The sequence below is a fragment of the Triticum urartu genome, unplaced genomic scaffold (genome assembly GCF_003073215.2).
Source record: "Triticum urartu cultivar G1812 unplaced genomic scaffold, Tu2.1 TuUngrouped_contig_3633, whole genome shotgun sequence".
NCBI lineage: Eukaryota > Viridiplantae > Streptophyta > Magnoliopsida > Poales > Poaceae > Triticum > Triticum urartu.
Window position 1 is genome coordinate 1 of NW_024114175.1, and position 50,559 is coordinate 50,559.

Below are 50,559 nucleotides of genomic sequence, written 5' to 3' on the forward strand. Positions count from 1 at the left end.
ACTTGAGCAAGCCGTCGCGACTGGACATGGCGCGCTGCTCCCCGGCGAAGCCGCTTTGCACCACCGCCGCGGCCCCGCGCCCCTCTCGCCGCCGCGGTCTGCTCATCAGCGCCTCTGCTTCCCCGGCCACGACATCAACAAGAACGCACCGGCTGTTGGCCCTACCGAAGCCGCCTAAACCACCGCCGCCGCCGCCTCTCCTCCCGCGCCCAAGGCTCCCCATCTCCAACGACGCCCCCACCAACGGCAAGCCAGACGACCGCCGTGAACCATCGACGGGCGCGGCGTCCTCTGGCTCTGGGTCGTCCTCGGGCGCCGGAGACGTGCTCCGCCTCATGGGCTTGCTCCGCGTCGCGCCCGACGAGGACGTCTACGTCTCCCTCCTCAGGGACTCCGTCGATGCCGCCGAGGTAGCCGCCGTGCACGCCCACGTCGCCGCCACACGCGCCGCGTCTGGCCTCCCCCTGCCGCTGGCCAACCGGCTGCTACTCGCCTACGCGACCTGTGGCGACATGGCGGCCGCCCGCAAGGTGTTCGACGAAATTCCCGTCAAGGACGGCATCACGTGGGCGACCATGGTGTCGGCCTACTCCGATGGGTGTTTCCACGACGAAGCGATAAGGCTTTTCACCCGCATGTGCCAAGAAGAACAGGGGCTCGCTGGTGATCTGCTCGGCCATGCCATTGTGGCAGTGCTGCGGTCATGTGCTCGGCTGGGCAGACTAAGGGGCTTTGGTCAGCAGGTACACGCCCTCGTCATCAAGACAAAGAGAGTCTGCGGTGATACCGGTAGTTCGCTGCTGCAGCTGTACATCGCAAGTAATCAGCATGACAGTGCGCGGCAAGTGCTTCAGGCGATGAGGTGTTGTTCCCAGGAGCCAGTGCCCGAGGCAGCCTGGACTAGCTTCATGACAGCTTGCCACCGAGACGGACTGCTGGACGAGGCCATCTATGTCTTCAGGGACATGGTGTCCTCTGGAGTCCCTAGGAGCAGCTTCTCCCTGTCTACTATCCTTGCAGTATGTGCAGAATCAGAGAACTGCAGGTGCTATGGACAGCAAGTGCATGGCGATGCCATCAAGCACGGCGTGGAAACAGACCAGTTCGTCATGTCTGGGTTGGTCCACATGTATGCGAAGCAAGGACGGCTTGCAGATGCCACGAGGGCATTTGAGGCAGTGGGTGGCAAGCCTGACGCTGTGTGCTGGAATGCCATGGCCATGGGGTATGCACGCGGTGGGCGGTACAGAGAGGCCACCAGAATGATGTACCAGATGAAAGCTGCTGGACTGGATCTTCCTGGACTAAATGTGGTTGGAATGGCCTGCTCCAGGTGAGCTGCCGAATGAGATCGTTGATTGCTGCACTGCACATCTACAGTATGATCTGTGCCGAAGAAAGGGGAATACATTTTTATAGAGTAAAAAGGGTGTACCTTAGGGAGGAGAGGACATCTCAATCCTGCTGGAATGGATCCTCCTGGACTAAATGTTGTTAGAACGGCGTGCTCTGGGCGACCTACCGAATGAGATGCTTGACCTTACTATTTTCTTTTTATTGAGATCCTTATAGACTAGTATGACATGATCTCCAGAACGGCCAATAAGGATTTACTTGGCTTGCTGCATTATTTGTGTGTATGTATATAGTGTGACGTATATTGCTGGAAATTAGATTATGGCACGTCATTATCCAATCATTGAAACTAGCGGTTTTACATGCACGTTTGCTTAGGTTTAATAATGGTCATTTCACTCAGATTGAAAAAAATATATACTTTGATGTCATCTCTATCTTTCTTTAACTGCCTTATTTATATCGCTTGACCATTGATCTAAGCCAAACATTTATTGATACACATATTGTCTAAAGTTATCAAAACATTCTAGTGACACAGTTATCATCGGTTGGTTTTTTGTCAATGTGTTGCATTGACCTATATTTCTTTAGTTTACTTGACATGATTTGTTTCTTCTTTTTTTTGGTAAACCCTACATCTTAGTCACATTTTTTGCAGAATTTTTGTGTGAATCATCTCTAAACCACTCTTTCTTTTGCCAATCACCACTCCTGTCACTCTCAGCATAGCTTGTCCCCATGTTTTGTTTGTGTATGTCTTGTGCAGTTTATGCCATGCGTTATCTTGCTGTAGAAGGCAGAACTACGATCTAGGTTCATTTCTGTTATAATATTAGGGCCTCTCGCCCTCTCCTACATAGTCCACATCGACAATAATCAATAGTCAGTAACTGTTGCATGATATTGAATGCAAATCCATCTGTCAAATTCTTCAGGATTATTCCTTTTTTGGATAGCCAATTCAAGATTAGTTCATTCACTTTCTTGTCACTGCTGATGACATATCTTGCACTCTGATAGAAGTTTAAGGCAAAATGAGGGTGTTACATTGGAGCGTTTGAGAATAGACAGTAATATTTCTTTTCTTTCAATATCGCACAGTCGACATAGGCGCTTTTGAATAGATTGCGAGCACCTTTTGGTGTTTTATCTGTGTGTTTGTTCATTTAGCTGCATGCTACATTTATGCATTTGCAAACCAAAATGCCAGTGCGCTAATAATCTGTACTTCAATATAAATGCAGTTGAAGACTAACCTGCATGGAATGCAAGCATTAAGTGGAGGTCAGTATCTAGCAATTGGAAAACATCTATTCTGGCCTGCAACAGGTGATTAAGGTATTTGAAAATCATGTAATGTTTGATGTTTCATGTTCAGATATACTGATGCAGAAATGTGTGAGACTAGTTGCATGTATCTAAGAAACCTTTTATTTCATCCACAGGTATGACCATAATGTGATGTCTTCATGAACAGTACAATCATATACTCCCTCCATTCCACAATGTAGTGCTATAGATTTTTGTGAAAGTCAAACTTTGCCAACTTTAACCAAGTGTATAGAGAAAACTGTCTACATCTACAGTACCAAACATGTACATTCTGAAAATATAACTCATGATGTATTCAATGATGTGTATTTGGTATTCTAGATGTACCTACTTTTCTCTATAAATATGGTTTGTATTGTTTGACTTTCGCAAAAATCTCTAGGCACTACATTATGGAACAGAGGGAATAGAAGAGAAAGGCCATGAAAAATATCATCTCCGATGCCTTGCTTTAGCCACTTACTGCCACTATCTTTGGCAATGTCATTATGCAAGTAATTCTGCTTGCCGAGCCTTGCAACAACTTCTGTTTGGAATATATTCATGGCACTTACTGCTTACTTTCGTATGCAGTGGTGGAGCTTAACACATAGCTCTGCCTCTGTTAAAAAATTCTGTCATATACTCATGCTTGGAAATGATGTTAAAGATATTTGAATTGATTTGAAGAGAACGTTTTTTTTATTTTGTGATTGCAGAGGAAGAGTTCTATGCCATGACATGGTTTAGCAATTGGGCTGTAGATGGCGATCACAATTCACAGCTCACAGGACTCTTTGGAGGCGGAAGACTTATCTTCTGAAGTCAGGTAGGAATAATTAAGCAAGTTTCAGCCAAGCCTTAACTCTGCTGTACATTTTAGTAATGGTAGAAGACCTTTTATTAGAATCATAGTAGGATCTTTATTATCACCTTCGCATTATGTCTGGATAGTGGAAGTTAAACTACCCCATCCAGTCCCTCCTTCGCGCGTCTACATAGCGTTCGCCACGAGCCCCCCCCCCCCCCCCCCCCCCCCCCCCTCTCTAGATGGGGGAGGGATGGGAATACTCACTTTTTAGATCGGTTAAATAGATTAATTAAACAATAAAGGACACTACTACATAGCGTCGCCACACCTATGCATTGTTGTGCGACACTTCTTACGGCAACTCTAACACCGATCACCAAATTGCCCGCAAATGTTCGGTTTTTTCATCCACCTGGCGGTCATCAAATTTGTCTGGATTGGTCTGGATGTCTGAAATCCCACAAACCTGAATCAAATGTAGGGGAGTCCCCTGCATGTGCTCTGCATCCGCTTCCTCGGTGACCGACGCCACTATTTTACCAACCTGGCCGTTGCCCAGGCCTTGTCGGACCTATGTCGCTCCACCCAGGTGCCTTCTCGTGTTGGACATTGCTGCCATTCCACTCTGGATCCGGCCGCAACCCGGGTATCCTCTGCTACCTGCCGCCGCCGTCCATGGCAGAAACCACGCCCGACAGTGTTTGGTCAAATGCCATTGCCAACTTTTTTGAGGTTCTTGTTTACTTTGAAGCAAACACGATGGATTCAGACGAGTACTTCCACAACGAGTTCATGGAGTCGTCTTCGTTGGATGAGGAGGAGGAATATGAGGATGAAACAACTTAGGGCGGTTCTTGCAAACACGGTGGTGCGTGGGAGGAGCATGTTCTCAACTACAAGCCATATTTCTGCCATCGATTTCGGATGCAACGACAAGTGTTCAATCGCATCTACCATTGATGGTCCTCATCATGAAGGATGCCATTGGAACCACTGGGTTTCTGGTTACTAGAAGTGCACGGCTGCAATGAGGATACTTGCCTATGGCACGGCCGCAGATTTGTGGGACAAGTACCTCCAGATGTAAGATCATCTATACACGCGGCCTCCCACAGGGAGTAAGACGTTTCGACGATCTTCAACACAAGAGTGGGTGGCTGCTGCCACTGGAGTGGCAGGAGAGAGGGTTAGCTCCCCAACACTATGTGGTCTGCCACTTGTCGCAACTAGAGAGTTTGATGGGTTTGTCTCACCCCGGGCGTGAGGATGGAAGGTTCACTGTTTGTGCCTTTTTTTGTCGATTCATTTTTTCAAAACGTTTTATCTCTTTAATCTGTGCCCAAATCATGAACCGTTTTCGCCTTTGCGTTTCATATGCCGAGATCTTCGAAACTAGATTTCATGATGATAGGTTTCAGTAAAAAAAAGAATCATGCAAATCTGTGCTCCCAACTAGTAGTAACTTGTGCTTCCAGTGTAACTAAACTGTGCTCTCAACTAGCGCTAAATCGTAGAGGAGAAGCACAAATGTGCTCCCAAGTATACTAATTGTGCTCCCGTCCGGTGAAGCAAAACTGTGCTCCCAAGATAAACTAAACTGTACTCCCAATACAATCTAAATTGTGCTTCCCAAGGAAGCACAACTGTGCTCCTGCGCGAAGCACAGCTGTGCTCTCTGCCAGGCGGAAACACTAACCTGTGCTCCACGCGAAAGCACTACACACACATGCACCTGTCAGATAAAAACTGAAGAAAACAAGAGAAACAAAATAAACCCAGGGAAAACTGAAAATAAAAAATGAGAAACAAAAAAACTGGAAAAAACATGAAAACTGAGGGAAAAAACCCAAAGTAACGAAAAATACTGTCCCTGTAGGGGAAGCGTCCATCATGCGATACATGGCGGAGCTGGGGTGCACCACGTGGAGCCGCTGAAGCGCTTCCGCGGACATAGAGAGTAACCTCCGCAGAGGGTGCCCCCCAATTAGTTTCTCCCGTTCAAGCACGGTTCCCACAATGATAAGTCTCAATTTAAAAGCCCATAAGGCATACAGCTCAGCTTTATAAAGCTTCGCTCTTTTACACAACCCAGAAAAATGTTTACAACCAAAAGAAACACTTTTTATCCATCAAAAGAAAAGAAGAAAAGAGCACTCCTTTAGGATGACAGAAAGGGAAGCATAAGTAAAGAGCCAGGCCATCCCTAGCCGCCTGCTAATTAAACAGAGCAACTGAACAAAAGATCGCTGGCAACCTTCGCACCACCACCCTCTCCACTAGTACAAGCATGGGCTTGGCCCTGGAAAAGCTCTTTGTTCACATGTACCTGCGCTTTTGCCACCACCCTTTCCACTACCACTAGCTTGAAGCATGGGTTTGGCTCTGGAAAAGCTCTTTGTTTCTGTCCACAAGCACCTGCGCTTCTTCCACGAGGGAAGCAAGACTTCTAAAAGGCCTTGGTCCAAAAACCATGTAGCCATCAAGAATAGACATGTCATCTGAAGCACTGGACAGTGCAGCCATCAAGCTCGTCAGCCCATCATTGACATAACTGCCTTTGGGATTCATCATAGATATGACCATCTTACAGACAAGCTTCCTTATTCTCAGGCAGACGGGTCTGGGGAGCTCATGTTTTTCAACGATCTCTTTGAGCTTCATCACGAAGCTAATTCCACCGCCTCCAGGGGGGATTTCCGTAAATAGATCTGTCAAGTCCTGATCTGCACTTATCAACGCACCCCATATTGTGACGCAACGAGATAACATGCGAAACGAGCTGTACCCTTGCTGCTGAGCGGACAACGAGTTGTTGTTTGCCTGGCCATTATCTGGGGAATCATCACATTGGTTTTCTACGTCGGGTTCTGGTATCAGCCGATTAACTTCTGTTCCTTCTATATGTCTTTCTTCTGTTGGCCAGAAAAGTATTTCTTCAAGCAGCTGCAATGGAAACAATATTTTTGGGTTTCAGGAGGCAATAGTTAAAAGCAGAATCACACCATCTATGATAGTTTTCCGAAAGCATGCAAGCGCATTGCTTGTCATTCGTTAAGCAAGAATGTGTACAATTATTATTAATAACATCCTCTAACTTGCCGGACAGGCATGACACTGAAAGGAACATATTTACCTACACTATGCAATCCTAGAATACTTGTATATTTTTTTCGAAATAAGAGGGAATCCCTGGCGGCGTTAGAATATTGATACATATATCCGCCAATACAATGTCAGAAGGGAATTCCATATTTTTGGTAACCGGCAATTCAGTATTTTCTAGAATACAACTGGTAATTAAGCATTGTGGTCGATGGTTAATACAAGAATAAAACAAATGGCAGTAAGTTACCTTTGGAACCGCAATGGGCATAGCTTCCTTCAGCGTTTTGAGGCTTTGAACATCACCGTTGCAATGAATGCATACATTTTCCAGGATTTCAGCTGCCATTTGTGAGCATCTTTGTTTTTCAACAATCAGTCTAGTCAGACTGTGAATAACATTGTTATTTGACTTAATGATAATCCTGGCACTACTGGTTTCGGATGATAGAGCCACCAGCGCTTTAGCTGCTACCACCCTTCTAGCCTCCTTGTACTTTTTATCATGGGTCATGATGTCAACCAACATCGTAATGAATTCTTGTGTCCCTTCATGCCCTGGACTGGAATTTTCATCCTGGTGTACGTGCGTGAGAATCCAAATAGCTATTTTCTGCAGCATTTCATTGCATTCTTTACACTCGAGAATCATCCTCATGGCTGTGATCAATCCCATACTGCATGAGATTTCATCACGCAGCTTGGTGCCTATCTGCCCTGTAGCAGCCATGAGCTGGGCAATCACCTTCATTGAACCTTCTACTATGCTGTAACATGCAGCATTGTCAATGTGCTTCATGCGGCCATCCTCATTGCGGTGGTGGAGTAGGTCGGAGGTCACAGGCGCCATAATCTTTGGCAGCAGACATGGGGTGCCGAAAATGACTCTGCAGTTGTCATTGTTGGCTGCGAGCTTCCGAAGGATGCGAAAGCCTTGCTCCACCAGCCTTTTGTACGCCTGCACAAGGTCATGGTCACTTCTCTCAACCTCCAGCAGCTTCTTGCAGGTTTTCGCAAGGCCAACATCATAGTCCCCTTGCTCAACGATGTCATCTTGGTTCACCGGCAAGGATATTTGCTTGAAATCTTGTTCATATGTCTCGTATAGCCAGTCTCCCCTATATGGCTGGAGAGTACTGTATTCTTCGTATGTGTCAAGGAGGGAAGATATGTAGCCAATTGCCTTTGGATATTTCTCCAAATGGATGTCGTGAGCAATGCTCGCCACTACCCTTGCGGCATGCCCCCTCGTCTCTCTGTCATATATGCTTATGTGGCCCAACGTCTGCAGTAGCTTCTGGACTATATCAGGAGAGGGTGCAGACATTATCAGATGTTTCTTGAGTATATTCTCCCCTGTGTATTGGTGTGGGTCGTCTACCCCATTGACCTCTTTCACTGCTTCCTCCAGTTTTTTGGCGAAAGCGTCCAGGATCCTTACCCCGGAAATGTAGTCGTCAGGCGACTTAGACTCCATCAGGCCCACAGCATATGTGATGAGGTTCCTTCCTTTAACGGAAGATGGGTCCTTTTCACATCCGATCATTGTTTCACGTATGTAATCCGATATCCCATCACGAAAATCCTTATCAAAGCCTCTTTGGTCAACTACTGCATTCACTATAGACCCCTTTGCCCAACCATTGATGATCTTGTAGCAGAAAATCACACCCTGGAGCAGGACAAGGGAATACAAGACGACCAGCGCCTTCTTCAGGTTTCTGACTCCGTCAGCATGGTAATCTTGTTGTATAAGACGCCACACCGAAAGCACGGCCGAAACTACCAACCCACCCATGTAGACAGCCACCAGAGGGCACAACAAAATGACAAAGACCAGAGCATGAACAGTTCGCCATATGTTGTACGACATTCCGGCGTATGCAACATATGCGATGCCAGAAAATGCATCTCCAATATAGCTCAGCTTTTCAGTCAGAAACACATCGAAGATCCTGTTGTTCATATATACCTCCAAGTTAGATAGTGACAAGATAAGTTTTGACAAGACAAATTACTTTGTACGGAAAAAAAATACAGAGCAACAAAATACCATTACTCAGAAACAGGAATTAAGAAAAATTAGGCAGAAGTAACAAGCAGGCACTAACCCAGCCGTCTGCGCAAGGGTAATGAATGCAAGACACCAAAAATCATTGTTGTGCAGGTCGCCAATGAAACCGCCAAGAAGAACGACGGTGGTCCAAGTAAGCACCAGGAAACCAAGACCTTTGACGGCCATGGACAGGTAGCCCATGAACAGGGCGTAACTGTTGGCTATGTCTACTTCTGTCCAACGACTGTCCTCAACAAGCTTCTTACGTGACCCTCCACCGAACTTATCCCAACATGACATGGCTGGCGCCTGCATATGGTGGATGAAGGAAGACGATCAGCTCTCCACATTATGGTAAATGTTTTGGAAGAAGATGATACTGTACTACCTAGCTGCACCGTTCCACAGACTATCCATGCAGAAAGGTAAACTGAAAATGGAATGAAAATAGTATGCTCCTGTGAACTCAATGATTGATCTTACCGATCTTACCCTGAAGTAGATGTTCCTCTTAGACTTCTGCAAGGAGAGGAATAGCGCAGGAAGAACTAAAGAGCAGCTGCAATCCAATACTACTTAACTTGGGAGTATGTGTATCAGCAAGCTGAAGAGGTCGTGTTCAAAAGGAAAAGAAAAGCAGGCTAAATAGCTCCTTTGATTTCAACTAACAAGGCCTGGTCCCCTCTTGGCAGTAAATTATATGCTTATATTCGTGCAAAGAACGAGATTAGATCTGGACCAACAGTAAAGCAAAGTTTTTTTTTTGACACCTGACAGTAAAGCAAAGTTTTCGACGTTAATAATTAATTCCAATGGCTGGCCGGTCCAGCTTTGCTATGAATAAATTAGCAAATGATTTTTCGGTAAAGTCATTAATTGTTACTCCTGTAAAAAAATATAAGAGTATTTAGATCATTAAAGTAGTGGTCTAAACGCTCTTATATTTCTTTACGGAGGGAGTATGTGCTAATTGGTGAAAAGAAATGTACTCTACAACGACGGATCACTGCATCCAGTTGCTCCGGCAACGGAGGCAGCTTACGCCCGGCGAGGTCTGCAGCCCAGCGATAGAGGCGCGCGGAGCGCTGTTCTCTCCGCCCGGCAGGACAGTGCGCGGCAAGTGCTTCACACGATGAGGTGTTCTTCGCAGGAGCCAGTGCCCGAAGCAGCATGGACTAGTTTCATCGACAGCGTGCCACCAAGACAGCCGACTGGACGAGGCCATCTACGTCTTCAGGGACATGATGTCCTCCGGAGTTGCCAGGAGTAGCTTCTTCCTGTCGATGAGTAAATAGGATAAAACTACTACTTTACAGGTTAGGGTTTCAAAAAACTACCGAATATTTTTTTTCTCTGATAACTATCAAGTCAGAGATCGGCTGTTTCAAAAAACTCTAATCATCCAGTGCTTTACTATTGATCGTGATTATGACAGTTGGGACCCGCATGTAAGAAAACCGTTTGTGTGACCGTCAGTTTGACCGTTACCTTACATGTGGAGCCCACATGTCAGTGTCCCTTTGTTATTCTAAATTAAAAAAAATCTGTTCCTTTACGCATTTAGAGAAAACCCCTGTAAGTTTTCTAAAAAAAGCAATCGGGTCCCTAAATGTTGTTCGAAAAAGCAATCGGGCCCCTGGCAACTTGTGCGCCCGGAGGAAACGACGCCGGCGGCTCGCCGGCCGCCAGGTCGCTGGCAGGCGAAAGGAGGCGGCCGACTGCTGCAGCTGCTCGTGGCCATGGCGCGCGGTCGGAGCCCTTGGCCATGGCGCGGCTGGTGGAGGCCCGTGCTCCTTGGCCCGTACCAGCGAGGCGCGAGGCGAGGCGGCCGACCGCTGCCGCTGCTCGTGACCATGGCGCGCGGTCGGAGCCTGCGCTGCTCCCGGCGCTCGCGGCTGGAACCGCCGTGAAGTCCCACGCGAGCGGCCTCTCTCTCTCCTCCCTCTTCCTGGGCGCGGCGGCCCGAGCCCGAGCCCCTGGCCATGACGTTCAGCTCGCGGCAGCGCGTGCTCCTGGGCGCGTCGGCCTGAACCCTCGCCATGGCGCGCGGCGGCCCTCTCCTTGCTCCTGCGCGGCTCCCGGCGCTCGCGGCTTGTGGCGGCCCTTGCTCGCCTTGCTCCTGGGCGCGGCCGCGTGGTGGAGGTGGTCGTCGGTGAGTGGTGGAGGTGCTGGAGCTTGGGCAAGGAGGAGAGAAGAGAGAGAGAGAGAGGAGAGAATGGAGGAAGAAGAAACATCTTACATGTGGATCCCACAATAAGTTAACGGTCAAATAAAACAGTCAACAAACGGATTGTTTAGGAGCGGGCCCGACCTGTCATAAACCGGTTTAAAATGTTAGCAACGAAGAATTTGGGTTTTTTGAAACAGCCGACTCCTGAATTGATAGTTATTTGAGAAAAAAAATATCCAGTAATTTTTTGGAACTCTAACCTGTAAAGTAGTAGTTTTATGCTATTTATTCCCCTGTCGACTATCCCCGCGGTATGCGCAGAATAAGAGAACCACATGTGCTACGGCCAGCAATTGTATGTCAACGTCATCATGCACGGCGTGGAAACTGACCAGTTCGCCGTGTCTGAGGTGGTCCACATGTATGTGAGGCAAGGACGGCTTGCAGATGCTGCAAGGGCGTTTGAGGCAGTGGGTCACAAGCCTGACGCGGTGTACTGGGTGACCCAGTGACTTTCTGAATGAGTTGCTTGGCCTTGCTATTTTCCCTTTTATATGAGATCTTTATAGACTAGAATGACATGGTCTTCAGAACGACCAATTAGGATTTACTTCTTAACTTGGTGCGTTTAGTCTGACAAAGATTTTTTATGACAGACACTCTAGGAATGTGTTTTTCTTATGTTAATACCAATATGTATGTGCCTCAATACATGTGGTTTGGCCACATTTCATCCATTTCAGTCTGGACAGTTCTCAGCTTGTTATCCACACTACAGTGCATGCTAAATCGGTCATGACTAGGGTTGTTGTTTGTTGAAGCAGCACACTGAGGCATCGATAATCTGTACTGATTGAGGCCCACTTTTCACTTGCGGTGTCTGACAGTAATACTTGAGACTTGAATCATGATAAACCTCTTTTTTGTGCATGTTGAAGTTTCTGAAATTGCGTGAGGTATGGTTGGGTATAATTAACGACTTGTTATTTCAGCCCCTGGTATGATCAATCAGCTGCTAGATGTCTGTACTCTCTGCTAATATTAATATGGTCTTGAATTCAGAGTGGTAGTTTGTTATGACATGATTGTTGTCATGTCTATTGAGTAGTAAGTGGTCATGAATCTAATGGTGTTGTCTGCTCGTTGTGCACGAGATGGAGCTCAGGGTATGCAAAATACCTGCCATATTTCTTGTCCTCTGCTTTTTTCTTAACGTCCTCTGATTTTGGGCTGATGGGTTCTCTCTGTAACTTGTGCAGCTGAAGGGATGATGCCAGTTGGTGGCATCTAAAGTCCAAAGTGTGCAGGCCATGAACTTTGAGTACTAGTGATGCGACTTGTTCTTCCTTCTCTGCCGCGGCAACATATATAGATATGTGTTACCTGCATTACACTGATCCGAATGAAGGCGGCTCCAAGGATGTTGTATTGCTGTGTCGACGCCTAAGCAGACTGCAGGGTGTTTGACCGGTGAGTCTTAGGTGGCTGGCGAGCAAACCAAGAAGGAGATGGTCTAATGGGGTGGTGCGGGTGTTTGTTTCGATCAGACAGCAATTTGCCACACGCACGCGAACATAATTGATTTGGTTTAGGAGCAGCTTGGTGGTGTTGTACTCAGCTGACATCTTTAATCCGGCCTCGCTCTCGAACTGGTGCGGGCTTGTGCGCTTGCCCTTTCTGGCTTTCTGGCTGCCACTAGCTAGCTCTAGCTTTTGTGCACTTGGCTTTGAAATTTTCGTTTGCTCAAGGGTAGACTTGTTTTGTTCTGCCCAGTTTTAGTCTCATGTATCCAATGAACCAGAAACCTGGCAGGTCCTGATAAATTTGTTGAAAAGCTATCATTGCTTTTGTGTTCTTGGCAACAATCGCTAATCAGGAAAAATCTGAAATTTTTAGGCCGGTTTGACACAACTTCTTTAGCATGCCAGAAAAAACTGGAGATGTAGGCGAAAATTGGATAAATTCCTGAAAAGCTAAAAACACTAGAAAACAGAAATTGGCCTCTGCCACTAAATTAATATGTTAGTCCAATGAATAATATAAATTGCTTCCAAAATTATAAATAAAGATGTGAACATAGCATGAATACTTTTATAAAGTGGTAATGATAATTCTAGTAACAAGTAGCATCACTACATTAAGTTCAACATAATATAAATTGCTTCCAAAATTATAAAATTGGCCTCAACATCCCAAACTTAATCCTTGCTCGTCCTTGAGTAGGTAGATGATAAAAGGAATACATTTTGAAGTATGAATACTAGAATAGAACAAACCTTTGATCACATAGGCAATGATAATTCTAATAACAAGTAGCATCACTACATTAAGTTCAACATATTATAAAGTGGTAATGAAGTATCTCACGAATCTTTCAGGACTATATTGCAGACATAAAGCAACCAATGAAGTAGAGATGATGACTAGGTACCCCAATTTGAAGATAATCATCATACTTATACAATGCTTAACAAATTACTATTAGAAAAATGCATATAAAAGATATAATGCAATCCACATGAACTGTGTCACCCTCAGAAATAGTGGGATCAATAATATCTAAAGTTGACCTTTTCAAACCCACTTTCAAAGATAATTGCATCCATATTATAAAAGATATAAGTTAATTTCATAAAGCATTCTACAAATAACATAAATATAGAGAGACTAATATCCAAACTCAAAAGATATAAGTGAGGCAAATTGAGTTTTCTTTAAATAGCAAAACTCAAAAGATCTAAGTGAAGCGCGAAGAGCATTTTATAAAGCTATATTCAAGAGATATAAGTGAAGTGCATGGAGCATTCTATAAATCAACCAAGAACCATAAAGAAATCATCCCCGACCATCATGTGTTTGTTTATTCAAAAAAAATGACGCTCTAAGAATTTACGCATATCATGTGAATAAATAAAAACATAGGCTCAACCAGACATACCGATAGTTGTTCAAGAAGACGAAGGGGATATCGGGCCATCCCCAAGCTTGGAGCTTGAGACCTCTTCAAATAATTTCTTGGGGAGGCATCCCCAAGCTTGAGCTCTTTCATCTCTCCAACTTTCTCTCATATCGCTATTTCCCCTGAGTCTTAAAAACATCATCCATACAGAACTTCGCAAGATTTATTAGAGACGTTAGTACACATAAAAACATATCGCTTATCCCAAGAAAAGATGCATAATTATTTTCAAAAATTAGCTTCTGTATACCATCATTTTCATAATTTATATCTTATAATATAATTCATGAATACTCAAATATAGGCAGATAACAAAACAATAACAACAATCTTCTAAATAGAATAGTCTAGCAATTAATTCTAACATATACATCCACAATTCTATTTTTTTCACAAATTAGGATGTAATAAATAGATTGTATGATAGTACTGTGTAAACATTTCATAAAATGAGCATGTTCCAAGAAAAGATGATACTTCAAATACTACACAAAAAAATTGTTTCTGCACATCACACATCAAACATTCAATTTAAACATCCTAAAGGCAAACTTTGTGATTTATATTTGGTATAGTGGTTTATACATGGGGATAAATATTTTTATGGTAAACTTACAAGAAAAGATTTATAGTGTTTTCATGAGCATGAACACAAGTGTTGAAGGTCGACCCTCACTTCTTCAATGCATAACATTTCAATCACTTATTTTTGAAAATGTTTTAGGTTCCCCACTTTTTCTGTTTCTGATTTTTTTATTAGAACACAAAACAAAGAAAAAACTCTCTTAAACTTCCGGGTTGTCTCACAGGCAGCGCTTTCTTTAAAGTCATTAAGCTAGGCAAGAAGGTGCAAGTACAATTATTATTTTTGTATTTTATGTTTTCATACCACAACTAAAGATAGAAAACAAAACAAAAAATAAAATCTACTTAGTGATAAAAGCAAACAAGCATATGCGAGAATATTCACCTTACGCCTATTGCTCCCCGGCAACTGGTGCACACCCCCCTCCTTCCCAGGCTCTGCCCATTTAATTTTTTTTTCGTTTCTTCAAACTTCAAAAACTGAAGTAAGTGAGAGTTGATCTCGGAACCTCAAGGTTGAGTAGTAACCCCGATCAATTGGGCACCACACCTTCTGTGCCTACGTACTCTTTGTTCCTTCTTTTGTTGTGCATCGAATTGTAACGCTAAAAAAGGACAATTTTTTCTTTTTTCTTTCGGTTTTGGTTGGCTCATTTTTCTTTGGTTTGTATTTTCTGCTTTCCTTTTTTCCCTCTTTCCTATTTCTTTTTACAATGCATGAACTTTTTTCAAATTTCATGAACTTATTTTCTTCGGTTTTTTGCTAACTTTCTTGTGAAGGTTTTTCAAATCTGTGAACTTCTTTTAAAATCGATGAACTTTTTTCAGATCCATGAACTTTTTTTCAAATTTGCCAACTTTAAAAAAATCGATGAATTGTTTTCAAAATTCATGAACATTTTCAAACGCATAAACTGTTTTGAAGAGGTCAATGGTGAGTCAACTGTCAATGGTTTTTTTATATATACAATTTTTTAGATTCATACTTTCTTTTCCAAAGTCACCAATGAACCAGTCAGTGTCTCACCCGAGCGAAGGTAGCGAAGTTAGCAAGCGAGCAGGGCATACCTGTTTCTGGGCCAGCCCACAACAGCACACTTAAGGCGCTAAAGTGGGGCTCTCAACTAGGTATCCCTTGCATGAACGTGGCTGTCAGAGGGCCCAGCCAAGGTGTGTCGGTGTGTGATGACCCACAAGTATAGGGGATCTATCATAGTCCTTTCGATAAGTAAGAGTGTCGAACCCAACGAGGAGCAGAAGGAAATGATAAGCGGTTTTCAGCAAGATATTCTCTGCAAGTACTGAAATAAGTGGTAACAGATAGTTTTGTGATAAGGTAAATTGTAATGAGCAACAAGTAACAAAAGTAAATAAGGTGCAGCAAGGTGGCCCAATCCTTTTTGTAGCAAAGGACAAGCCGAACAAATTCTTATATAAGGAAAAGAGCTCCCGAGGACACATGGGAATATCGTCAAGCTAGTTTTCATCACGCTCATATGATTCGCGTTCGGTACTTTGATAATTTCATATGTGGGTGGACCGGTGCTTGGGTGCTGTTCTTACTTGAACAAGCATCCCACTTATGATTAACCTCTATTGCAAGCATCCGCAACTACAACAAAAGTATTAAGGTAAACCTAACCATAGCATGAAACATATGGATCTAAATCAGCCCCTTACGAAGCAACGCATAAACTAGGGTTTAAGCTTCTGTCACTCTAGCAACCCATCATCTACTTATTACTTCCCAATGCCTTCCTCTAGGCCCAAATAATGGTGAAGTGTTATGTAGTCGACGTTCACATAACACCACTAGAGGTTAGACAACATACATCTCATCAAAATATCGAACGAATACCAAATTCACATGACTACTAATAGCAAGACTTCTTCCGTGTCCTCGGGAACAAACGTAACTACTCACAAAGCATATTCATGTTCATAATCAGAGGGGTAATAGTATGCATAAAGGATCTGAACATATGATCTTCCACCAAGTAAACCAACTAGCATCAACTACAAGGAGTAATCAACACTACTAGCAACCTACTAGCACCAATCCCGGACTTAGAGACAAGAATTGGATACAAGAGATGAACTAGGGTTTGGAGATGAGATGGTGCTGGTGAAGATGTTGATGGAGATTGCCCTCTCCCGATGAGAGGAGCGTTGGTGATGACGATGGTGATGATTTCCCCCTCCAGGAGGGAAGTGTCCCCGGCAGAACAGCTCTGTCGTAGCCCTAGATTGGTTCCGTCAAGGTTCCGCCTCGTGGCGGCGGAGTCTCGTCCCGAAAGGTTGCTTATGATTTTTTTCTCATCAAAAGACTTCATATAGGAGAAGATGGGCGTCGGACCTGGGCGCGCCCCCACCCTTGTGAGCAGGGTGTGGGCCCCCTGGCCTTCATATTTGGCGACGATTTTTCTTTATTTATTTTAAGATATTCCGTGAGTTTCAGGACTTTTGGAGTTGCGCAGAATAGGTCTCCAATATTTGCTCCTTTTCCAGCCAGAATTCCAGCTGCCAGCATTCCCCTCTTCATGGTAAACCTTGTAAAATAAGAGAGAATAGCCATAAGTATTGTGACATAACGTGAAATAACAGCCCATAATGCAATAAATATTAACATAAAAGCATGACGCAAAATGGACGTATCAACTCCCCCAAGCTTAGACCTCGCTTGTCCTCAAGCGAAAAGCCGATAACAATAAATATGTCCTCATGTTTAGAGGTAGAGGCGTCGATAAAAATAAAATACGGACATGAAGGCATCATGATTGTTTCATAACAGCAACATATATAGATTTGTCATATGATTACTTATGTTCAAGTGATGATCTTTTCACAATGCAAAAGTATGAATCAGAAACCTTATTAGGCGCTAACAAATTATAACCTCAGTCATTGAAGCAATTGCAATTTATCATAACATCGGAAGGAGTCTATGTCAGAGCTTAAAAGCAAGTCCACATACTCAACTATCACTTAGTCCTTCATAATTGCTAACACTCACGCAATACTTGTGGTTATGAAGTTTCAATCAGACATAGAGAAAGATTGGGGCTTATAATGCTGCCTCCAAACTTATTCACCTTTGGGTGATGTCAACAATAATAGTTCATGCTAACGTACATCCAATTGGATATATATATATCAGGATTACCCCACCATGAAGTGCTTGCCAAAGGATAAAATGAAAAAGGGAAAGGTGAAGATTACCTTGACTCTTGCATAAGATAGAGGATAATAATAAAAGATAGGCCCTTCGCAGAGAGAAGCAGAGGTTGCCATGCGCTTTTATGGTTGGGTGCACAAAATCTTAATGCAAAAGAACGTCACTTTATATTGCCCCTTGTATGTGAACCTTTATTATGCAGTCCGTCACTTTTATTGCGTCCACAACAAGTTCGTACAAAGCTTATTTCTTTGCAGTAATAAGTCATGCATATTTAAAGAGCAATTTTTATTGCTTGCACCGATGACAACTTACTTGAAGGATCTTACTCAATCCATAGGTAGATATGGTGGACTCTCATGGCTAAACTGGTTTAAGGGTATTTGGAAGCACAAGTAGTATCTCTACTTGGTGCTGAGAATTTGGCTAGCATGAGGGGGAAAGGCAAGCTCAACATGTTTGAATGATCCATGACAATATACTTTAACTGAGATGCGAGAAAACATAACCCATTACGTTGTCTTCCTTGTCCAACATCAACTCTTTAGCATGTCATACTTAATGAGTGCTCCCAATTATGAAAGATGTCAATGATAGTATATCTATATGTGAAACCTCTCTCTCCTTATTACTTCCTATTAATTGCCACGATGACTAAAGCTATATTTGCCAACTCCTAACAACTTTTTAATCATCATACTCTTTCTATGTGAAGTCATTACTCTCAATAAGATCAATATGAACTCTTTGTTTCTTTTTATTCTTTCTTTTATTCACTCAAGATCATGGCAAAATAATCAAGCCCTTGACTCAACACTAATCTTTATTATATATAGCTCACAGACTAGATTGCATAGAGGGATCATAAAGCAAACTTCAAAACTAGATCATGTCGTGACTTTATTCTACTAAATCAAGATACTACTAATAGGATCGAACTAAGAAAAACGGTAAAGATAGGAGTTGTGATGGTGATATGATACCGGGGCACCTCCCCCAAGCTTGGCAGTTGCCAAGGGGAGTGCCCATACCCATGTGATGAGGTCTCCTTCTTTGTTGTTGGAGGTGGAGGTGTTGTTGATGACGCAAGCTTGTCGTCCCCTTCCATGGCATAGGCTCACCCTCATAGAAGGATGATCGAGTCTCCGGAATTCTCAAATCTGCAACAGAAACAGCTCGAAACGAAAACAGGGGATATTTGTGTGATACGGGGGTCAAAACCTTCGGGAGAATATGTAATGAATATATAAGGTATTATTCATGTAAATAGAATAACCAGTATTCTCTAACTTAAATGAATAACCGTATTGCAATGAACATGATCTAATCATATTCATGCTCAACATACACACCTGATAACATTTATCTAGGTTCAATATTAATCCCGAAGGCAGATGGAGCGTGCGATGGTGATCTCATCAACTTTGGAAACACTTCCAACACACATCGTCACCTCGCCCTTAGCCAGTCTCCGTTTAGTCCGTAGCTTTAGCTTCAAGTCACCAATAATAGCAACTGAACCGGTATCCAATACCCAGGTGCTACGAGGAGTACTAGCGAGGTACACATTAATAACACGTATATACTTTGTTGAAGTTGCCAGCCTTCTTATCTACCATGCATTTGGGGTAATTCCGCTACCAGTGACCGTTCCCCTTACAATAGAAGCACTTAGTCTCGGGTTTGGGTTCAACCTTGGGTTTCTTCACTGGAGTGGCAACTGGCTTGCCATCCATGAAGTTTCTGCCCATCACTGAAGCAGCGGGGATCTCGGCAGGGCTTCACCAAGCTCAGCGAGAGAGAGAGGTGTTACAAGGGGAGAGGGAGATGCCAGGGGCTAGGGTACCGGTTCCCATGTGCCTCCCCACTATATATAGGGGTGGAGGGGCTGGTTTCTTGCCCCCCAAGTCCATTGGGGCGTTGGCAAAGGTGGGGGAAAGAAATCCCATCATTTCCCTTCCCCACCGATTGTTATCCCCCTTTTTTAGGGATCTTGATCTTATCCCTTCGGGATATGATCTTATTCCTTCTAAGGGGGGATCTTGGTGCGCCTTGACCAGGGGTGTGGGGCCTTGCCCCCACTACCCACGTTCATGTGGGTCCCCCCATGCAGGTGGGCCCCACTCCGGAACCTTCTAGAACCTTCTCGGTACAATACCGAAAAATCCCGAACATTTTCCGGTGGCCAAAATAGGACTTCCCATATATAAATCTTTACCTCCGAACCATTCCGGAACTCCTCGTGACGTCCGGGATCTCATCCGGGACTCCGAACAACTTTCGGGTTACCGCATACTAATATCTCTACAACCCTAGCGTCACCGAACCTTAAGTGTGTAGACCCTACGGGTTCGAGAGACACGCAGACATGACCGAGACGACTCTCCGGTCAATAACCAACAGCGGGATCTGGATACCCATGTTGGCACCCACATGTTCCACGATGATCTCATTGGATGAACCACGATGTCGAGCATTCAATCAATCCCGTATTCAACTCCCTTTGTCCAGCGGTATTGTACTTGCCCGAGATTCGATCGTCGGTATCCCGATACCTTGTTCAATCTCGTTACCGGCAAGTCTCTTTACAAGTTCCGTAACACATCATCCCGTGATCAACTCCTTGGTCACATTGTGCACATTATGATGATGTCCTACCGAGTGGGCCCAGAGATACCTCTCCGTTTACACGGAGTGACAAATCCCAGTCTCGATTCGTGCTAACCCAACAGACACTTTCGGAGATACCTGTAGTGTACATTTATAGCCACCCAGTTACGTTGTGATGTTTGGCACACCCAAAGAACTCCTACGGTATCCGGGAGTTGCACAATCTCATGGTCTAAGGAAATGATACTCGACATTAGAAAAGCTTTAGCAAACGAACTACACGATCTTGTGCTAGGCTTAGGATTGGGTCTTGTCCATCACATCATTCTCCTAATGATGTGATCCCGTTATCAACGACATCCAATGTCCATGGTCAGGAAACCGTAACCATCTATTGATCAACGAGCTAGTCAACTAGAGGCTTACTAGGGACATGGTGTTGTCTATGTATCCACACATGTATCTGAGTTTCCTATCAATACAATTCTAGCATGGATAATAAACGATTATCATGAACAATGAAATATAATAATAATAACTAATTTATTATTGCCTCTAGGGCATATTTCCAACATCTAAAACTATCATCACATAGCCCTCTTCCAACAGCATTTCGGGCATCAAGATGAGCTCAAATGGAAATGATGCAATGAGCTGAAATGATGTACTCGTTAAGACGAACATTTTGATATGCTACACGCACGAATCGGAGCCACGGATGCAGAGTTATGGCATGATGAAGTTCGCATAAAAATTATGGAGAGAGAGAGGAGAAAGTCAACCGAGGTGACTAGGGTTTCCCAGATCTGGATCGGCTGTGGCACTGTAGCATCACAAGGTTCGAAGTTTGTCGGGGTTAATGGCCGCAGTGGCCGGACTTGATGCGGGGGACGGCTAGAGTCGATGTCAGCGTGGAGAAGAGGACCGGCCGGAGCTGGGGAAGACTCCGGCGACGGAGGGCGGCGAGGAGTGGTGCTCATCGGCGTCGAGGATGCGGCTGCGAGGCGCGGCGCGCTCCAGCGTGGAGGAGGCGGCGGGGCGAAGCAACTCCGGCGGCGGGCGGCGCCGTGAGGAAGACAGGCGGCGGCGTCGGGCGCGGGGGCGCGGCCCGGTCGATGGGCTTGGAGGGCCCCGCCTGGGCTGGCCCAGGCCGGCGGCGGGTGCGGCAAAGTGGGCACCGCGGGGGACACTTGGCGGTGTCCTATTGGTCGGCGGCGGCGGGCAGACGCGTCCGGTCCAAATCAGACACGTCCGGCGGCGAGGTGGAGCTGATTTTTAGGGTTAGGGTTGTAGGGATCCGGAAATGAAATGGAGGGGTCCATTTATAGAGGTAGAGGGAGCTAGGAAGCTCCAAATGAGGTGCGGTTTGCGGACACGCGATCGTGATCTAACCCTATAGATGATGGAAGGGGTTTAGGTGGGTTTTGGGCCACTTTGGAGGGGTGTTGGGTTGCAACAAACACGAGGCCTTTTCGGTCCCTCGGTTAACCGTTGGAGTATCAAACGAAGTCCAAATGGCACGAAACTTGACAGGCGGTCTACCGGTAGTAAACCTAGGCCGCATGAAAAGTCTCTGTCCAATCCGAAAATTTTTAGCACCCACACACGAAAAGAGGTAGAAAGGGACACCGGGTGACATAGGAGCACCGGAATGCAAAACGGACAATGGGGAAAATGCTCGAATGCATGAGATGAACACGTATGCAAATGCAATGCACATGATGACATGGTATGAGATGCATGAGACGCAAGCAATGACAAGGCAACAATAGCGAATAACTAGAAGACACCTGGCATATCGGGCTCGGGGCGTTACATCCGGAGAGGGGAATCTATCGCTATCATCATCATCAACCATCCTCCATCACCAATTTCATGATGCTCACTGCCGTGCGTGAGTAATTCCATTGTAGGCTTGCTGGACGGTGATGGGTTGGATGGGATCTATCATGTAATCGAGTTAGTTTTGTTAGGGTTTGATCCCTAGTGTCCACTATGTTCAGAGATTGATGTTTCTATGACTTTGCTATGCTTAATGCTTGTCACTAGGGCCCGAGTGCCATGATTTCAGATCTAAACCTATTATGTTTTCATCAATATATGAGTGTTCTTGATCCTATCTTGCAAGTCTATAGTCACCTATTATGTGTTATGATCCGTTAACACCGAAGTGACAATAATCGGGATACTTACTGGTGATGATCGTAGTTTGAGGAGTTCATGTATTCACTATGTGTTAATGCTTTGTTCCAGTTCTCTATTAAAAGGAGGCCTTAATATACCTTAGTTTCCGTAAGGACCCCGCTGCCACGGGAGGGTAGGACAAAAGATGTCATTCAAGTTCTTTTCCATAAGCACGTATGACTATATTTGGAATACATGCCTACATTACATTGACGGACTGGAGCTAGTTCTGAGTCACCCTAGGTTATGACTGTTACATGATGAACCGCATCCGGCATAATTCTCCATCACCGATCCATTTCCTACGAGCTTTCCATATATTTTCTTCGCTTATTTACTTTCCCGTTCCTATTGCTATCATCACTACAAAATACCAAAAACATTACTTTTACCATTGTTACCTTTTGCTACCGTTATCACTACTATCATATTACTTTGCTACTAAACACTTTGCTGCAGATATTAAGTTTCCAGGTGTGGTTGAATTGACAACTCAGTTGCTAATACTTGAGAATATTCTTTGGCTCCCCTTGTGTCGAATCAATAAATTTGGGTTGAATACTCTACCATCGAAAACTGTTGCGATCCCCTATACTTGTGGGTTATCAAGACTATTTTCTGGCGCCGTTGCCGGGGAGCATAGCTCTATTCTTTGAGTCACTTGGGATTTATATCTGCTTATCATTATGAAGAACTTGAAATATCCAAGAACCAAGATTTATCCCTCAACTACGGGGGGAGGTAAGGAACTGCCATCTAGCTCTGCACTTGATTCACCTTCTGTTTTGAGTAAGCTTGCGACACCTACACCTACTCTGCTATTCGTTCTGATATGTCGCATGTTATTGATGATGCCACTTCTGCTATGCATGATACTTATGATGAAACTACTTCTATGCTTGATACTACTGTGCCACTTGGTAAATTTCTTGATGAACAACTTGCTAGAGCTAGAGAAATTCAAAATATTGAATCTGATGATACTGATGAAAGTGATGATGAAGAAACACTTGTTATTCCTAAGGGTTATGTTTTTGATCAAGAAGCTTCTTTAGCTATTTTAGCTTGCAAAAATAGAAATGAACTCAAAAGGTTATTAGCTAAATGGAGTAAGCAATCTCTAAATGCTAGAATGAAACCTGACCCTGCTTTTGCAACTTCACATATCTTTGTTACTGATAAGGATTATGAATTCTCTGTTGATCCTAATATAATTACTTTGGTTGAATCTGATCCTTTTCATGGTTATGAATCTAAAACTATTGTGGCGCATCTTACTAAATGAAATGATATAGCTACCCTGTTTACTAAAGATGAGAGAACTCGCTACTTTTATATCCTTCAAATATTTCCGGTCTCATTAAAGGGTGATGCTAATACATGGTTTAATTCTCTTGATCCTGGTTGTGTGCATAGTCCCCAGGATATGATTTATTACTTCTCTGCTAAATATTTCCCTACTCATAAGAAACAAGTTGCTTTAAGGGATATATATATAATTTTGTGCAAATTGAAGAAGAGAGTCTCCCACAAGCTTGGGGGAGGCTTCTCCAATTACTTAATGCTTTGCCTGATCATCCTATTAAGAAAAATGAAATACTTGATATCTTTTATAATGGACTAACCGATGCTTCCAGAGATTACCTGGATAGTTGTGTTGGTTCTGTCTTCAGGGAAAGAACACCGGATGAAGCTGAAATTATATTGAATAATATGTTGACAAATGAAAATAATTGGACACCTCCGGAGCCAATTCCTGAGCCTATTCCTAAACCAACTCCGAAGAAGAGGGGTATTCTATTTCTCAGTCCTGAAGATATGCAAGAGGCAAAGAAATCTATGAAAGAGAAAGGTATTAAAGCTTAAGATGTTAAGAATTTACCTCCTATTGAAGAAATACATGGTCTTAATTTACCGCCTGTTGAAGAAACATATAATCTTAATCCATTACCTATTGAAGAAACTCATGGTCTTGATAACCCGACACAGGTAGTAAAGGTAAATTCTCTCTACAGATATGATAAAGATGAAATCCCATTTACTAAATTTGCTAGCCTGTGCTTAGATGAGTTTGATAAATTTATGGCTAAGGAAAAGATTTTAATGCTTATTTTGGTATACAATTGAAATACAATTCAAATATGCTTGAACACTTGGGTGATTATATGGCTAATGTTAAAAGTGAACTTAAACTTATTAGTAAACATGCTTCTATGGTTACCACTCAAGTAGAACAAGTACTTAAAGCTCAAAATGATTTGCTCAATGAATTGAATAGTAAAGATAATGATAATGCTGTTAGAGTGGCTACTAGAACTGGTAGAATGACTCAGGAACCTTTGTATCTTGAAGTCCACCCAAAGAGAATTGAGCAAGATTCTCAGAGAAATAATATAGATGTACCTAGTTCTTCTAAAAAGAAGAAAAAGAAAAATGATAGGACTGTGCATGCTTCTAGTGAACCTATTACTGAAACACCTGAGAATCCAAATGATATTTCTATTTCTGATGCTGAAACTCAATCTGGTAATGAACCTGAAACTAGTGATAATGTTAATGATAATGTTCCTAATGATGCTCAACCTAGTAATGATAATGACATAGAAATTGAACCTGTTGTTGAACTTGATAAGCCACAATCAAAGAATCAACGCTATGATAAAACAGAATTTGTTGCTAGGAAACATGGTAAAGAAAGAGAGCCTTGGGTTCAGAAACCCATGCCTTTTCCTCCCAAAACATCCAAGAAAAAGGAAGATGAGGATTTTGAGCGCTTTGCTAAAATGATTAGACCTATCTTTTTGCGTATGCGATTGACTGATATGCTCAAAACCAATCCTTATGCTAAGTACATGAAAGATATTATTACAAATAAAAGAAAGATACCGGAAGCTGAAATTTCCACCATGCTTGCTAATTACACTTTTAAGGGTGGAATACCAAAGAAACTTGGAGATCCCGGTGTACCAACTATACCATGCTCCATTAAAAGAAATTATGTTAAAACTGCTTTATGTGATCTTGGAGTCGGTGTTAGTGTTATGCCTCTCTCTTTATATCCTAGACTTGATTTGAATAAGTTGACACCTACTGAAATATCTTTGCAAATGGCTGATAAATCAACTGCTATACCTGTCGGTATTTGTGAGGATGTGCCTGTTGTAGTTGCAAACGTTACTATTTTAACGGACTTTGTTATTCTTGATATTCCCGAGGACGATAGTATGTCTATTATTCTTGGAAGACCCTTTTTGAATACTGCAGGGGCTGTTATTGATTGCACTAAAGGCAATGTCACATTTCATGTTAATGGTAATGAGCATACGGTACACTTTCCGAGGAAACAACCTCAAGTTCATAGTATCAACTCTATTGGAAAAATTCCATCGATTATATTTGGAGGTTTTGAATTTCCTCTCCGTACTGTCAAGAAGAAATATGATATTCTTATTATTGGGGATGTGCATATCCCCGTTGAGGTAACATAGTGTTATTCGAAATTTCTCCAGTTCCATGTTATTCGGAATGAGTTCGTTAACAAGACTTGATCAACCTTGTTAGTGGATTCCTTTTGATGATCATGAGATGGATGAAACTAGAAGGCACAACCTTCTGTACCCCACTTTTACTTTCTGATATTTATATTAAATAAAATAAAAATAAATATTTTCCTGTCTGTTATCTGATTATCCGTGCAATATAAAAATACCTCGAAAATAAAAGTTCTTCAAATGCCCTGAAATTTAAATATGTTTTTTCTAGAATATTTGAGAATATTTGGCACAAAGAACACGGCAGGGGGCCAACCACCTGCCCACGAGGGTGGAGGGCGCGCCCTACCCCCCTGGGTGCGCCCCCCTACCTCGTGGGCCCACAGTGGCCCTCCTCCACTTATCCTTTCACCCATACACTCCTTCTTCCTCCCCCAAACACGAATATCCAGCTCAAACCCGAGTCCAAGCTCGTTTTGCTACCATTTTCGATCTCCTTGCTCAAAGCACCTCTCACAAAACTGCTTGGGGAGATTCTTCCTTGGTATGTGACTCATCCATTGGTCCAATTAGTTTTTGTTCTAGTGCTTTATTCATTGCAATTTTTTGCTGCTTAGGTGACCCTGTTCTTGAGCTTGCATGTCAAATTTATATGGTCAAAAGTAGTTTTGATGCATGATATAGGCTCTTGGCACTTGTAGGAGTAGTTGCTATCAATATTATTGAGTTTGGTTTACTTTTATTTTGAAGTTACTAAAAAAATTCAAAATTTTTCAGAGGAATAAATATGCTTAGGAAAATGTTCCAAGGTGGTTCTTCAAGGAAGCAAGGACCCAGGCTTGCAATGCGTGATGCTGATGACGAGCCACCAAGAGACGCTCCAGTGTGTCCTTGTGAATGGCCTTCTGAGAACTTTATGGATCGAGCGGGAATTAAGGAAGAATTCAACGCATATTTGCGTAACGCTGATCTTGTGAGCTTCGGGGAAGAGAAATGCAGCCAGTATCACAACCTCACCAGTACCTTTGCGAGGAGGTTTGAATTTTCAACTTCATGTAATTCTCCAACTCTCCTGTTTGATCTTTATGATAATTCTTACAATATGGACTTAGAGGATTTTACCACTGCTTGTAAACTTCCACAATGGGGGAGTATAAGGGATCCTCGCAAATCTGAATTTAGAGATTTTCTTGCTAGTATAACTGTGGGAGAATCTAGAGATATAACACAAGCTACCATAGGGAGCATTCACTTTCCAGCTATACATTATTTTGCTCTCTTCATAGGTAGATGCACTAATAGTAAAGATGAGGCATGTCACATGTGTGTCCCTGACCTCAGTATTCTTCGGAGTGATGTGTTAGGAGACAAATCTTATAATTTGGGAGCCACTGTTGCACGTAGGTTGCATCTTAATAGATTTAATGGAGATTTCTTTGGTGGAATTTATGCAACCCGCATAGCTAATTTTCTTGGTGTACCATACACGAAGATGATATTGAATTACCTCCTGCTTATCTAGATTTTAATGCTATGGTTCACCACCAGTTTGTCGAGAGGAACGAATCACCTCTCCAGTATCGACTAATCTTTGACAGACGCCGTGTTGTCTGTATTACTCTCCCTGCTCTTGCCTTCTTTGATTATCAGGCAAGAGGAAGATATACTATTACCAGAGAGGAGGCAGATGAGTACGAGAGGAGAGCGGAGGCCGCTCATCGCCACGCTGCAGCTCAGCAGGCGATAGCCGCTGCATCACAGTACGACCCCAGCTACTATTATGGATATCCGCCAGGCCAGCCGTGGCCATAGACCAACTTAGGCCAAAAGCCTAAGCTTGGGGGAGTGCGTATTTCCCACCGACATTACATTTATATTCACACACTCATTGCTAGATGTCGGTGCTCATACTTTTTCATTGTATCATCCATGCTAGTTTATTTCCCTTTTTATGCTTTCTTCTTGTGTGTTTAATAAACCTTAAGAAAAACCAAAAAAAATTAGTTGTAGGTTTTAATCAGTTTAATTTCCATGCTTGTAGTAGTAACTAAAAAGAAGAAAACCCAAAAATATTTCCTGTTCTTCTTTTGCTTATTGGGAGCTTTCCCGTGTAAATAGTTTTATTCTTTTCTTTTCTTTGGGGGTCGATAGGAGAAGACCATGATGAAATTGTTGAAGTGGCTCTTATTTGCATTATTGTTGATCTGAGAAAAGAGCTCGTATTGCCTTCTCTTCTCCTGTTTATTGAATGCCTGCAGATTCCAGCTTAGTCCAATGCACGTGCACTATTATTATTATTCACATCGTTCGGTCATGCAAGTGAAAGGCAATTATGATGATATATGATGGACTGGCTGAGATGAGAAAAGCTGGTATGAACTCGACCTCTTTTGTTTTTGTAAATATGATTAGTTCATCGTTCCTGATTCAGCCTATTATGAATAAACATGTTTGCAATGACAACTAGAGATCATAGTTTCTTGTGCCATGCTTGATTAGATATGAGTTATAATGGTTTACCTTGCGTGCCAACATGCTATTGAGATGGTTATGATGTCGTATGATAGGGTGGTATCCTCCTCTGAATGATTTAAGTGACTTGACTTGGCGCATGTTCACGCATGTAGTTGAAACAAAATCAACATAGCCTTCACGATATTTATGTTAATGGTGGATTATATCCTACTCATGCTTGCATTCGGTGTTGATTAATTTTAATGCATGTTCATGACTGTTGTCGCTCTCTAGCTGGTCGCTTCCCAGTCTTTTGCTAGCCTTCACCTGTACTAAGCGGGAATATTGCTTATGCATCCAATCCCTTAAACCCCAAAGTTATTCCATATGAGTCCACCATACCTACCTATATACGGTATCTACCTGCCGTTCCAAGTAAATTTGTATGTGCCAAATTCTAAACCTTCAAATAAATATCATGTTTTGTATGCTCTAATAGCTCATATATCAACTAGGGTTGTCTGTATCTTCCATGTTAGGCGGGTTATTCTCAAGAGGAGTGGACTCCGCTCCTCACTCACGAGATAAATGGCTGGTCACCGGGATGCCCAGTCCCATGCTTTATGCAAACTAAATCAAAATAATTGCAAACAAAACTCCCCCTAGGACTCTTGTTAGTTGGAGGCACTCGTTGTTTGGAGCAAGCCATGGATTGATGCTTGTTGGTGGAAGGGGGAGTATAAAGTTTACCATTCTGTTTGGGAACCGCCTATAATGTGTGTAGCATGGAAGATATCACCATCTCTTGGTTGTTATGTTGACAATGAAAGTATACCGCTCAAAATATTATTCACCTCTGTTTCAAAACCGAGCTCTGGCACCTCTACAAATCCCTGCTTCCCTCTGCGAAGGGCCTATCTATTTACTTTTATGCTGAGTCATCATCCTCTAATTAAAAAGCACCAGTTGGAGAGCACCGCTGTCATTTACATTCATTATTGTTAGTTTACATTGAGTATGACTTGACTGGATCTCTTTTACCATGAATTACAATGTCTAGTTAGTCCTTGGTCTTTAAAGGTGCTCTGCATTTATGTTTTGCGGTCTCAGAAAGGGCTAGCGAGATACCACCTTGTATATTATATTATGATTGTTTTGATAAAGTGTTGTCATCCGAGATTTTTTATTATGGCTCCCTAGTTGATTATGCTATTGATATGAGTAAACTTGAGACCTATGCGTTATTGCAAATGTGGTTAGTTATAATCTTTGCTGAAAACTTGAATGCTGGCTCTACATATTTACAACAACAACAGCAAACAGAGTTTGTAAAAGTTTTTTTATCACTTTCAGTTTGTCAACTAAATTGCTTGAGGACAAGCAAATTTTTAAGCTTGGGGGAGTTGATACGTCTCCGTCGTATCTACTTTTACAAACACTTTTGCTCTTGTTTTGGACTCTAACTTGCATGATTTGAATGGAACTAACCCGGACTGACGTTGTTTTCAGTAGAATTACCATGGTGTTATTTATGTGCAGAAACAAACATTCTCGGAATGACCTGAAACTTCACGGAGCAACTTTTCAGAAAATATGAAAAATACCTACAAAAGATGAAGGCCAGGGGGCCGACCACCTGTCCATGGGGGTGGGGGCGTGCCTGCCCCCCTAGGGCGCGCCCCCTACCTCGTGGCCCCCCTGTTGCCTCTCCGACTCCGACTCCAACTCCATATATTGTGTTTCGAGGAGAAAAAAATCAGAGAGAAGAAATCATCGTGTTTTACGATACGGAGCCGCTGCCAAGCCCTAAAACCTCTTGGGAGGGATGATCTGGAGTCCGTTCGGGGCTCCGGAGAGGGGAATCTGTCGCCATCGTCATCATCAATCATCCTCCATCACCAATTTCATGATGCTCATCGCCGTGCGTGAGTAATTCCATCGTAGGCTTGCTGGACGATGATGGGTTGGATGGGATCTATCATGTAATCGAGTTACACTACAAGAAATATGTCAACTTGTGACCTTGACTATTGGTCACTAAAAGGTCATTGTTTTTCATTTGTGACCTTTTTGTGACCAAAAACAGAAGGTCAAAAGCTGACGGTCGTAAACTGAAATTAACGACCTTCTCTGTGGGAAGGTCGTGGACGTTTACGACCAAAATATGCCTACTGTTTTGTTTTGGTCACTAGCAGCCTCCCCAGGCCACGTAGTCATCCGACGTGGCAATCTGATGTGGCACAAGAATCAGCCCGGTCCAATTTGGTGTTTATATGGGCCGAGCCCATTAATTCAGCCCATTTATATTTTTTTCCTGTGAATTTTTTGTCAGCTTCATGGTCATTGCAGCCTTTTTATTTTTGGCCCATGGCCTTTTTGTCTCAACAGTTTCATTTTTTCTTTTTTTCTAAATTGGGTTCACTAGTCAGGTGGGTCCCCATTGTCAGGTTCTAGTGCTGGGTCCTAGCCATCAGGGCAATATTCTTCATTGTTTTATTTCACGCAAATAAATACCCGGTATTTAAATTGGCACACAGAAAACACACGAAATACTTCAAATATTATCAACCATCAAAGTGCTACATCATATAACACACATACAAATGTGATTAGCATCAAGTTTACAATCAGATAACAAGCTTCGCAATAGGAGAAATTTACATCAAGGTTACAGTTAGATGAAATCATATGCACGACTCACTAGGCGACCATAGTCGACTAGGCCACCTTCGCTACACTAGAACAGCAATAGAACTATCATCATGCCTTCGGGCGTCGCCCTGTTACATGAATCAGAAGAGAAGAATTAAAACACTAGAGCCAATATATTATGAACAGACATATTATATAAATATATTATGAGGTTCAAAAAAAATTTATTGTAAACGCATAGTTCTGGTCAACAACACTAACAATTTCATATCAGATTCTGGAACTACCACTAGGAATTCAGTAAATTGACAGTTTGAGATCCAGTTCAAAATGTTTTAGATCAGTTTCAGACCAGATTCTGGAACTACCACTAGGAATTCAGTAAACTGTATGGAGGTTCAAAATGTTTTATACTATAATAAAGAGTTTTATTGATTAATTGTATTTCTGGTTCAACAAACAGTTTAAGATCCAGTTCTACATAGGGTACTGGAATTACCCCTAAGAATACTAACCACGTATGGAGGTTTAAAATGTTGTACTGTAAAAGAGTACTATTGATTAATGATGTTTGCTGCATACCCTGAGAGTCTCTAGTTCCTGGTTCAACAAGAGCTGGCGCTGAAGGGCCTGGTTCTCCTCGGCCATCTTGATCCTCCTCGTCCATATCTTGGACTGGACCCGGGACAGAGTCTGCATGCAGCGAAGCGTACTGGTGGCCTGGCGCTTGACGGAGTGGCCTTGGACCAGAGACTTGAGTCTGACCAGGCCTTTCGATGCCCGCAGCGCCCTTCTCGCCTGGATAGATAGATATTTATACATGGGGCAAATAGATATCAGTAATTCTCTCATCACTCTCACTCGCCAGATATTCATGCATGGGGGAATGGATAGCAGCAACTCAGACGGTACACTCATAGTATCAGTAAAAAAAATGCTTGCTAGTATGTGTCAAGAGAAACCCTGAACCTGAAAGCTCAGGCTGCTGCTTATTTTGTTACTGTGTGGTAAGTACTACTAAGATCAAAATGCATTCAAGGGAGCAAAAAGCCATCCCCATTTGAAGCATGTACAGTCTACAGAGATACTAACAGGTGAACAGACAGCCCCTAGAAATTGGCTAACTACTTCTACTGTATAATATGCAGTCTACAGAGATACTAACTACTTCTACTGTATAACCACAGTCTGCAGTCACTAAATAAATCAAAGGTGTATGATGGAAATACAGCAAAATAGTCCAGATAACTTGTCGATTAAGAGATTAATGAAACCAGTCACTCTAAGCATACTAGAGCTTCAAACCAGTTCATTTAGTTGAACTAAAGAGGGTCACAGAATACCCTAAAGGGTGCCCATTTGCACTCCTACACTCGAACACACACACACACAATGGATACTTTTGAGATTCACATGCACATTCAGTAAATTCAGTGAAATTCAGAAAACATGGAGTACAGAAGAGAGGTTCAGACTTCAGACACAGGCTGTAGGCGCTGGTGACAGAGATGATCCAGGTTGTAGGACTTGGAGATGAGCTGCAGCAGTGGAGAAAACTTGTAGCCGCCGCCACTGCTGCCAGGTAAGCAGGCACGACCCACTGGACAGCCCAGCCGCGGTGTCACAGTAGCAGTAGCAGGTGTTCAATTAGTCAAGCAGCAAGCCACTAGGCCTGGGCGTTCGGTAGAAACCAAAATTTCGGTTTCTTCTTTTCGGTTTTTTTGTGAATTCGGTTTGCAGAAGTGAAAACCGAATTTGGTACTAAAATTTAGCTAACCGAAATTTTGGTTAACCGATTTTTTTGGTTCGGTTTTCGGTTTAAATTGAATTGTGTACTATGTACAGAAAATGCACTTTCAGGACATATTGACAGCAACATCAACATGCATGGTTGAAAGAAAAAATTTGACAGCATAACAAGACAAAAATGTAAAATGCGTATAACATATTCTCATCTTTTCAAATATCACATAATATCAAATACAAGGATTTCAGAACAATGACAGATGCATAACCAATCATCAAATGTAAAACTTCCAAAGTCCACACTGAAAAGTGATAAGCCCTAGTGATAAGTGACAAACTGACAAGTAAAAGTAATAGAGCCAAGTTCATGTTCCAGATTTCCAGCCCAACACATAACCAAATTGGCAAATTCCAAGTTGCAGGACACATAACCAAAGTCCAAGTTGAACAAAACACAACCAAGTCTAAAGTTTACTTATTATTACACTTCAAACACAAGCACATAGGAAGGAGATTGAAGTGCATTTCAAGCGTGGCCACAAATAAGAATCCCAATTTGCCATCATGAACAGGAACATCTTGACATGTCCAGAGAATCTTGCCCATCCCAGCTTCTAGCCAAGCGTTGCGAATCTGTAATGTTGTGTGCATGACGCAGAATTCGGTTAGAATAGATAGTACATGACGCAGAATTCAGATAAAATAACTATATATATACATGTAAAATAGAATAGCAGATGGCACATTACAAGGTTTGACATGATTCGATTAAAAGAACTACATATATGTAAAACATAATATGTTGGACTATATGTACCTAAAGAGTAAAGAGTAATCTGAAGATCTTTTCTTCATAAGAGTTTCCCATAGATTTTTGAAACAAAGTACATGAGGTTCATGAAATAACATTTGTATTACAACAACATTTACATGAGGTTCATTGCAGCAAGTGAGCAACATATTCATTTACATGGCTGTGTTGTGCATCTTTTGAATCATACATCAGAAAATAAATAAAAGAATGCTAAAAACATGAACAAGAGCAGGACAATTTCTTGCAACTCACTCACCCATGTTTAAGTAGAGGATGGAGGTGGGCAAGATGGCACAACCCCAGATGGCTTGCAAACAGACTTGCTACTGCTTGCTTTTGACTTGGATGAATTTGTACTACCAAGCTCTTCAATTAGTTCTGAAAAAGAATGAAATGAACATGTAATAAGCATAGGAAGTTAGAAATATAGAAAATTACATAGAAAACAATCACAATATGTTACCCTTTTCCAATCTTAACAATTCCTCCTCATCTTCTTCAATGTTGATAGTAATAGAACCCCTTAGCCAATCTTGGGCACAAACAAGAGCTTGGACCATGAATGGTGTAAGAGAGGTTCTAAATTCATTTAGAATGCGACCACTTGTGCTAAATGCCGACTCAGACGCAACCGTTGATACCGGAACAGCCAACACATCACGGGCCATTCTAGCCAATGTTGGGAATCTAGAAGCATTGTCCTTCCACCATTTTAGAATGTTAAAATCATCCCTATTTACTTCATTCTCTTCATGTAGGTATTTCTCAAATTCCGATTTGCTCATGCTAGCTTCACCATCAGCACCAACTCTCCACTTTTTATTTATCCGAGACAGCAATTTCCTTCCTTCCCTTTTTTGAGTTGGTTCAGATTGTGGAGCACCCACATGCTTGCTTACATCACTTGGTGCATACTTAGCTTTGTACTCTTCAAACAAAGCATGCATAAATGTTTTCACTGCCTCCCAAGCTTTGCCTCCATTTAATTCACCATACAATTCTTCAATTGCTAGTTTTGTGAAATTTGATAGCTTGAATCTTGGATCAAGAACAGTTGCAGCAAATACAAACATGTTCACATTCTCCTCTTCCTTTTTCTTTCCTTTCCCCTTCCCCTTTTCATTCTCCACCTCCTCATGCCAACGTCCCCAATACTTATCATACTTATCTTGCATTTTCTTGGCCATTGTTTTGCGCAAAATATCATCACTATCAGCCCACTCTTCCAACACAACATTGATTTCAGCAATATCCATAACAAATTGGTTCATGGTCACATGAAGTGTGGCGGAAACACTAAGAGTAAGGTGATAAAACTGTCCAAGAAATTCAGCCATTTTCGTAGCATTCTCCCAATCACTATCAACAGGAATACCAGGACCTTTCTCACTAGTTAAATCCAATGTATAGAGTGGATCTTCTTCCTCATACCTCGCAAATACTTTCTCAAAGTTGATTGCGGTTGCTAACATTAGGTATGTGGAATTCCATCTAGTGCATACATCCAAACTCAAGAATGCCTCGCTGTCCACCTTTTCTAACTGAGCAAGTTCTTTAAATCTTGTAATTCTAGATGGCCCATGTCTTATATATCTAACCACAGCTCGCACACGCTTAATTGATTCATCCAATTCTTTTAGACCATCAGTAACAATCAGATTTATAATATGTGCAGCACATCTCATATGAAAATATTTACCTTCAGCTATGCTATTTCCAGTTTTGATCATTTTCTTCCTTATGTAACCCACACCACCATCATTCGCGCTAGCATTATCAATAGTTATTGTCATAACGTTTTTTATTCCCCACTCCATCAAGCATTTCTCTATGGCTTTACCTATATCATCTCCCTTATGACCTTTCACTAGGAAAAAACTAATGATTTTCTTGTGCAAATTCCATTCAGGATCAATAAAATGTGTCGTGACTGTCATATAGCAATCTTGTGTTTGAGAAGTCCAACCATCAGTAGTGAGACACACTCTTTGACATGATTGTTTGAAAAAAAGTTTCAGCTTCGCTCTCTCTTCAAAATAAACCTTCACAACATCCCTAGTGCATGTTCTTCTAGAAGGCATATTGAAACGTGGACATGCAATTGACATCACTTCTCTAAAACCAGCTTTTTCAGTAAATGCAAATGGAAGCTCATCTACTATAATCATCTTAGCAATATCTTTCCTTAGTGCTTCGGGATCAAATTTATGCACTGAAGGACTTTCCCCTTGGATAACTTGCAAAGTACCTTGATTCTTATTCTTATCATTATGAGGATTATACTTGCAAGTATTAAAATGACTCTTTAAGGCAGATGTACCATTAACCTCTGAAACGGCCTTGATATCACGGTTGCAATGCTTGCACTTTCCAAACTTGAGCATACCATCAACTAGTACCTCAGAAAAGTGATCCCACATCGGTGATCTTTTCTTCATCTGCCTTCTTGTAGGTCGTTGCTCCATCTCCTTTTCCTTTTCATACTCATCAATCTTTCTTTGTTCTTCCTCATAAACTCGCATCTCCTCTTCGGTCATGTCATCACCAAGTCCACCAGGTTCAACCATCTACAAAATAGTAGCATAATTAGAATTCATGTCATCATTCTTCTATACTAATTAATTCAGAGAAGAATTAAATAACATGTTCCTTATCAGCAGCTTCCAGCAAGTAATAACAGATTAGGAATTAAAAGAAGCCGGCAGAATCATATGACAACATAAAAGTAAACTGACCATATTAATAATTCACAGACTACTAATGGTTACGGCATGGGATTGGGACAGTATTCAACCAAGCGAAAATGTGGCAGCAGACATTATCTCTTTGGATTAAACTCCGAGTGATATACACTATACATTCATTTTCCATTCTGCTTCTGCAATACATTAAAAGCTGAATCCACTCCACTACAGTTCAAATGTTATTTTCACGACAAGATAATAGAAGCATTCACAAGTTGTATTTGTGAACAGTTAAGTCATCCAAGTAGGATTTCCTAGTGATATACACAGAGATGTCAACACTCGACAGTGGAGCAGCACAAAAGATGGCATCCATAGACAGAATGAGAAAAAACTAAACAACAAGAGCATCCAGATTCCAGATCCACCTTTACCATCTACTCACAAAGAACAAAAAAACTGGATACAAAGGATGGGGGATTGAGCTTATTACGTTGACTGAATGCTCAGTTTCTACTGTGGAAGACGTGATGACGAACTGGAGGCCGAGATGCGCGACGGCGGGTCCTCGTCTGAGTTGTCTCCGTGCTCCTTTCCTTCCTTCGTGTAGATGCGGTGGAGTTCGCTGCGTCGGGGATGGATGAGTGGGGAGAACCAGAGAAGATGCGGTGGCCGGTGGCACCGGCGGCGGCGTCCCTGCCGCTCAGATGAGTAGCGGCGGCTGTGTCCCTGGCTCCCTGCTACTCAGATTAGAAGCGGCGGCGGCTGAGTAGTGCAAGGGGCGGGCGTGGGGGAGGGGAAGAGGATGGGATTAGGAGCGTTAGGCTGTGGGGGGTCGTGGCTCGTGGGTCGTGGACTTGTGGCGTCGTGCCTGGGTGGGTGGGGCGGTGGGCTGTACTGGGCCGAGGGTGGGGTGTGGAGTGGGCTGTTATTCGGTTAACCGGGAAATATACCGAACTGACCGAATTTGGTTCGGTTAGTGGCCCAGCTAACCGAACTTTTCTGTTAACAGCAAAAAAACCGAAAATTCGGTTTATTCGGTCTCGGTTTCGGTTCAGTTTTCAGTTGGTCGGTTTTTTTGCCCAGCCCTACAAGCCACATGATTTGTGCTCTTTTAAAACTTTCTGCTCCGCCTACCTGAACACACATCACCATTTATGATAACATAAGCAAAGCATGATAGAAAGTAACCAACCAATTGAAAAGAACATATACATTGATTTTCTTCAAATTCAAAACTATTCCTTCTAAGCTTGGTAGCTCTTCCTAATCAAAATTCTTGATGACATCTCAATGCACAACAAGGTTGCAGTTAATAACTCCTTATTTATCATGTATTGTCCAAAGTTACATGATGAAATACATAAATGAGCAGGACTGTAATTTGTAATCCTTGGTTCATTTAGCCAAACTTCAATCCAGTATACTTTGTCCATTGATAGCTAAGGCATTTTTTAAGAATCCTAACTAACCCTCAATCATCCATTGTACGATGGCATGAAACAGAGCATGGATAGCAGAGGAGGGAGAGGAGCAGCAGTAGCTCACTGTGGTGGTTTGTGTGACTGATGTTGAACAGGACCGCCTCCCCTCCATGGCTTGCAACCACCACGCACCTTTCCTGGCTGGTATGATGAAGTGAAGCCCTTCTACTCTGCTGTAGGGATGAAAACTTCCCCTGCACAAGGACAGGAGAAATATGAATCAACTACACATACCTAGATGAACAGAATCAACATCACTTGCATCTCAAAACTATGTTACTACCTTAGAAACATCAAATAACCCATTTGGCCGAGTGGGAGAAGGGGTTACCTTGAGGAAGTCGGCCATGGTGTGACTGGGAGGGCCGGGCCTCCCGGCGAGGCCATGGGGAGGTCAGAGGACGGCGACCGCGGCGAAAGGTGAGCGGGTTGGCGACATAGTATAAGCCCGCGATGCAGCCGCGGAGGCAGACGAGGCCGCGCGACGAGGCGCGGATCCAGCTCGACAACGCGCGGATCCGGAAGGCCCGCTGTGGCCGTGGAGGCTTGACGAGGCGCGGATCCAGCTCGACGAGGCGCGGATCCAGCTCGACGACAACGCGGATCTAGCGCCATGGGAGAGAGGGAGAGGTACGGCTTGATCTTGTCGGTGGTCGGAGAGCGACGCGGAGATCGCGGAGGCGAGGGAGGAGGCGGCGGTGGCGACGAGGTGGTCGCGGAGCGGGTGGTCGGCGGGGAAGGTGAGGAGCGAGGTGATGAGGAGCGGCTTGAGGTCGGATCTGGCACCATAGGTGGCGGCGATGGTCCGACAGGAGGGGTTAGGGTTTGGGCTGCGGGTCGTGGGGGGAGGAGTGGTGTGTGGGGGAGAGGGGGAGGAGTGGTGTGCGGTGGGTGAGTGGTGTGTGGGGAGAGGGGGAGAGGAGGGAGGCATTCGGCCACTAACATGTGGGCCCACGAGGAATTAGGCCCACATGTCCGTGCCCTCAACGACATGTGGTGTACGTGAGGGAAGCTGCTTTCGGGTGGGTGTGGGCGGGGGAGAGGGTGAGGGGTGTGGGCCGTTGGATCTGGCAGTATCCGACGGTCTCTAATGCTTGATCCGCGTGACATGCCTATAGACCAATCAAAACGAAGTGCAGGCTTTGATGACGTTATGACCATCTAAAATGGTCATAATTGATTAACAATAGGCGCTACCAACGCAGCACCACGGCGGCCAACGAAGCTCCATTGCAGCGTGAGCTCTAACGCAGCACCACGACGCCCGGTGGTAAGTTTTCTTCTCTTTTTATGACAATGTTTGTTAAGTTTCCAAATAATTAGTAGTGTTATTCCTCGAATAACGAAAAATCAATTTTCCATTTTTCGAGTGCCTGAAATGAGGTTTTTTATGAAGGAACTACCAAATAATTGTTGTAAAAATGGACCAAATCAATTTTATAAAACACTAGGCCATGTTTAATGCACAATTGACACAATGGTTGGGTGTCAAAGGCTTTGATCCATCTCTGGTGAAAAAAACAAATTTCCACCGATTCAGCAGGAAGCGGGTCAAATTTGAACTGTAGCTACCTCGTAGTTTGCTCTTTATTTTTTCCAAAAATCATTTCTAGGTACATAAGTATCTATTTAATCAGAGAAACACCAAAAAAATTCCAAGATTCAACCACTAGCTAGGAACGGTCATTCCCGCCATTTTGACCGCATTTTGAAACGGGCATAAAAAATTCAAAAAAAATCAAAAAATTGGGAAACCTTCGCATTGTGTCATTATATGTGGCCAAGTTCCCAGGAAAAATAACAAACTTGTAATACGGCAATTATTTTAAAAAAGTGTTCTCAGAAACGAGCTATCACGTGTGGAGATCAATGGCTTTCAATCCAAATGATCAATCTTATGGCCACATTCATGGCATAGTTTGTTCAAATGATCTCATATTGTGGAAAAGGGTGCATATTGGAATTCCAAACAATGTTGCCTAAGGAAGTATTCATTTTCTTTGGACGAAAAAACCATTTTCCAATTTTCGAGTGCCCAAAAGTAGGTTTTTTGTGAAGGACCTCCCAAATAATTGTTGCAAAATTGGACCAAATCAATTTTCTAAAATACTAGGACATATTTAATGCACAATTGACAAAATGGTTGGGTGTCAAAAGTTTTGATCCACCTCTGGTGAAAAAGACAAATTCCCGCTGATTCAGCAGGAAGCGGGTCAAATTTGAACTGTAGCTACCTCATAGTTCGCTATTTATTTTTTTCAAAAATCATTTCTAGGTACATAAGTACCTATTTCATCAGAGAAACACCAAAAAAATTCCAAGATTCAACCACTAGCTAGGAACGGTCATTCCCGCCGTTTTGACCGCATTTTGAAACGGGCATAAAAAATTCAAAAAAATATCAAAAAATTGGGAAACCTTCGCATTGTGTCATTATATGTGGCCAAGTTCCCAGGAAAAAAAACAAACTTGTAATACGGCAATTTTTTAAAAAAAGTGTTCTCAAAAACGAGCTATCACGTGTGGAGATCGATGGCTTTCAAGCCAAATGATCAATCTTATGGCCACATCCATGACATAGTTTGTTCAAATGATCTCATATTGTGCACAAGGGTGCATATTGGAATGACAAACAATGTTTCCTAAGGAAGTTTTCATTTTCTTTGGACGAAAAAACCATTTTCCATTTTTCGACTGCCCAAAAGGAGGTTTTTTTGTGAAGGACCTCCCAAATAATTGTTGCAAAATTGGACCAAATCATTTTTATAAAATACTAGGCCATATTTAATGCACAATTGACCAAATGGTTGGGTGTAAAAAGTTTTGATCCACCTGTCGTGAAAAAGACAAATTTCTGCCGATTCAGGTGGAAGCGGGTCAAATTTGAACTGCAGCTGCCTTGTAGTTTGCTCTTTATTTTTTATAAAAATAATTTCTAGGTACATAAGTATCTATTTAATCAGAGAAACACCAAAAAAATTCCAAGATTCAACCACTAGCTAGGAACGGTCATTCCCGCCGTTTTGACCGCATTTTGAAATGGGCATAAAAAATTCAAAAAAAATCAAAAAATTGGGAAACCTTCGCATTGTGTCATTATATGTGGCCAAGTTCTTAGGAAAAATAACAAACTTGTAATACGGCAATTTTTTTAAAAAAGTGTTCTAAAAAACGAGCTATCACGTGTGGGATCGATGGCTTTCAAGCCAAATGATCAATCTTATGGCCACATCCATGGCATAGTTTGTTCAAATGATCTCATATTGTGCACAAGGGTGCATATTGGAATGACAAACAATATTGCCTAAGGAATTTTTCATTTTCTTTGGACGAAAAAATCATTTTCCATTTTTCTAGTGCCCAAATGGAGGTTTTTTTGTGAAGGACCTCCCAAATAATTGTTGCAAAATTGGACCAAATAGTTTTTATAAAATACTAGGACATATTTAATGCACAATTGACCAAATGTTGGGTGTAAAAAGTTTTGATCCACCTCTCGTGAAAAAGACAAATTTCCGCCGATTCAGTTGGAAGTGGGTCAAATTTGAACTGTAGCTGCCTTGTAGTTTGCTCTTTATTTTTTTAAAAATCATTTATAGGTACATAAGTATCTATTTAATCATAAATACATGGTTTGGTGGCGATACGTCGAGGTTTGGACGGTGGCCGAGGGCTCCAACTCTAGAGCGCGTAAACTAGCATGCCTGCCGCGTGGTCACCGCGTGACCGTGGCGTTGCCATGTGTTATGGGTGGCCTAGGCATGTCTAGTGGGTTGGGAACTCCCCAGGTAGATGCTAGGAAGAAAATCACAACATAAGATTCTCACGAGGAGACCGATCGATACTCAAACATGAATAAGCAGCCAAGTGTTTGATTAGCGGTACGGGAAGTGCACATGGCCAATGGGCATGAGTTTTGGCTGAGGATGATCATCTACTAAGGAGAATGTCTTCACAAATTTTTAGCTCAAAAGGAGGATCCTAGGTGGTACTTGCTTTGCAAAGTACCACGTTGGACAAAAATATGAATGTTGAAGATGGGCTCAAACTAATGAATGGACTGAGCTGAAATTTGGTGGAGGATGGTTATTTGGGCATAGGAAAGCATTGTAGAAAATTGATACCATTTGGACATGCCAAAGTAGTACTTCCTTCACAATTCTCTTCTATGGACAGAAACTTGGGAAAACTAGTGAGAGAGATTAGATGAATGAAATGAGCTACAAATTGGTGTAGGTAAGTTACATAGGTATGGTCATGCGCTGGTAAATTTTCAGATCATTTGGGTAAGCCTAGCTAGTACTTACTTCACAAAGCTTCTCTCGAGGTAGAAACTTTGAAAATTTCCTGAGAAAGATTTACTAGGAAAATTGAGCTGAATATTATCATGTGGCAATGATTTGGGTATGGAAGAGTGCCCGAAAAGTTTGAGGGTAATAGGAGGGGTCTATATAACTCTTGCTTTGCAACATGCCAATTTGGCCATAAAATATAAATTGAACCTGGGCTCACATAGATGATTTGACTGAGCTGCAATTTGGAGGAGGGTGATAATTTGGGCATATGAAGGAACTGTATAAATTTCATGTCATTTCGATATATAAAAAAGGTACTTCCTTCACAATGCTTCTAGGTGGACAAAAACTTTGGAAATTTGCCGAGGAAGATTTGCTAGGCAAGTGGAGCTGAATTTTGTCATGCGGTAATGATTTGGATAGGAAAGAGTGCCCAAAAATTCTGAGGGCAATCAAGAATATATAAATAGCACTTCCTTCATAAAGTGTTGTTGTGAACAGAATAGGAAAATGAATATTGTTGAATTAGTTTTGAACTAGGCAAGGAAGGATTTTTACATATTTGATGAAGATATGACCCAAAGAATTTATGAGATTTTTTTGGGAATTTTGGGAATGACAGAAATATAGGTTGCTTCACAACCTAGGGCAAAAACTGCCACATGGACATGACACGTAGGCAAAACTGATGAGGTGGCGCCTAGTCATAGCAACCCACCACAATTTACAAGGTTATGACCATATATATTGGTCATGATCAGCTAAAATAAGGCAGTAGACCAGTGCTATCTGCTTTATGACCATTTCGTGTAAGGAAATTACGACCTTTCTGACCAAAATGGTCGTTATAGTTTAGGTTTAGGAGCCCCCCGAACAGCTTTTGACCAATTGGTCTGAAATGGTCATAGATCTATGACCAATTCTTCCAGGGTCACTGACAGAAGGTCACTAGTTGACATATTTCTTGTAGTGTTAGTTTTGTTAGGGTTTGATCCCTAGTGTCCACTATGTTCTGAGATTGATGTTGCTATGACTTTGCTATGCTTAATGCTTGTCACTAGGGCCCGAGTGCCATGATTTCAGATCTGAATCTATTATGTTTTCATCAACATATGAGTGTTCTTGATCCTATCTTGCAAGTCTATAGTCACCTATTATGTGTTATGATCCGTTAACCCCGAAGTGACAATAATCGGGATACTTACCGGTGATGACTGTAGTTTGAGGAGTTCATGTATTCACTATGTGTTAATGCTTTGTTCCGGTTCTCTATTAAAAGGAGGCCTTAATATCCCTTAGTTTCCGTAAGGACCCCGCTGCCACGGGAGGGTAGGACAAAAGATGTCATGCAAGTTCTTTTCCATAAGCATGTATGACTATATTTGGAATACATGCCTACATTACATTGACGAACTGGAGCTAGTTCTGTGTCACCCTAGGTTATGACTGTTACATGATGAACCGCATTCGGCATAATTCTCCATCACCGATCCATTGCCTACGAGCTTTCCATATATTGTTCTTCGCTTATTTAATTTCCCGTTGCTATTGCTATCATCACTACAAAATACCAAAAACATTACTTTTACCACAGTTACCTTTTGCTACCGTTATCACTACTATCATATTACTTTGCTACTAAACACTTTGCTGCAGATATTAAGTTTCCAGGTGTGGTTGAATTGACAACTCATCTGCTAATACTTGAGAATATTCTTTGGCTCCCCTTGTGTCGAATCAGTAAATTTGGGTTGAATACTCTACCCTCGAAAACTGTTGCGATCCCCTATACTTGTGGGTTATCAGAGATCATCATCGGGCACATCGTCTGGTTCCTCTTGATCTTCAGCTTCCCCCATTGCAGCATCACTGTATTCAGGGGGCACATAGTTGTCATCGTCCTCTTCTTCTTCGCTGTCTTCCATCATAACCCCTATTTCTCCGTGCATCGTCCAAACATTATAGTGTAGCATGAAACCTTTATAAAGCAGGTGGGTGTGAAGGATTTTCTTGTCAGAGTAAGACCTCGTATTCCCACAATCAGGGCATGGACAACACATAAAACCATTCTACTTGTTTGCCTCAGCCACTTCGAGAAATTTACGCACGCCCTTAATGTACTCGGAGGTGTGTTTGTCACCGTACATCCATTGCCGGTTCATCTGAGTGCATTATATATAATTATGTGTGTCAAAAGTAAGAAAATTAGACAAGTATCTATCTAAAGTAAGATTTTTTTCTTTCAGAAAGAAGATAAGAACAAGAGGCTCACCACGGTGGTGCCGGCGACGAGATCGGCGTGGGCGATCGACGGCGGTGAAGACGAGGATAGGGCGTGACAGACCGCTAAACCTAGACAAATCTCAAAAAAAATGGAGCTCCGAGGTCGAGCTTCGAGAGGAGAAAGCTTAACTAATGTGGCTCAGGCATTTCATCGAACACCTCACATGCATAAGAGGTGAGCTAGAGCAGCCAAATGCCCTTCCTCGCCGGCCAGCAAAAAACAGAGCACTGTGGAGTGCTCTGCTCGCCAGCGATTGGATATATATAGGAAGCTCATTTGTCCCGTTTCATGGTTGGAACCGAGACTAAAGCCCAACCTTCTGTCCCGGTTCGAGCCAAGAACCGGGACCTATGTTTGTGGGCCAGGAGTGAGGCCCATTGGTCCTAGTTCGTGCCTGGAACCGGGACAAATGGGTCCATACGAACCGGGACCAATGCCCACGAGGCCCCGGCCGGCCCCCTGGGCTCACGAACCGGGACCAATGCATCCATTGGCCCCGGCTCATGGAAGAACCGGGACTAATGGGCTGGCCAGGCCCGAACGAAAGCCCCTTTTTCTACTAGTGCATACGGATTCTGCCCTATTTGTCATCAATGGGTGGAGGACATCTGACATCTACTATTCATGTGCACAAATGCGTGAGTCATGTGGACCCGCCTTGGGATAGATCAGGTTCTGTTATATTCGAACACATCTTAGCTCTTTCATAGGAACACCTAGCTATACATCCAACTTTGAATTTCAAACAAGAGATAGCAGCTGGAGGTTGGTACTTGTGGTGGATCCGCGGACAAATTATGCACAACGAAGCGGTTTTGGCAGCATGGAGATGGTCAGTTTTGGTCTTGTCAATTGCAAGCAATCATCAGAATTCATCACTCCGTTCACCAAGTATACCTGAAGCCAGGTGGTGTAAGGCAAACCTGAGTATCACTAAACCAAATGTTGATGCAATATTTTTCACAGACGAAAGAGTCAGAGCTACGGCGGCTATACTCAAGGATGATAGAGCTAATTTTCTGGTGGCTCGGTGTAAATTCATTCCATTTGCAGCAGACTTGATCACCGTAGAAGCGATAGCTATGAGGACTGGATCTTGCTAATTCCCTACGTGCAAGGAAAGAGGAAGGAAAGGAATTGAGGGACAATAATAAAAGGAAGGAAAGGAAATGAGACAAAATACGGAGTAGTTGTAAGGAATATGGACATAAATCAGTCAAAGAAATATGAAACGAAAACTCTAATTAACACAAAATAATATGGAGCACAGACTGAGACGAGAACAAGGAGTGCAGACTGAGATGATAAGACGAGGAGACTGATTGAGGCATAAGACGTGTAAAAATGTCTCCCGTTGCAATGTATGGGCATTTGTGCTAGTATTACTAATTCTTCTAACTAACTGATCTCAGGACTAGTACGATGCGCATAATAAATCCTGGAAATAAATATTGTAGTACTCCCTTTGTTCAAAAAATACTTGTCATCAAAATGGATAAAAGGAGATATATCTAGATATATTTTAGTTCTAGATACATTTCTTTTTATCCATTTTAATGACAAGTATTTTCGGACGGAGGGAGTAGTACATGACGCATACCGGCAGCCATACAATACACACTAGATAGGCAAGCGAGGGCGACGAGAACGCATGCACACGGCCCGGTACCTGGGAGCAACGGTACAGCACGCACACGGCCCGGTAGCTGGGAGCGACGGCAGCCAACCGCGCGGCCGGAGATCAGATGCTCGCCCGGACTAAGAGGCAGGCACATAAAGCCGTGTGATTCTATCAAGAAACAATCGATCCAATTGATCCAGTTGAAGCTAGCCAAGGCATTCACTTGTAGGTACGTGTGCCACTATTAGAAATTTTGTCAAGCGCGTACAAGAATCAATCAAGCTATCTGTGTGCTTGTTTGTGGCTGGCTTTGTATTTAGGGGCAAAACGGTCTTTTCACCTCAGACTTAACACCATTTATATTTAAAATGGACAAAAATGTCATATAAGGAACAAAATTTACTTTAGATGTCAAATAGGATAGAAAATTTTATTTTGGGTCAAATAGGAAAGCAAATTTTAAGGAAGTGCCAAATAAGGAATTTTCTCTAATTATAGCACCATGCGTCAGTATAATAACCTACAAATCATACAACTGAAAAGTCAAAATTAATCTGACTTCATAAAGCACAAATAAAGATCTCGTTGGGTAACACTAAATCAGATTACATTTTTATTAACCCGGTTAGGTTTTCCATGAATTGTACACCACATACTTTTGGACCAAATTCTATAAAAATGGAAAAACAGCCACATTCTGCGTTGCTTTAAATATACATGGGCTCGATAATAATCATGTAATTGCACTGAGCTACCAAACTCGTAAGAAAATTAAGAGCATCTTGCTATCAAAATAAAAAGGGAGATGCACAAAACATAGGATTGTTCTAGCATACAACATCAAAAGAAGCATCATTCTATCATTAATTAAAAACCAGGAAGCAAAATCCTAGTACATGGAACACTTACCAGGGAGCAGCCGCTTCGGATTTGTCGCTCTGACCTCTCATCAAACAGCCGACAATAAAATAGGAGAAGGTCTACACAAACAGACAAAACGCAGTGATATGCCGCAAAAATACAACCTATCTTGCGAACAATCAACCAATCACAAAAAATAAGAAAAGGAGCTCACCTCATGGTCACAACTGAGCAGCTACTGTTCGGAGAGCAGCTCCATCTTGCTCATCATCAGCAGTTGGCCAACTCCAATGGCCTAGAACAACCAGCACTATCCACAAGAACCCTACAAAATCAACAAGTTCAGGGACATGGGGAAAATCTTAGCATAACAACCAAAGAATCAGAGAAATCACCGCACCTCTGAAACTCTGCCTACTAAATGAACTGCTAAAGGAGCATGAAACTAGGGCTCATAGGAATGCACTACATAGACTAATCCTACAAGAAATCTAATAACAAACCCATACAGATGGTGCGTGCATCAAAACAACCAGACATGCCACGAATAGTCAAGAGAGGTGCATACTATGTGAAAAAATCAAGAGAGTAACCACCCAAAATCGGATAAGCACACCGTAGATGAGTACAGGTCAGTTGCACGTCGCCCAAACACATAAATGGCAAAATAGCCATGCGACTTTCTAGACCCCATACAAAAGTAATGACCAAGAACTGCAAAACTTACTACAGTAAGAAGTGGCATCCAAATCTATCAAAACAAAAGGATGATCAAAAGTAGCAGCCACTGGCGTATCCAGTATATAATATCAGTTTTATTAGCGCAATGACTCACGTGTTCTTAGGGTCACTGCTGTAATAATGCACCATTCGTCATCTTCCATTTGCAGAGCCATCATTTTCTGGCTGTATCGTCCCCTCAGGCAAAGCCATCAATTTCTGGCTCATAGATAGTAGTTTTTCCGCCACTCCCGAATTGGTTGCCCCATAGAAAGTTGTGATGAAGTAGTTGCTGCTATGGTTTATTATTGTTGGACTGTGAAGAAAGAAAAATAGATTGTACTAAACAAAAGCAAAAAAACAAGCAGAAAGGAAAAAACACATGATGAAGTACAAAAAAGGAATTAAACAAAAAAAGGTTGGTCGTATTTTACCTATTATCTGACCCATTCTCCTTAGCATTACACCACATGTGAAGTAAGACGACATTGTGCACATCGTTTAATTCCTTTGATCACATGAATGACTCTTTGCTCTCATAGTCTACAAATTGAGATTTTCTTTCATGGCCCCACTGGACATGAGTGGTTGTTGTCTTGCTTGAAAAAGATATGTCAATGGGTTTTACTGGGCATCCTGCCGTCTTCATGAGTGTATGGAGCGCATCGCCAATTTTGCTTGTAGACCCCTCTTTCACGGCAACTCTGCCCATTTGCAATGAGAGTGACTTCATGTCAGCTCTGTCACAAGCAACTTTCAAATCTTCACTCTCCCAGTCTGTGTTCGAATCTTCAGAATTGTTGACTTTCTCCTTGAGGTTTGCTGGAACTTGCTCGATGGTTTTGTCATCTATCCCCAGGCTGAATGATATTGGCTCTCTGGCATCCATTTGGGGCCTTGTCCTTGATTTAGCTCCGGATTCATGGATTTCGGCTTCAATCGTGGCACCACTAGTGGTTGGCTTGCTGCTTGTGTTTTTGTAACCGGAGATGCATGATGTGTTTTTTGTCTTGGCAGAGGGAATGTATGTTTTGTTGCCTTTGTCAAAGTGGAGTAGGCAACTTATTAGGGTTGCGTTGCCTCTGATGTTAGACTGGGAGAGAAATATTTGTGTGTAGCCTTGCCAGCTGTCACCCTTTTCTTTGCGAGGTGTCCCCATTTTATCATTCCCTTGTGGCAACTCTTGCTTATTTTGTTGTGGTGTTAGTGGGGGCTCTTATTTTGTGTCATAGTTGGTCACCCCTAGACGCAACACATGCTGTGCTTGTGCCCCCCCCCCCTATCAGCTTGCTTTTTGCTTGACTTGTTTGGGGCAAATCCTACAATTTCCTTGAACATTGCACTCCTATGCTTCCTGGAGCATACATCCTCAAGTAGCTCCCGTGTGGCACGTCTCCTTGCTGGATTTTGGTCAACAACGAGAATATGTTGTGACTTCTTTTGATAATATTCAAATGTTTAGATTAACAACTTTCTTCACATGCATTGTATATTTTTGTATACTTTTTTATATACATGAATAACATTTTCTCTAAAGATATTTTAACATTTTTTAAATGCTTGGTCAAGATTTTTTTTTTCAATGTTGTATGTATAGTGTTTATATATTTTTTCGAATATTTAGAGAAACCGAGGCTGTGGCCTTCCGCGGGCCTATGCCGGCCCGAGTTACTCTCGCGTTGAGCGAGGCTTCCCTACGTCTCGCTACAGGCGAGACATAGGGGCAGCCCTTCGCTGCTGTTCTCGAGCCCAGCTCCCTTGCACGCTAAGAATGAAGCCCAGGCCAGCCCATACCAGACCACTGTCATTTGATACTGTAAGAGACACTGACGCGTGGGCTCCACTTGAGCAAGCCGTCGCGACTGGACATGGCGCGCTGCTCCCCGGCGAAGCCGCTTTGCACCACCGCCGCGGCCCCGCGCCCCTCTCGCCGCCGCGGTCTGCTCATCAGCGCCTCTGCTTCCCCGGCCACGACATCAACAAGAACGCACCGGCTGTTGGCCCTACCGAAGCCGCCTAAACCACCGCCGCCGCCGCCTCTCCTCCCGCGCCCAAGGCTCCCCATCTCCAACGACGCCCCCACCAACGGCAAGCCAGACGACCGCCGTGAACCATCGACGGGCGCGGCGTCCTCTGGCTCTGGGTCGTCCTCGGGCGCCGGAGACGTGCTCCGCCTCATGGGCTTGCTCCGCGTCGCGCCCGACGAGGACGTCTACGTCTCCCTCCTCAGGGACTCCGTCGATGCCGCCGAGGTAGCCGCCGTGCACGCCCACGTCGCCGCCACACGCGCCGCGTCTGGCCTCCCCCTGCCGCTGGCCAACCGGCTGCTACTCGCCTACGCGACCTGTGGCGACATGGCGGCCGCCCGCAAGGTGTTCGACGAAATTCCCGTCAAGGACGGCATCACGTGGGCGACCATGGTGTCGGCCTACTCCGATGGGTGTTTCCACGACGAAGCGATAAGGCTTTTCACCCGCATGTGCCAAGAAGAACAGGGGCTCGCTGGTGATCTGCTCGGCCATGCCATTGTGGCAGTGCTGCGGTCATGTGCTCGGCTGGGCAGACTAAGGGGCTTTGGTCAGCAGGTACACGCCCTCGTCATCAAGACAAAGAGAGTCTGCGGTGATACCGGTAGTTCGCTGCTGCAGCTGTACATCGCAAGTAATCAGCATGACAGTGCGCGGCAAGTGCTTCAGGCGATGAGGTGTTGTTCCCAGGAGCCAGTGCCCGAGGCAGCCTGGACTAGCTTCATGACAGCTTGCCACCGAGACGGACTGCTGGACGAGGCCATCTATGTCTTCAGGGACATGGTGTCCTCTGGAGTCCCTAGGAGCAGCTTCTCCCTGTCTACTATCCTTGCAGTATGTGCAGAATCAGAGAACTGCAGGTGCTATGGACAGCAAGTGCATGGCGATGCCATCAAGCACGGCGTGGAAACAGACCAGTTCGTCATGTCTGGGTTGGTCCACATGTATGCGAAGCAAGGACGGCTTGCAGATGCCACGAGGGCATTTGAGGCAGTGGGTGGCAAGCCTGACGCTGTGTGCTGGAATGCCATGGCCATGGGGTATGCACGCGGTGGGCGGTACAGAGAGGCCACCAGAATGATGTACCAGATGAAAGCTGCTGGA

At 43.1% G+C, this 50,559-nt stretch overlaps 4 protein-coding genes across 7 annotated transcripts; 2 read left to right on the plus strand and 2 right to left on the minus strand.

Moving 5' to 3' along the window:
* The first annotated feature begins 6 nt into the window (after positions 1–6).
* LOC125527343 (pentatricopeptide repeat-containing protein At1g31790-like) lies at positions 7–12,664 on the plus strand. Of its 3 annotated transcripts, XM_048691869.1 has the most exons (5): positions 7–1,333; positions 2,604–2,697; positions 3,074–3,185; positions 3,390–3,499; positions 12,069–12,664. In XM_048691869.1, exons 1-2 carry the CDS (start codon positions 27–29, stop codon positions 2,605–2,607), a joined length of 1,311 nt encoding a protein of 436 aa, XP_048547826.1. In that variant the 5' UTR covers positions 7–26; the 3' UTR covers positions 2,608–2,697; positions 3,074–3,185; positions 3,390–3,499; positions 12,069–12,664. The 3 variants fall into 3 exon arrangements, with proteins under 3 accessions (XP_048547826.1, XP_048547825.1, XP_048547827.1); XM_048691868.1 differs by lacking the exon at positions 3,074–3,185; XM_048691870.1 differs by lacking the exons at positions 3,074–3,185; positions 3,390–3,499; positions 12,069–12,664 and adding an exon at positions 2,805–2,987.
* On the minus strand, positions 5,490–9,374 carry LOC125527342. 2 transcript variants are annotated; one of them, XM_048691867.1, is made up of 4 exons: positions 9,132–9,374; positions 8,695–8,948; positions 6,834–8,538; positions 5,490–6,424 (listed from the first exon to the last, which is right to left on the minus strand). In XM_048691867.1, the coding sequence occupies exons 2-4, from the start codon at positions 8,937–8,939 to the stop codon at positions 5,840–5,842; spliced, it is 2,535 nt and encodes an 844-aa protein (XP_048547824.1). In that variant the 5' UTR covers positions 8,940–8,948; positions 9,132–9,374; the 3' UTR covers positions 5,490–5,839. The 2 variants fall into 2 exon arrangements, with proteins under 2 accessions (XP_048547824.1, XP_048547823.1); XM_048691866.1 differs by having other exon boundaries at positions 9,123–9,374.
* A 20,260-nt stretch (positions 12,665–32,924) lies between the features above and the next one.
* LOC125527345 (zinc finger BED domain-containing protein RICESLEEPER 2-like) lies at positions 32,925–36,994 on the minus strand. Its single transcript, XM_048691871.1, has 4 exons — positions 36,657–36,994; positions 33,943–36,046; positions 33,736–33,857; positions 32,925–33,298 (listed from the first exon to the last, which is right to left on the minus strand). Exons 2-3 carry the CDS (start codon positions 36,044–36,046, stop codon positions 33,742–33,744), a joined length of 2,220 nt encoding a protein of 739 aa, XP_048547828.1. The 5' UTR covers positions 36,657–36,994; the 3' UTR covers positions 32,925–33,298; positions 33,736–33,741.
* Positions 36,995–49,241: 12,247 nt separating this feature from the next.
* On the plus strand, positions 49,242–50,553 carry LOC125527341 (pentatricopeptide repeat-containing protein At1g31790-like; the record flags this gene model as incomplete). Its single annotated transcript, XM_048691865.1, has 1 exon — positions 49,242–50,553. A coding segment is annotated over exon 1 (1,257 nt), but the record flags the coding sequence as incomplete, so codon positions are not given.
* Positions 50,554–50,559: the final 6 nt, after the last annotated feature.

Excerpts from the sequence above, each read along its gene's own strand:
- LOC125527343 (XM_048691869.1), top strand. The coding sequence starts at position 27 with ATGGCGCGCTGCTCCCCGGCGAAGCCGCTTTGCACCACCGCCGCGGCC.
- LOC125527345 (XM_048691871.1), bottom strand. The coding sequence starts at position 36,046 with ATGGTTGAACCTGGTGGACTTGGTGATGACATGACCGAAGAGGAGATG. Across the intron at positions 33,858-33,942 it reads ATTGTTAAGATTGGAAAAGG|AACTAATTGAAGAGCTTGGT; the intron begins GTAACATATTGT and ends ATTCTTTTTCAG.
- LOC125527342 (XM_048691867.1), bottom strand. The coding sequence starts at position 8,939 with ATGTCATGTTGGGATAAGTTCGGTGGAGGGTCACGTAAGAAGCTTGTT. Across the intron at positions 8,539-8,694 it reads ACCCTTGCGCAGACGGCTGG|GATCTTCGATGTGTTTCTGA; the intron begins GTTAGTGCCTGC and ends TATGAACAACAG. Across the intron at positions 6,425-6,833 it reads TGCCCATTGCGGTTCCAAAG|CTGCTTGAAGAAATACTTTT; the intron begins GTAACTTACTGC and ends TTTCCATTGCAG.